Consider the following 72089-nt stretch of genomic DNA (forward strand, 5'->3'; position numbering starts at 1 on the left):
TGCGGGGTAGAGATTTGACCGATTTGAGGTAAGTAACGATTGTAAATCTAGTCCTGAGGGTATGAAACCCCGGATTTTGTATCATTCTACTATTTTTTTATGACGCACATGCTAGGTGACGGGCATGTGGGCGTGCACTGTTGGGGATTTGTGACTTGGTCCACCCCGTAGTAACTGTAAAGTTGCATACTTTGTTGAAACCATTGATACTTATATGTTTTAGAAAGATGTTCTGTAAATTGGGCTGAATGCTATGTTTGGGCCTTGCGTCAATGCTGTTTAGACCCTTAGGGGCTGTTTCTTACCATCCTCTCACTATTTTCGATTCAAAATCTATACTCAGTCATGTTTATATTTGTTTACCGCATAACTCAATTTTATGACTCTATTTTGATGCATATAAATGTTTTGGGCCGAATGCCCTATTTTACTGAAATGCTCGAGGGCCTGATTTGTGAGGATGAGTGTGGATCGGGGCTGCCCGCCTGCAGCATACTTTATAAGTGAGTAGGGCCGAGGGCCTGATTTGTGAGGATGAGTGTGGATCGGGGATGCCCGCCTGCAACATACTTTATTATTATCGCACGTGAGTTGTCCGTGCAGATTATAGCGCTTGGGCTGAAGGAGCCCCTCCGGAGTCTGTACACACCCCAAATGAGCGCAGGTACCTACTGAGTGCGAGTGCCGTGTGCCGAGTGACTGGGAGGCAAGAGTGATTGTGAGGTATTCCCGAGTGGCAAGAGTGATTGTGAGGTATGCCCGAGTGGCACGAGTGACTGTGAGGTTTGCCCCAAGGGTTGTATATGAGTGATGTTTTGCCCGAGGGGCTGTTTATGATTTCATCATTTTTTCTCACCGTTGCATTGAGCCTTCGTTAGAAAAAAAAAACTGTTGGTAAAATATCTTTAAATGATTTTTACTGGAACTGGTTTTAAACAAGATGTTTGATTCAAATCCTAATTTTAAAAGCATGTGGTATTTTACTGAGATTTCCTGATATGAACGTTATATGCTTTATTTCTCGTCACTACTGCTCAGTCTTTATTTATTGTTGTTACTTACTGAGTTGGCGTACTCACGTTACTCCCTGCACCTTGTGTGCAGATTCAGGTATAGCTGGACACGGTAGCGCTTACTGAGTGTTCTGGTTGCAGGTTTTCTTGGAAATAGCAAGGTAGCTATTTGGCGATCGCAGCCCCTGCTCTTCTCCCTCTTATCTTCCTCTAGTTGTATTTAGCTATTTTCCAGGCTGAGTTAGCCTTGATATTGTTAGATAGATTGTAGTATATGCTCATGACTAGTGACACCCCGATATCGGGCTTTTCTTTTCCGCACTTCTGTTTTTCTTTGATTTGAACTCTTTAAATGGAGGTTTTATGTTAAATAACCTTGAAATTATCTTTGAAATGAAAATATCATTTTATTTTGGAAATGAGTTGGCTTGCCTAGTTCCACGATAGGCGCCATCACGACAGAGGTTAGTTTTGGGTCATGACAGAAAGATAATTATTCAAAAGAAGTATATTCGAAAGATATTTATCTTAAAGAATAATATGTGAAGGATTTATATTTGAAGGACTTGACTTGTTGATTGTACTTGTGTTCCTTATTCGCCTGAGTAATAATTATGATGTTCTTATTGCCTTATTGTTATATCACTGGTTGAGTTTGTTGTTATCATTGCTAGTTGTTTTCCAGTACTATTGTATACTGCTATATTATACAAGTTTTTTGACTAGTGAGTATCTTGACTGTACCTCGTCTCTACTCCACTGAGGTTAGTCTTGATACTTACTGGGTACCGACCGTGGTGTACTCATACTACACGTCTGCACATTTTTGTGCAGAGCCAGGTATTGGAGGTATCGGACCTGGACAGAGTTAGAGTGTGATTGCAAGGATTCAAGGTAGAGTTGCTTGGTCGTCGCAGTCCCTTGGAGTCAGTTTATTTCATTGTACTGTTAATTTTTAATCAAACAATATTGAGTATTCGATCATTGAAATCATTTCATGTATTATGTTAGAGTTCGTGACTCAGTACTACTAGTCTTGGGAGGTTGTATAATTATTTCCGTTGTTGGTTTCGTTGAAAAAACAAATTGCTTCGAAATGTAATGGAAATCGGCTTACCTAGTCCTAGAGACTAAGTTCCATCATTACGCTTGTGGTGGGATTTTGGGTCTTGACAAGTTGGTATCAGAGCTCTAGGTTTATAGGTTCTACGAGTCACGAACGAATCTAGTAGAGTCTTGCAGATCGGTACGGAGACGTTTGTACTTATCTTCGAGAGGCTACAGAACTGTTAGGAAATTTCACTTCTTTCATTCCTTATAGTGCGGCATTTATTCAGCTTGAAGCATATATCTTATGTCCTTTTGCATCCACTCGTGTATGAAATTGCGCACTCGGTATCAACTATGCGTCAACGGTTCGTGATACTATAAAAGGGTTATAAGGGATCCAGGGTTTCTCAACCATTATTACAACGTGTCGTCCAGATCGAGGATGCGGAAGTATTGAGAGATCATTCAGTTGTGTACATTGAGGTGCAACTGGTTCTGGCATTTGGTTGATAAGTATGATATTAAGAAGGTTTAATTAATTGCCTAATCATCACAATTGTGATAGGGTCACGAGGTGGATGTAGATCTGAAATAGTTGGTGGTATTAGAGACTATGTAGTTCGTATGGGATTTCTATTTAGCGAAGGGTACATACGCAACCAAGGCACTGGAGGAAGCAAGTTTGCCTGTCATGAGGATGACATGCGCCAAATAAATGGCTTGAGATGTCTTATGATCGGTGTCCTACGAGCGATAAAGGTTAGTATTGTGGATCATCAGAATATGTCATATGGCTCCGCGCCAAATGAGAGAGTCCACTATTAACGATCATATTGCGGGGTCATGTGTTATATGAGATTCGGCCTGAGATGTATTTATGTGGTATTGAAAGGTTCTCCAAAACCTGTATATGATTAAAAGCTGAGATTAGTATGGGATGATGCTGGGACTTGCGGTATCCCCGCGTCGTTAATAATTCTACATTTCAGTATCAACAGGGTCATGAAAATAATTTCAGAATACTCGGGGTATTCCAGTAAGTTCTTTAATGCACCACCAGCACGGGGTTCCTATAATGGTTATTCCAGTTATCCGGCATAGACTCAGTGTGAGCAGCCGAACCCTCATATGGGTTGTTATGAGTGTGGTGACACTAGACACATCATGAGAGATTGACCCAGACTTAGGAGGGGTGAATTTCATCAGAGCACTCCAGCTACAAGCTTTATTCCAGTTAATACTCCACATGCACAGTCAGTTAGAGGTGGAGGACGGGCGGGTAGTGGGCGCCTAAGAGGTGGAGGCACGACCCGTTGTTATATTCGATATGTTTTGGCTGAGGCCGATACACTAGATGGTGTCGTTACAGGTATGATCCCGATTGGTTATAAAAGAATATTTTCTCGTAGTTTGATTCAGATCTGAATATTGAGGTGAGTCCTCCTATTATGCTCTGCTTATGGGTAAGCTTCGAAATTTTGTGACCCACTTATATGTTTATCCCTATTGGGAGATTTGAAGGTGTGAGCCTGTGACTGTCATTTAGTTTTGTACACCATTGAGGGCTAGAAGTCCAAAATTAATTTTTATTATTCATTACATTGGGTTTAATGTGTTTCGGAATAATTGATTCCAATTTTTATGAATTATACGCCCTACCGGTATAAGGGTTCATTATGTGTTGTGAAAACTGTTTATGAAATACATTGAAAAGAAGAAAGAAAGGAAATTGAAATTTCAGTTGGCACAATGTACAAAATACTTGTGATTTGAAGTTGAGGACGAGATCCTCGCATTTTATATATGATGTGAAACATTTAAACCGGGCTACAAGTCGCGGTGGAAGTTATATAAGGATGAGGTCCTTGTGGTGAAATACTTATGAGTTTAAAAAATTTCCCTTTGTGAAATTTAATTGTGCAATAATATTAATAGGGAGTCATGCCTATTAGGCTTATCTGATAATTCTTGTATATTTTCTGTGCATATTCAACCATTTTTTGTGTTGTAAACATTGAGTTTTAACCTATGAGATGAGTGCCCAGGTGGTGTTAAATGTGACTCATTAATTCGAGTAAGTAATCATGAAGTCTTCATGCCTCACATGTTGTTGTCAGTGTTGTGAAAATTCGAAACGAGGTGGTGGTTAATATGAGATTTATTGATGATGCTGGAATTAATTATGAACATCTTTTAAGACTAGAGATGTGGTGATGAGCATACATATGATGTGCTTCATGTCCTAATATCATTATGATAATGCAGTGCTTGTAATGCTGAGATTTGGTGTTATTGATATATACCTTGTGGTATTTTGTTGTGTTGTGGATGTGTTGTTAGGAGTGGTTTTGGTGTTACTCTGGCAGGTGGATAGGCCCAATTACAGGGGGGACTCTGCCGAAATTTCTGAAAAAATTGGGAGTTAGTAAAATTTGGAGGATTGAGATTTGCAAAGGAAGAGATAAATATGTTATGTGTTTGAGGGCGAATGATCCTAAGCGGGGAAGAATGTAGCAACCCAGAAAATTTTTTGAAGTACTTCAACACTATCAAGAAAGTTGATGTGTGCGTAGGCACGAGGTACTATAGCCAGTTGAGACTAATATCGTGTGTCGAAGTGAAAATCAGGTCTTTTGGAAATGATTGGAGAGTTAGGGAATTTGCTTTAAAACTTATAAGAATGGAGAAAAGAAATAATCTCAACTGAGATGGTGTCGTCGGACCCGTGTTAAATTGCGGGAACGTAGAATCACCCACAAGTATGTGTGTAAAAATACACTCAGTAATTTAAAGTCCTCAAAAAGATTCTTGGCACGTTCGAGGACGAACGTATGTTTAAGAGGTGGAGAATGTAACGAGCCAACTTGTTGTTTTAAGAATTAACGCCCTGTTCAACTACTTAAGGTCCCGGGCAACTTCATATTATGTATAATGACCCGTGGATGTGGTCGAGTTTGATTTTCGGAAGATTTAGAATTTAATTGAAAGAGAAATTCTCATTTTAAAGCTTAAATGGAAAGAGTTGACCAAAGAGTTGACTTTTGAGCAAACGACCTCGGAATAGAATTTTGATGATGTCAATAGCTTTGTATGCTGATTTTGGACTTAGGCGCATGTTCGGATTTGGATTTGGAAGTCCGTAGGACAATTCGACGCGTTTTGGCGAAAGTTGGAAAATAGACGATTTTTGAAAAGTTTGAATGAAGGTTGAATTTTTGATAACGAGATCAGAATCCAATTATGGAAATAGGAATAGGTCCGTTATGTCACTTATGACTTGTGTGCAAAATTTGAGGTCAATCGGACTTGATTCGATAGGTTTCGGTATCGAATGTTGAAGTTGGAAATTTCATAATAGACTAAGGTTTCAAGTGAGTTCGCACTAGACCTAACTTTAAATGATCATACATATCTTGATATGAAGATTTATATGGTTTATACCTCTCAAAAGAAAGGTCTATGTGTCTAGTATCCAACTCTTCAAACCGTTCGTCATTCGGACATTCCTACAAGAAGTTATGACCAAATTACCAAAGGCTGGAAAATGCGATTCTGCGACCAATTCTGCGACCGCAAAATCGTTATGCGATCGTAAAACTGCTTTTACGACCGCAAAACTGGTCGCAGAATGGACCAGAATAGCCCAGTTCTGGGCACCGATTTTGCGATCAATTGTGCAGCCTGCATACCCATTCTGCGGTCCATTATGCGACCGCATACCTGCTTTCGGAGGGTTAATTTTTCTATTTTCATAACCCGACCTCATTTTGATAAATAGGCTTTGGGGCTTATTTTGGGGTATTTTTCTGAGGGTTTTAGAGAGAGGTAAGGGCATTTTAGAGAGAGAAGGAGGGAACCTAACATTTTAATCATCCAATCTTTAACAATCAAGGAAGCTAATCTGTCACAACCCCAAATTCCCTCCGTATGATGCCGTGATGGCACCTAGTCTCTAAGACTAGGTAAGCCTATCAATGCGAAATAATAATAAATATCTGAAATAAATTAACTACAATTCAAACAATTTCAACTCTCAAAACTCGGTAGAAATAAGTCACAAGCTTCTAAGAATTTATTCTCCATGTCTCTATACATCAGAGTCTAAAGCAAATAAGGAAGACAACATAGTTAGATAGAAGGGGACTCCGGAGTCTGCGGATGCTGGTAGATATACCTCAAAGTCTCCTCGTACAGCTAGTTTACTGATGCGTGGTTTGATAAGATGTACCTGGATCTGCACAAAAAGATGTGCATAAGCGTAGTATGAGTACACCATAGCGGTACCCAGTAAGTGCCAAGCGTAACTTCGGTAGAGTAGTGACGAGGTCAGATCAGGCCCTACTGGAGAATAAATAATGGAATGGTAAAATGTTTAAATAATATTATAAGAAAAAATGACAATGGAAATGAATCAAGTAGTATGTCACATTTAATTACATCAAATAATGGAAAATAAATACCTCGTGAAAACAAAACAGAATTCTTTTCAACTTGAAGAAAATCGCAACAATAATCAAAGGCAACTGCGGCCATAAATCAATATCAACAAGGGCATTCCCGAGGTACCGCCTCGTAGTCCCAAATCATAAACAAATTCACAATATCTCATTTTCTTATCTCACCGCGGGAGCCTTCACAATTTATTTTAAAGAAAATATTTTTCCTGAAATAGCATCCCGCGTTTTAGCCATCCTTATCACAGTGCATGACTTCTAGTAGTTCCCTTTACTAGCCACGCGTATCAAGCCACCCTTATCTCACCGCATGCGTTTCAATACTCAGACCTTATACCGCCGCATGCGTATCAATATCACAATATATCACAATTTACATCTCAGGTGCTCAAATAATTTAACTTGCCAAAATAATTCAACAACAATATTTTTCCACAATAAAGAGCTCACGGCTCATGTCAAAATAATTCAACAATAATATTTTTTCATAATAAAGAGCTCACTACTCCATCACAATGAATACGAAAATCTTACAAAAATGTTCAGGAGTAAATAATTCAGGAAAAATAATATTTCAAAATCTTTAATACGTTGCTTCAATATCAAATTTTAAAATGTCAAATACTTCATATTAATAATATTTAATTTAAAGAAAATCAACCATCAAATAATGCACAAAATAAAAGAAATTAAGTTTCAACTAACAGGTAAAACAATTAGCAGGAGAAGGTCAAACAAATTTAAAATATAAACATTTAATCAATGATGAAGAATATAAAAAGATAGAATATTTTAATAAATGCGCAACAATGATCTACACAATTTAAAAATATAATCCTTCATATTTAGCCCGTGTACACACTCGTCACCTCGTGCACACGACTCTCAACACATTTCAATAATCACATCAATACCAATCCTAGGGGAAATTTCCCCCACACAAGGTTAGACAAGTCACTTACCTCGACTTGCCCAAATTTAACCAAGTATTATGCTTTTTTCTCGATTTTTCTGACTCTGATCGACTCGTATCTAGTCATAATTAATTCGATACAGTCAACAAAATCTATAGGAATCAATTTCGTAAGAAAATATTACACTTTTCAATAAAATCCGAAATTAGCTCAAAAACTTAGCCGTCGGGCCCATGTCTTGGAATTCGGTAAAACTTACAAAATCCGATAACCCATTCAATTACGAGTCTAACCATACCAGTTTCACTCAAATCGGACTCCGGATCGACACCGAAATCTCAAAAAAAAAATTATGAGATTTCTAAAATTTTCCCAAATTTCTATCTCAAAACACTAATTAAATGGTGAAAACAATGATGTATTCGTGTATATTGACCAAATCCGAGTTAGAATCACTTACCCAAATGTTTTTCCTTGAAAATATATCAAAATCGCCTCTCCTCAAGCTCCAATTCGTCAAAAAGGCAAATGGGACGAAATCCCCTATTTTTATAACTTACAGATTTGTCAGAGACCTCGATTTTGTCAGGGACCTCGATTTTGTCTTGTCAGGGACCTCGATTTGTCAGGGACCTCGATTTTGTCAAGGAGCTCGATTTTGTCAGGGAGCTAGATTTTTTCAGGGACCTCGATTTGTCAGTGACCTCGATTTGTCAGGGACCTCGATTTTGTCAGGGACTTCGATTTGTCAGGGACATCGATTTGTCAGCGACCTCGATTTTGTCAGGGACCTCAATTTTGGCAGGCAACCCGATTTTGGCAGGCAGCCCGATTTTGACAGCATTTCCCGCAAAAAATTGCAGCAACTAAGTCCCACTTTTGATCCGTTAACCATCTGAAACTCACCCGAGGCCCTCGGGACCTCAACCCAATACACCAACAAGTCCTAAAATATCATACGAACTTATTTGAAACCTCAAATCACATCAAACAATGCTAAAATCACAAATCACACATAGATTCAAGCCTAATGAACTTTGAAACTTTCAATTTCTACAAACAACACCGGAACCTATCAAATCAAGTCCGATTGACCTCAAATTTTGTACGCAAGTCATAAATGACATAATGAAGTTATGAAAATTTTCAAAATCGGATTTTGACCCCGATATCAAAAAGTCAACTCCCCGGTCAAACTTCCAAACTTTAAATTCCTATTTTAGTCATTTCAAGCCTAATTTCACTACGGACTTCCAAATAAAATTCTGATCATGCTCCTAAGTCCAAAATCACCATACGGAGCTGTTGGAATCATCAAAATTCTATTCCGGAGTCATTTGTACAAAATTCAACATCCGATCACTATTTGAACATAAACTTTTAATTTTTTATCAAAATTCCATATCTAGGGCTAGGGACCTCGGAATTTGATTTCGGGCATACGCCCAAGTCCCAATTCATGATACGGACCTACCAGAACTGTCAAAACACTGATCCGAGTCCGTTTTCTCAAAATATTGACCAAAGTAAACTCAATTGAGTTTTAACCTCTAATTCACATTTTAATCCATTTTTCACCTGAAAACTTTTCGAAAAATTTTACGGACTGTGCACGCAAGTCGAGGAATGATAAATAGTACTTTTTGAGGTTTAGAACATAAAATTAATTATTAAATTTAAAGATGACATTTTGGGTCATCACATAATCACAAGATATTCATCAAAGAGGTAAGATTCAACCCCTAGTCTTCAATTTCGAGTTTGGGGTAAAAGATTGGTGATTGGGAGTATGATTCTTGGGTGTAAGAGTATTATGTATATATGCTTGTAACAATAAGGTTTGTGGGAAGATTGTTGAGATCAAATAAGTAAAGATTGGGTTGTGGAATGAAGGAAATCTTGTAGAAGAACCTTGTAACCAAATTTGCACACCTAGTGTTTGATAAAATGCTCAAATGAGCTGAAACCATGAAAATCTTCCTAATTATGGTTCACTTTTGTTATGCTTCTAAATAGATTGAAGTTTCTAGAATTTTCGGAACCTCATAGTAATGTAAGGAAGGCTCAAGAAAGATTGGAGCCGTCCGGAGGTCAATTCAAGCAAGAAGGCAATTTTGAATATCTGCCTAACTTCAAAAAGGTAAGTGTCTTGCTTAACCTCGAGTGGGAGAATTTTTCCTTAGGCATTGAGTCTTATGTGCAAATTGTGTAATTAAAAACCATGTACGCGAGATGACGAGTACGTACTTGGTTTATATGTGCGAATTTCATTGATTAAAAATCCTTAGATGTTGGCACTTATTAAATCCTCTATTTGTCATGCCTAGATTCTTGTTTGTTGAAATTATTTTTATATGATGATTTGGTATGATTGCCACCTTGAATTTATGTGAAATATATTTTGTTAAGATTTTGTACACATTATGGTCAAGCCATGGGCTCCTTATTGTGGAAAATGATGTATTGTTGATTTCTGTGGCAAGTTGTGATATGTGAGCACTTGTTGTGCAGTTGTTGAAATCATATCTACTTTGGGACTACGGTATGGTATTCCGGGAGATCCCCCTGCCCTGCACATTTGCTTTGGGACTACGGAACGGTATTTTGGGAGATTCCCCTACACATTTACTTTGGGACTACGGAACGTTATTCCGGGAGATTCTCCTACACATTTACTTTGGGACTACGGAATGGTATTCCGGGAGATTCCCCTGCACATTTACTTTGAGACTACGGAACAGTATTCCGGGAGATTTCCCTGCATATTTACTTTTGGGACTACGAGGCGGTACCTCGGGAGATTCCCCCTGTTTTGCATATTTACTTTTGGGACTACGAGGCGGTACTTCGAGAGTGCCCTTTTGTTGATATTTTCTATAGATGCACTTGCCTTTGGTTATTTTATTTTTCCATAATTTCTAAATTCTTGTGTTTTTCGTGATGTATTATTTGACTTAATATTAAGTGTTTTGTATTTCTTGATGTATTGTGTTGACTTTGACTTTTTCGTACAAGACTTTGCGGATTTGTATTTTTGGGTTGTACGTGTTTTTGATGATTGAGTTATTTTAAATAAAAGAAAATTTTCTAGTATGTTTAATTTAATAAATTCTATATCCAAATCAGTAGTTTAGTTGATGCTTTATTTTAATGGAAATGTCATTTTTCCTCACTCAAACGATTTCTAAAATAAACTTATCTTTTTATTGATTTCTTACTTGATTTAAAGATTTTTAACCTTACTTTATTGAAAATAAATTGATCATGCGAATCTTATATACATTGATATTTTGGTACGTGAGTTGTCCGTGCAGTTATGAAAATAAATGGGCATGAGGTGCCGGAGAAAAATATGATAATTTTATTATTGACACGTGAGTTGTCGGTGTGATGGTGATAGAAATATGGGTACGAGGTGCCGTGAAAAATATGAAGGTGGGCTGAGACCCGTAATTTTTATGATTGTGAAATGAGGTGTCACATGGTGTCTTTTACTTGAAAATATATTTACTGAAAAAATTATATTTGAAAGATAATTATTCAAAAGAAGTATATTCGTAAGATATTTATCTTAAAGAATAATATGTGAAGGATTTATATTTGAAGGACTTGACTTGTTGATTGTACTTGTGTTCCTTATTCGCGTGAGTAATAATTATGATGTTCTTATTGCCTTGTTATTATATCAAAGGTTGAGTTTGTTGTTATCATTGCTAGTTGTTTTCCAGTACTATTGTATATTGCTATATTATACAGGTTATTTGACTAGTGAGTGTCTTGACTGTACCTCGTCTCTACTCCACTGAGGTTAGTCTTGATACTTACTGGGTACCGACCATGGTGTACTCATACTACACGTCTGCACATTTTTGTGCAGAGCCAAGTATTAGAGGTAGCGGACCTGGACAGAGTTAGAGTGTGATCGCAAGAATTCAAGGTAGAGCTGCTTGGTCGTCGCAGTCCCTTGGAGTCATTTCATTTCATTGTACTGTTAATTTTTAATCAAACAGCATTGAGTATTCGATCATTGAGATCATTTCATGTATTATGTTAGAGTTCATGACTCAGTACTACCAGTCTTGGGAGGTTGTATAATTATTTCCGTTGTTGGTTTCATTGAAAAAAAAATGGCTTCGAACTGTAATGGAAATTGGCTTACTTAGAGACTAGGTGCCATCACGACGCTTGTGGTGGGATTTTGGATCGTGACATACATTCTCAAATTAAATTAGTAACAAGATATTATAATATATTTTTGAATTAGTAATAGAAATTTTTAAGAAGTATATCCTAAAAGTAATAGGATTACATGACTAAAGATATTTACATGTTCAATTTTATATGATATTTAGGGTGTTTGGCTAAGCTTATAAGCTGGTCAAACTAGCTTATAAGCACTTTTCGGCTTATCTACGCGTTTGGTAAAGTTAAAAGTGCTTATAAGTCAAGTGCTTATAAGTCAAAAATAAGGCAAAAAACATAAGTTGGTCACCACCAGCTTATGAATTTTTAACTTATAAGCACTTTAAGTTTGACCAAGATTTTTCCTATTTTATCCCTAAAATATTCCTTTTCAAAACAAAACTCTTACATCGATACTCACTGCCTCACGTATTTTTTCAACCTAAACCTCAAGTCTCTTCAAGTCTGCAATTCTCATTGACTATTTGAGGTATGCAAATTCTCTATTCTTTTGCATATTTGTATCTATGTGATTTTGTATTAATCTTTAAACTGTATATAATAAACGAGGACATATCAATTTTTGGTGTATTGGTTTGAAAGTGTTGTGGTGACGAAGACAATATTTCTTTTCAAATATATTATCCTATTTAGGTTTATTTTTTTACTGAGAAACTTTTATCAATTTATTAATTATTATAACTTATGATTATATGCTTATCATAAAATAAATTATATTTATCATAAAAATTATCTTATTTAATTACAGTTGTATTTAAAATAAAATGATAAATAGAATATTTTGTATTTGAATCGATCTAGAATCTAAAATTTTAAAGAAATTACGCCCTAGTAAGTGTAAACGGTTTTAAGGTTATTCAAGTCATTTTAACAGAAAAAAGAGCTTATCGGTACTTTTTATCAAATACTGTAACAATTTATTATCAATTTCAGCACTTGTATCCAAACACGTAACTACTTATTTATTAAATAAATTTCAGCACTTTAAAATATTTTTTAGCACCTTAAAATGCTTTTTAGCACCTAGTGCTTATCAGCTACTTCAAATCAGCTAATCCAAACGGGCTCATAGATAGATATAGAATAGATAGATATATATAGATATAGATTTTGCATGTTGACTGGCAGAAGGGTAGCTTTGGTATTTAGTATTAATGAAATAAGTATTAATGACAAGAGTGAGTTGCTCTAGTGGTGAGCACCCTCCACTTCCAACCAAGAGGTTTTGAGTTCGAGTCACCCCAGGAGCAAGGTGGGGAGTTCTTGGAGGGAGGGAACCGAGGGTCTATCGGAAACAACCTCTCTACCCCATGGTAGGGGTAAGGTCTGCGTACACATTACCCTCCCCAGACCCCACTAGTAAGATTATACTGGGTTGTTGTTGTTGTTGAAATAAGTACGATGATGTTTTGATGATAATGCCCACGCTGTTTCTATTGGTAGAGATAGCACCTTCAAAACATGTAAATGTAGCAAAGGCACCCTTTCTTAGAAAAAGTGGAGTTGTATTATAAGATTATTATTACGTTAGCCCGTTTCATAAGACAGTATTTATGATTTTTAAATATAAAAATCATAAGTTATAGCTTATAATTGTGCTTCAAGTGCATTAAAATACATCTTTGTATTTCACATTGAAATTTAAATAATTCGACCATATTACTAAAAATCAGTCATGTTTCTTTTCTAGATAAATTATTTTTATACTTGAACAAGGGTCTTTCTCATAATGATAAAGTTCTGGAATTTTTGTGTGCTGATGTACCTGTATCAGTGGGAAGAAACATGTATTCGTTTCATAGCTAAGACACGCACAAACTGATCCATACACTATCATTAGTAAAAATTATTGAACTTCTCACAATCTTATGTTTTATGCGACGAAAGTTTTTACTTGTTACATGGTTGTTTTCCCTGTAACAATTTGTCCATATTTAAAAGAAAGAAGCAAAATAAATCTCTCACTATTCTTTTTAAAATTTTCATTATCCTCAAATATAAAACATGTCATCAATTTGTGCTTGTTGTATTGTTGCTTTCCATTTATCAGTTTGTCCATTTGTTTACCTGAAAAACGGATAGAGTTGAATTTGTACGTAGTTCTAAGGATATGTGATATAGCTTAATACAAATCGTAATGATAGATAGAAATATCCAATATGGATTGCAAAGAATGCAAAATAAGCAAGGTTGGAAAAAGATGATTTTTAGGACTAAGCAAGATAAATCAATTTAGGAAGCTTAACAGAATCACTCTTGAACATAGGAGAATATGGTGCTTGAATTACAATGTAAACAATAAAAAAGTCCTTTACAGAAATATAGCCATCTTCTTTATAGTGGAGGATCCTACTTTTAGATATAATTAAAAATACATAGTGGGATACCCATGATAATTTAGTTTTTCCATAATTCCTGCCAGGATTCTCTCCTCTAGTGGGTTTGCAACGACTCCTATCTGCGAGCTCGATACTGACTCGAGTTTCTGGTCTTGACTCGAGCTCTCGATCTTGACTCGAGCTCGATTCTGACTCGGATCCCTGTATTGATTCGGGATCAGTATTGGTCGGTCTCTGAATCATAAGCTCGATAACTTTACTTTGCACCACAGTTCGACTTGTATTCGAGCTTGATAATAACATCGAGCTCGACGTTAATCGGTCCTTCGGGCTCGAAGCTTGGTGACCTGACGTCGGAACTCAGCCTGATACTATGAAGACGCTTCTCTAATCCAATGTATTACCATTTAAACCAGTTCGTACGAAGGACTAACCTGTTTTTACCATATACAGATAGTCCCCTCATTTCTCGAGAAGGATGTAGCGAGAAACGATATGATTTCACAATGGCTCGATCAGATATAAGCTGACGTTCACATTGGGCTCGATCATGACTCACGTGATAGCTGTCCCGTCGGTTTAGTTTTTCAAGGTATTTAATGCATGTCAGACGGTGGTCGGCCACCGCTGATATTGAACCGCCATTTCTTCAATCTATAAATAGCCCTTCCTTTCACCATTTATCACTTTTACGTCTTCAATCTTCCAAATTTTCTAAGTTCCTTCTCGTCTCTTCTGAGTTCATTCATAGATCTGTGATTCTTTTTTGCAAAATGCTTCTTAAAAACCACCAAATATTTATCACCTTCTTTAAATCCAAAGATGGTGAAGACATCAAAAACAGTCTCCCAAAAAGTGAAAGCTTCTTCTTCCCAATCCGCCGCCGACAAAACATCGTTGGATCCATGGCCTGAGGAGTGCGTTCCAGCGGCGTGTGTTATTACCTCCGATTTCAAACTCAATAAAGGTTCGCCGGTTCCCGGCCGATGTGAGCCCGTATCGAGATATATTTGTTCGATAACCGGCGGGGTTATATCGAGCAGGTAAAAAAAGATTGTAACTGAGGGAACAAAGAAGTGGTAGTACCGTCTCCCGAAGAGGATATTACTACTCACGTGAAAGGGTTTTTAAGTGTGTACACTTATCCTTTCACGTTAGGTCCCCTAGATCCTGTTATCATAGATTTTGTCGTAAATACCTAATAACCCTAGGCCAGATTCATCCTTCTTTTTGGCGGATCGTTATTTTGATCTGATACTTCGTGAACAAAATCAAGGGGATGCCTTTCACCCTCGATCATCTCATTAGATTATACCGTCATCGCCTTTTTCGATGAGGGTTAATAAAACTTCAACGTTGAGCTACCAAGGCTCTGTTCTCGAGCATAGATGAGGACATGGATCGAGGCTGGATGGGCAGGTTCGTCCGAGTAAGGACTTCGGACCTAATTCCTACTGAAAAGATGCCTTTTTCCGAGGAGTGAAACATGAAGCGTAAGTGTAATTCTGATGTTATCTCCTACAATTTTGCCTTTTCATTTCTTTTCTCACCAATATCCCCCCTTTTGTGATGCAGTGGTTCCTTGGATGCCCGGCGCAGTTCCCGATCTCAAGAACTGGGTACGGGATCTGGCTTCGACCTCCACATACGCCGAACGCTCATGGCGTGACTTGTCAAAGAGCCGATGGGAGACAAGAATCATGGTAAGCCCCTTCCTCATATTTAGAATGAGATGCTTTCTATATACTTTTAATAAATTTTCCCGTATGTAGGTGTGGGCAAAGATGCGGTCTTGAGGCCCTCGTCCGTCGAGGAAGAGGCTTCGGACTCTGTTCCAAAGCTGGTGAAGGAAAATAAGAGGAAAAGGGCCTCCGTCCTCGAAGATCCAAAACCAAAGAAGAGGGCGGCTCGTAAGCCGAAGAAAAATACCATTCCTTTGACTGTAGAATCAGTTCTACACCTAAGGGATGAAGACGAAGAAGATGATGATGATGACGGGTCTGCGCTGGCGGCCCGAATGAAGAAAAGCACCGATGCCTCAAAGGCGGCTGAATCGACGGTGATTCATAAGGCACTGCCTCGAACCGAGGAGATATCGGAGGAAGGTTCAGGCAAAGTCCCCGAGTCATTAGAGATCAAGGATGCTTCCTACCGGAATCAAACTGTGGGTACATCGGAAGGGGCCGGTCCTGAAGGTCTCCGAACTGAGGAGAACGCCCCAAGTGAGTCACCTGGGGCAATAGTAATCGGGGATTCGCCCACTCTTCCTGCCTTTTCCAAAGGGGCTATTCGGTAAGCCCAATCTTTGGGGGCCCTCGATATGAGCCGGTCTCATGAAGGGGAGGACCCTTTCCGTGATCTGTTTACCGGGGTCGAGGACGCTGTTGGCCTTAGTGATGTGCCGGGCCTTCTCTGTGAAGTGCATCTAGCTCTGAATTGGGTAAGTTCTTATCTCTCTTTGTTGATATTATTTTTCATGTTTTTCTATTCTTTCCTAACTTATTTTCTTTCTTCTTTGCAGGCCGTGGTGGTCCATCGAGAAGCATGTTCTCGATCTCGAACTGAGTTGCATCGGTTCGAGACCGATCTTCAACGGGTCACAGAGGAGAGGAACTCCCTCAAACTCCTCTTAGAGAAAAGGGGAGAGGAAATCAAAGACCTCCGAGCTGAGTTGGACAAGGCTCACCAAGATCATATCGATCTGTCTGAGCAGGTAATGATACTTTTAAAAGCCTATGGGCTAGATACCGAAACGATGGCTAATTTTTCGGTCTCACAGCTGCAGCTGAAAATTGAGATGATCGGAAAACTCCGCGAGGAGGTTGATGTGATAAAAGCGGAGTCCTTGAAGTGGAAAGAAGACATGGACCGCTTTGCTATAGAGAAAGAGGCTGCTCGAGCCCAATTGTCATCGACCGAAACCCAGCTTCAAAGTATGAAGAAGAAAAGCTCGGTTCAAGTAAGAAGAATAGAGGAGCTCGAGGTTCGGTTGGCTTCTGAACTTGCTAAGGCTAAATATGATGCCGAAAAGGCAAAGGCCGATGCGGATGCATTCGTGGCCGGTTATCGAGCCGATGCTGAAGCTGCTCAGATACAAGCAAGAGAGGCATCCGAGGTCACCAACACTCGAGCGTATTGGGTTGCTGAGCTTGCTAAGTGCCGATCTCGTAGGGAGACACTTGAGGAGATCCATGCTCGAGGTTTCGACCTCACTAAAGAGATAAAAAGGGCTAAAGAGCTCGAAGCCGATGCTGAAGCCTTGGTTTCGGATGATGACGATAATGATGACGACGATGATGGAAGCAAGAGCAGGTCAGAGAGCAGGGAAGAGCCCGATGGAGAAAAGACCACCCCCGGGGACAACCAAGAAACTTAGTCCCTTAGTTTCTATTTTGGATGTTGCAAACAATCATGTAAATAATCTTGTAAATATATACAAATATCTTTTCTTTTCCCGTCTTGCCTCTGTTTTATTTTTGTCTTGTGAAGATTTCGTTTTATTCATGCCTTATGAATATTTTCATAAAGCTTTAGGCAATTCGATCAAATTCGGACTTTGTAGCCTTTATATCTGAGTGAGCGTCTTCGAACTCGAAGTAATGTAGCCCGTAGGCTTAATGATTGAGTGAGTGATTTATCGAACTCAAGATAAGAGTAGCCCGTAGGCTTAGTGAGTGCCTTGCTCGAACTCGAAGTAACGTATCCCATAGGCTTGATGATTGAGTGAGTGATTTCTCAAACTTAAGATAAGAGTAGCCCATAGGCTTAGTATTCGAGTGAGTGCCTTGCTCGAACTTGAAGTAACGTAGCCCGTAGGCTTAATAGTCGAGTGAGTGATTTCGAACTAGAAATAATATAACTCGTAGGCTTAATGATTTGAGTGAGTGAGTTCTCGAACTCAAGATAGGAGTAGCCTGTAGGCTTAGTAGTTGAGTGAGTGCTTGCTCGAACTCTAAGTAATGTAGCCCGTAGGCATAATAGTCAAGTCAGTGATTTCGAACTTGAAGTAATGTAGCCCGTAGGCTTAATGATTTGAGTGAGTGATTTCTCGAACTCAAGATAAGAGTAGCCCGTAGGCTTAATAGTCGAGTGAGTGATTTCGAACTCGAAGTAATGTAGCCCATATGCTTAATGATTTGAGTGAGTGATTTCTCGAACTCAAGATAGGAGTAGCCTGTAGGCTTAGTATTCGAGTGAGTGCTTGCTCGAACTCGAAGTAATGTAGCCCGTAGGCTTAATAGTCGAGTGAGTGATTTTGAACTCGAAGTAATGTAGCCCGTAGGCTTAATGGTTGAGTCAGTGATTTCTCAAACTCAAGATAAGAGTAGCCCGTAGGCTTAGTATTCGAGTGAGTGCCTTTCTCGAACTCGAAGTAACGTAGCCCGTAGGCTTAATAGTCTAGTAAGTGATTTCGAACTCGAAGTAATGTAGCCCATAGGCTTAATGATTTGAGTGAGTGATTTCTCGAACTCAAGATAGGAGTAGCCTGTAGGCTTAGTAGTCGAGTGAGTGCTTCCTCGAACTCGAAGTATTGTAGCCCGTAGGCTTAATAGTCGAGTGAGTGATTTTGAACTCGAAGTAGGGTAGCCCTAAGGCTTCATAGATTTTCGGTTGGTAGTCCCCGATTTAAGGGGTAGTGGTCGGCCCTTAAGCCTATTTGCATAATAAATCTCGAAATAGAGGAATATTTCTTGGATATAAGATGTGGGTAAAGAAGAAAGTTTTCTTTGTAAGTCATTATACATGTGTTCATGTTTTGTGCCAGGGCTCGGGCCAACTACATAAGCATGGTTCGTTTTGACCATTTGGCTCTTACAATTTTTCCTATTGGAACCCTGTTGTTATGAAGTAACTTTCTTGTATCGAACTTGATATGTTTGAGGGTCCCCCCCCCCCCCCCAGTATTCGAGGTCGATTGTAAAGAGGCCTCAGATACTGTTTAATTGTTCTAAGTTAGCACGATGAATGGTTGCCTCATTAAAAACCTTGCCGAAAAACCCATTTGGGATAAAACCGGTCTAAGGAAAAAAGAGTGCAACGCTTGCTTTCAGACCTAGGGCTTTGTTTTGAATGATCCATCCTTGTTCCTGATCGAACTCCTGCAAGGGTTAGTTTTGAAATACAAACGAACATGGGAGGGTCGTAACTTAGCGGTAGTATCGTTTTAGGTGCGACACATTCCAATTGCTTGATAGTTGTTTACCGTTTATAATGTCGAGCTTGTATGATCCTTTTCCGAGGTTTTTGAGAACCTGATATGCTCCTTCCCAGTTCGGTCCTAGTTTTCCTTCGTTTCGATTTCGGGTACTGAGGGTGACTTTCCTTAGCACTAAGTCCCCGAGTTTAAAATGGCAAAGCTTGGTTCTTCGATTATAGTATCTTTCGATTCGCTGCTTTTGGGAGGCCAATTGGATGAGAGCAGTTTCTCGTTTTTCATCTGATAGTTTGAGGCTAGTGTTCATAGCCTCGTTATTTAACTTTTCTGTTGTATATAGAAACTTGGCACTGGGTCCCCCGACTTCGACTGGAATCAAGGCTTCGGAGCCATATACTAAGGAGAACGGGGTTGCCCCCGTACTAGATTTTGATGTTGTTCGATATGCCCAAAGAACTTCGGGCAGGATTTCTCTCCATTTTCCCTTAGCGTCGTTCAGCCTCTTCTTTAGGTTTTAAATGATAGTTTTGTTCATTGATTCGGCCTGTCCGTTCCCACTGGGGTGATACGGTGTTGATAATATCCTTTTTATTTTGTGGTCTTCGAGGAATTTTGTCACTTTGCTGCCTACAAATTATTTCCCATTGTCACACACTATTTCGGCGGGTATCCCTAATCGACATACGATATGATCCCAGATAAATTCTATGACCTCTTTCTCTCTTACTTTCACGAACGCCTGTGCTTCAACCCATTTAGAGAAATAGCCAGTCATAAATAAAATGAACTTAGCTTTACCTGGGGCCGATAGCAGAGGGCCGACAATATCCATTCTCCATTTCATGAATGGCCATGGGGATAGGACTGAGTGAAGTTTCTCTCCGGCCTGATGGATCATTGGTGTAAAACTTTGACATTTGTCACATTTTCGAACAAACTCCTTTGCATTTTTGTCCATATCGATCTAATAGTACCCTGCCCTGATTGTTTTTTGGACTAATGAATTGGCACCTAAGTGATTTCCACAAGTTCCCTCGTGCACCTCACGTAAGACGTAGTCGGTGTCTCCTGGACCTAAGCATACTGCCAATGGTCCGTCTAATGTCCTTCGGTATAACGTTCCATCTGCAGTTAATGTGAATCAAGCAGCTTTGGTTCGTAGGTCCCTCAAATTTTTAATGTCCGATGGGAGGTTTCTATTATTTAAGTATTCAATATACTTATTCCTCCAATCCCAGTTTAAGCTTGTAGAATTTATCTCGGCATGACCTTTTTCGATTACGGATCTCGAGAGTTGAACGACAGTCCCCGAGCTTATCTCGCCTACCTCGACCGATGATCCCAAATTTGCAAGTGCATCAGCCTCACTGTTTTGTCCTCGTGGAACATGCTGTAAAGTCCATTCATTGAAATGGTGCAAAGTGACTTGTAGTTTGTCCAAATACCTTTGCATTCTATCCTCTCGAACTTCGAAGGTTTTGTTTACTTGATTTACCACCAGCAAAGAGTCACACTTGACTTCAATGACTTCTACTCCCAAGCTTTTAGCTAGCTCGAGACCTGCAATCATGGCCTCATACTCGGCCTCATTATTAGTCAACATAGTAGTTTTGATAGATTGCCTAATAGTGTTACCCGTGGGTGGCTTTAAAATGATGCCTAGCCAGGACCCTTTCACGTTCGAAGCCCCGTCCTTAAAAAGGGTCCATACCCTCGATGACGTACCCGATTTCAATAAGAGTTCTTTTTTAACTTCGGGTACGAGGGTCAGCATGAAATCGGCCACGAAGTCCGCTAAAATTTGAGACTTGATGGTCGTACGGGGTTGATATTCGATGTCGTACCCACTGAGTTCGATGGCCCATTTGGCCAATCGGCCCGATAGTTTGGGCTTATGCAAAATATTACGGAGTGGGTAAGTGGTCAACATGCATATGGGGTGGTATTGAAAGTACGATCTTAACTTTCTAGAGGCGCTTATCAGTGCAAGTGCCAATTTTTCTAAGTGTGGATATCTAGTTTCTGCTTCTCCTAAGGTTCGACTTATATAATAAACGGGAAATTGAGTATCTTGCTCTTCTCGAACTAGGACACCACTTACCGCGATTTCTGATACTGCCAAGTACAAGCAAAGTTTTTCGTCTGTTTTTGGAGTATGAATCAGTGGTGGGCTCGATAGATATCGCTTTAATCCCTCTAATGCATGTTGGCATTCCGGGGTCCAAGCAAAATCGTTCTTCTTTTTTAGTAGAGAGAAAAATTTATGGCTCCGATCTGACGACCTTGAAATGAATCAGCCTAAGGCATCAATCCGCCTCGTTAGCCTCTGCACGACTTTTACACTATCCACGATGGCGATGTCTTCGATGGCCTTGATTTTATCGGGGTTAATATCGATCCCCCGATTTGATACCATGAAGCCGAGGAACTTGCCCGAACCGACCCCGAAAGCACATTTCTCGGGGGTGAGCTTCATGTTGTATTTCCTTAAAATCTCGAATGTTTCCTACAAATGAGTCAAATGGTCCTCTGCGCGCAGGGACTTAACTAGCATGTCATCAATATAAACTTTCATTGATTTACCTATTTGTTCTTCAAACATGTTATTTACTAGGCGTTAGTAAGTAGCTCCTGCATTTTTTAGCCCGAAGGGCATCACATTATAACAATATGTTCCATACTTGGTGACAAATGAAGTCTTTTCCTGGTCTTCCGGGTTCATTTGAATTTGATTATACCCGAAATATGCATCGAGAAAAGTAAGGACCTTGTGGCCGGCCGTGGCATCAATCATGCGATCGATGTTAGGCAGTGGAAAAGAATATTTGGGGCATGCCTTGTTTAAATCCTTATAATCTACACACATTCTAAGTTTGTTCCCTTTTTTAGGGACTACAACTACATTGGCTAGCTATTCGGGATATTTTACCTCCCGAATGGACCTTATTTTGAGAATTTTAGTTACCTCGTCCTTTATGAATGCATGTTTTACCTCGGACTGGGGTCTTCTCTTTTGCTTCACCGATTTGAACTTAGGGTCCAGGCTTAGCCGATGCGTCGTTATATCCGGTGGGATCCCTGTTATATCTAAATGGGACCAATACAAATAGTATATGTTATCGATAAGAAATTGAATAAACCTTTTCCTGAGTTCGGGGGTTAATCTCGTTCCCAAGTATACCTTTCGTTCGGGCAAATGTTCGATTAGTACGACTTGCTCCAATTCTTCAATCGTTGATTGGGTAGCGTCGGAATCATCGGGAACCACGAAGGATCGAGGGATCCTTTGATCATCATCTACCTCAATCTTTTGATTTTCTGGTTGGGTTGAAGCTAACGTCTGTAATTGCTATTTGGCATCTTGTTCCCCTTTTGAGTTCGATCCCTTTGTTGATGAGGGTGAGGGTATCGGAATTGTTTCTTCGATGACAAACATTTCTATCGCAGCCGGTTGTTCTCCGTACACTGTTTTGACTCCCCCCGATGTTGGGAATTTAAGAACTTGGTGTAGGGTCGAAGGTACAACTCTCATGTTGTGGATCCATGGCCTCCCAAAAAGGGTGTTGTACCTCATGTCGCCTTCGATTACCTGGAACCTCGTTTCCTGGATGGTTCCGGCCACGTTTATCAGCAAAATTATCTCGCCTTTGGTGGTTTCACATACCATATTGAATCCGTTTAGAACCAGGGTTGCGGGTACGACCTGGTCCTGTAGACCGAGCTGTTCTACAACCTTCGATCTAATGATGTTGGCCGAGCTACCTGGATCAATTAACACACGCTTAACTTTGGTTTTATTCATAAGTACGGATATTACCAGTGCATCGTTATGAGGTTGTATGACTCCTTCTGCATCATCATCATTGAAGGACAAAGTTCCTATGGGTGCGTAATCCTGAGTTCGAGATCGCTTTTCTCTCATAATCGATGTCTTAGTGCGTTTAAGCACCGGCCCTTGAGGGGTATCGACCCCGCCGATGATCATGTGGATGATGTGTTGTGGTTCTTCTTGTTCGTTTTGCTTGCCGAAATCCCTGTTTTTGAAATGGTTCTTCGCCCTGTCGCTTAAAAATTCTCGAAGGTGCCCTTTATTGAATAACCGGGCTACATCCTCTCTTAGTTGTCTGCAATCTTCCGTTATGTGGCCATGGGTGCCATGATATTCACACATTTGATTGGGATTCCTTTGGGAAGGATCGGTCTGCATGGGTCGAAGCCATTTAGTGTCTTTGATGCGTCCGATAGCCGACACGATGGCGGATGCATCAACGCTGAAGTTATACTTCGATAGCCGAGGTGCTTCCTTAGATCCGGTAGGCCTATCAAACCCACCTCTGTTTATCATCCCCCGAGACACTTGACCTCGATCACTTATTTTGTTGCTTTGTCCGGTGTTACGTATCGATTCATTGATCCTGTGGTTTTCGTTGTACGATCGGTATCGATCCCTGATCGGACCTTATTCTCGATTGATATCCCTTAGAGCAGCGGGTTCAGACCCCAACTGATCATCTTCGACTCTAATTTTTTATTAGTACTGATTGTGTACGTCGGCCCAAGTGATAGCTGGGTACTCAATCAGGTTATGCTTCAACTACCGTGAAGCCGTCGAACTTCGTTCGTTCAAACCTTGAGTGAAAGCCCGAACAACCCAATCGTCTGTGACTGAGGGTAGATCCATTCGTTCCATTTGAAAACGAGACACGAATTCTCTTAGCATCTCGTTATCCCTTTGTCTTACTTTAAACATGTCCGACTTCCTGGTCTCGACTTTTATGACCCCCGACGTGTGCTTTTACGAAGGAATCCGCAAGCATAGCAAAAGAATCGATAGAATTAGGTGGCAAATTATGATACCATATCATTGCTCCCTTTGACAGGGTTTTACCAAATTTTTTCAGTAATACAGATTCGATCTCATCATACTCTAGATCGTTCCCTTTGATGGCACATGTGTATGAGGTGACATGTTCGTTAGGGTCGGTAGTTCCGTTATATTTAGGAATCTCGGGCATGCGGAACTTCTTTGGGATCAATTTAGGAGTCGCGCTTGGGGGGAAGATTTTTGTATGAAGTTTTTGGAATCTAAGCCCTTCAATATTGGTGGTGCCCCCGGGATCTGATCAACCCTAGAGTTGTGTGTTTCCACTTTTTTGTCGTTTGCTTCGATCCTCCTTTCTCCTGATTCTATTCGCTTGGTCAGTTTTTCGAACATCTTAGCAATTTCAGGATTAGTCCCCGACTCCTGCTCATTTGATTTCACTATAGCTGGTTCCGTTGTAGGGGTGATTTCTCTGGGTTGACTGGGCTCCGGTCTACTCGGTATCTGGGTTTGACTCTGCAACTGAGCTATTGCTGCCTGTTGAGCTTGCAACATTTCGAAAATCATACGCAAGCTGACGCCGTTTTCCTCGACGTTATGGATATCTCGAGCTGCAGACCGAGTGCCACCATGAATGCTATTTTCAGGTTTAGAATGTAGGTTCGCCTCAATGGCCACATGCGAATTGATGTCTATCGACACTTTGATTTGAGCTCCAACGGCGTTGACAAGTGGTCTTTCGGTACTGGGTGTCAAGTTGTTGTTCTCATCTTGAAGACCAACTTCGTTGTCGATAGGTAAGGCCATTTGATTGATAGTTGGTCGTTGCTAATCCGAAATCCAAGACAATAAGCGCAAAACGGTGTATTTTTGTAGATTCGTATCAAATAACCACTGTTATCCTTAGCCCCACAGTGGGCGCCAAACTGTTTACCCGAAAAACGGATAGAGTTAAATTTTTACGTAGTTCTAAGGATATGTGATATAGCTTAATACAAATCGTAAGGATAGATAAAAATATCCAATATGGATTGCAAAAAATGCAAAATAAGCAAGGTTGGAAAAAATATGATTTTTAGGACTAAGCAAGATAAATCAATTTAGGAAGCTTAACAGAATCACTCTTGAATATAGGAGAATATGGTGCTTGAATTACAATGTAAGCAAAAAACTATCCTTTACAGAAATGTAGCCATCATCTTTATAGTGGAGGATCCTACTTTTAGATATAATTAAAAATACATAGTGGGAGACCCATGATAATTTAGCTTTTCCAAAATTCCTGTCAGGATTCTCTCCTCTAGTGGGTTTGCAACGGCTCTTGTCTGCGAGCTCGATATTGACTCGAGTTTCTGGTCTTGACTCGAGCTCTCGATCTTGACTCGAGCTCGATTCTGAATCAGATCCCTGTATTGATTCGGGGACAATGTTGGTCGGTTTCTGAATCATAAGCTCGATAACTTTACTTTGCATCATAGTTCGACTTGGATTCGATCTTGATAATAACATCGAGCTCGACGTTGATCGGTCCTTCGGGCTCGAAGCTTGGTGACCTGACTTCGGACCTCAACCTGATATTATAAAGACGCTTCTCTGATCCAATGTATTACCATTTAAACTAGTTCGTACAAAGGACTAACCGGTTTTTACCGTATGCACCATTATTTATCAAGGAATGAGAAGATAGTAATGGTTTTGAAGAAGTCATTTGAAATTAAAATGCCTCAAAGAGAAAAAAGATTTTGAATTGATTTGTAAGAAAATAAATTGGCACAATAATGTATTCTGTATTTATTGGATCGATATAAATATCTGAATAAGTATTTACCTCTAAAGAGAACACTCATTTATGGTTTATGTTGCTTACTAATTACATGTCATTTCTTATCCTAATAAAAGTTAAAAGTCAAAAAAAACTTAATAATTTTGCTAACATTAGTGTAAGAATATCCACGTTATCACATAATACTACCCGCTTCTTTTATGGTTCGTTCTATTCGAATTAAGGGAGTTTTTGACCAATATTGTTCCTTATCTTTGAGGGTAGGTTTATTTTAGTCCCTCAAATATAACCCTGAGCATATTTAGTCCACTAAGTATGCTAAAGTGGAGCACCTTTAGTCTCACTGACATAATATATTCAAAAACTAACGGTGTTACCCAACTCTGATTCACGAAGCAAATCTTCTGCTCTGAAGCAAAATGTTTCCTCTCCTTTTATTGGATAACGCAAATTATCACTTTAATTCCTCATTTTTAGATAATGTCTTCTAAAATTTTAACCTTGAAAATATCCCCTTCTGTGCCAGTTTTCAATGAGAAAATGACACTGTATAGCCGCTGTAAAAATAATAGCTGAAAAAATATATAAAATTTGTATATTTTTTTTTGTATATATACAACAATAGCCCAGTAAAATCCCACTAATGGGGTCTGAGGAGGGTAGTGTGTACGCAGACCTTACCCCTACCCCGAAGGAGTAGAGAGGCTGTTTCCGAAAGACCCTCGGCTCAAAAAATAAAAAGACAAAAGGAGCAAAAAGGGAGACAATATTAGTATCACAACAACAATCATAGGATAAATAGGAACACCATGAAATCCAGAAGAAAGATGCAAAGTAAAGGGAGACAATATTAGCAAATATTAGTATCACCAATATATATATATATACATTTGAAAATTTCGGTTGATTTTTCCAAAAATAAAAGTTAAAATTTAAAAAAAAAAGAGCTGTCAGGATCACTTCTAGGCATATTATTGAAGCAAAAGAATAACGATGTTGTATTATCACTTTTAGGCCGTGCCATAAACTATTTACAAAATGTATGTGTGTGTGTGTATGTGTGTGTGTGTGTCTATATATATATATATATATATATATATATATACAAATTTATATATTTTTTCGACTATTGTTTTTACAGCGGCTATACGGCGTCATTTTCTCATTGAAAACTGGCACAGAAGGGGATATTTTTAAGGTCAAAATTTTAGAAGATATTATTTAAAAATAAGGAATTAAGTGATAATTTGCGTTATCCAATAAAAGGAGAGGAAAAAAGTGAAACGTTTTGATTCAGGGCAGAAGATTTGCTTCATGAATCAGAGTTGGGTAACACCGTTAGTTTTTGAACACATTGTGTGAGTGAGAATAAAAATGCTTCAGTTTAACATACTTAAGGGACTAAATATGTTTAAGGGTATATTTAAGGGACCAAAATAGACCTATCTCAAAGATAAGTGACAATATTGACCAAAAACTCCGGAGTACAATATTACCAAAAAGAAAGGAATGCATGCACATGACAACTTCTATTTTTATCAAAATTAAAGTAGAAATATTTGCTACAATACAAAACTAGAAGTATGACAAAAGTTAACAGATGGCAATAATTCACAAGAAACTACCCCCTTTCCCTTTTCTTTTGTTTTTTGTTTTTTGCACACTTCAGAAGAAACTTCTACCAAACCTGAGAAAATAGTACGAAAATTAAAGAAACTATCTTCCACAGAAATTACAACTAAGCAGAAGCCATCATCATAAGCTATTCTACTTGCAAACCAGAAAAAGTTAGTAGTACTTAATTAATTAGAAAACCAGTGCCATTAGACAAGGATCTAAGCATAATCCTAAAATATTCTTTCACTCAATTGTAAGGGACCCCACTAAAAATGGTGGGTTTGACAAGTAGTTGCAGGTGTGCTAGTCCCTTTTCTCCCATTTTTCTCTTATATTTTCAGTGATTTCTCTCTTTTCAAGTTTCAAAAGCAACCCCTTTTCTCTCTTTATTCAATTATAAACCATATATTATATTATGTTCCTTTTTTGAAGTTTGTATTGATGATTACAACTGTTACCTGCCCAGTTTCTCCAAAGCCCAGTTCTTGTAGTGGTAATTTTATGCCCTTTCTTTGTTATTTTATGAATAAAAATTCAATCTTGATACCTTTAGTTAGTAAAGGTTCATTTAATCATTTTTTATCACTGACTTAGCTCAAGTACTTACTATCTTGATACCCCACAAGTTGAACCTCAACAAGAAATGACCCCCATTTGCAGAAACAGTGTTAGGATTCATTTTATTAGAAGTAATTGTCATTCTTGAACTGTTAGAAGATGACTGTATGGTAGGCACCAATGTCATTTGCCTGTTGTGTTCCAGTTATTGAATGTGTATACTGTTTAGCTTGCGTTCGTTGGGTGTGGAAGAAGTTCCTTTATACCGCTGGCCGTGAGAGTGAAAATTGGGGACTTGCTATTGCTAGTGAGTTTGAGCCAGTGCCACGGTTTTGTCGATATATTATAGCTGTATATGAGGATGATATTAGAAACCCCATATGGACTCCCCCTGGAGGGTATGGTATTGATCCTGATTGGGTTATTGTAAAGAAAAATCATGAAGATACTCAAGGGAGGGTATCTCCTTATTTGATCTATGTTGATCATGAGAATGCCGATATAGTTGTAGCAATTAGGGGTCTTAATTTGGCTAAGGAAAGTGATTTTTTGGTCCTACTTGATGATAAACTCGGGCAAGCTGAATTTGATGGGGGTTATGTTCATAATGGTTTGTTGAAGGCAGCTCAATGGGTTTGGGAAGCAGAATCACAAATTTTAAGGGAATTAGTGGAGAGGTATCCGGATTATATCTTGACATTTGCTGGCCATTCTTTAGGGGCGGGGGTGGTGACACTATTGACAATGTTGGCTGTGAAGAACAGAGAAAAGTTGGGGTTCTTAGAGAGAAAAAGGATCAGATGCTTTGCAATTGCTCCTGCAAGGTGTGTCTCGCTGAATTTGGCTGTGAGATATGCGGATATCATAAATTCTATTGTGCTTCAGGTAAGCATGTGTAGGTCCTCTTTGTTGTCTGATACACTTAGTTGCTTCAGATTTACTAGTATTATTAGACTTATCTGACCGAAAAGGTGAACCAGATATGTGAGTTCGATGATGTTTTTCTTTTTCTGATATTAGACCTTGTAATCCTTCTACTAAAGAACATACGATAAGGGGCGGTTTATTTTCTTCTTTTAGATTTTATCCTTGAAGTGCAATGTTAATAGGACTGAGCTTATTGCATGTTGTAAATGTAATTATTAGTTAGTTTACCGTCACCATAAACTATATCTCTTCAAACATATGCCACGTAAGAAGCATTTGAATGGTGATTATCTTTTGATAAGTTTCGTGTCATAGTTGTGGGATGAAGTAACTCTCATATTTTTGAGCAACACGAGTTGCTTCCCCGCAATTAGTGAAGCAAATGTTAGTTTGAAGGAAATGAACTGTCATTTGGAAGCAAAATCTACTGGATTGTAGGTAGAGCTACAAATACACAAAACATATGAAGGAGGTAGACATTTTGTTCTTGGGAATCGGTTTCTGCGAAGGTAGGTCTGATTCAGAATTTAGGAAGGATACTTTTGTTGATCATCAACAAGGTCTTATATCTGATGTATATTTCTTGTCTTGTTGGATAATCTATTTCCAAAGTCATACCTGTTCGCCTAGAATTTATCATCACATTTTTTGACACACCTTTTCCATGACCAACCAGGACGATTTCTTACCTCGGACTACTGTAGCATTGGAACATGCTTTCAAGTCACTTTTCTGGTAAAAGATTGCAGGTCTTCTCTCGTTTCAGTATGACTTTTGATGTATATATCGTATGTGATCAAATATGCATGAATCAAGATAAAACAGTCTTTGAGTAATTAATAGCTTACGCCAAGTGATAGTTTTGATAATAATGCAACTGTGTCCATTTGCTCGTGTCTATTTGGAATCATATATTCAATTTAATTTCGATGTGATAAAATCCACACCGCAAAACCCCATGATCAAGTCAATAGTGACCCTTTTCCTATTTGCTCCCTTGGTAGCTCGAATCCCCAACTTCTTGGTTGGAGGTGGAAGGTCCTTTGTCCTAGCACTTTGTGATCATAAAATGGAGAAAATCTAAAATTCGAAGGCAAAATCTTTTAGTGTGGTAGAATCAATGACAGTCCTAGACAAAATCTTTTCCTTCTGACTGCAAAATAGGAGTTTCTTGCCAATTTGAAGATTGCCACTTATACATTCGGACGTTTCCTAGTAACCTTATCAAATAAACTTCCTTCAATAAGAAGCCAAAAGTTTCTTATTAACATCCGATAGGAGGCTTGATGAATCGAGTTATTATCACTGTTTATTTTCAGTTTTTTGATACATAAAAATTTGGTTCAACACTGTATCAGGTTATATATTTATGATACCAAGAGACTAGTGTGACAATGCCATAGGCTGACGAGCAGTGTTTTTCTTTATAGTTTCCCGTGCTTGATGTGCATAATGTGCCTGAAGGATACATTCACCCTGGAGGAGAAAATGCTAAAAGATCCAAGACGCCTTTATGCTCCTGGTCGTCTTTATCACATTATTGTCAGGAAGCCCTTCAGGTATATGAAATTCCATTTACACAGATTTGTGAAGTAAAATGTAAAACTTTTGCAGGATTTGACGCGCTCTCTTTTTTACTAGTATACATTAGAAATTTAGAATTATTATCATGTAAGGACTTAGCTTGGCAACAGTATTTTATACTTGGTGGAGCCAAGTTGAAGAGCAATAAGTAGGATCCCATTGAGGGAGATGTTCTTCTCTCTGAAAAAGAAAAATTCTTTGTTTCAATCACTTGGATACATTTTGTTTCTCAAAAGCAGCTGTTTTAATAGCTAAGCCTTAATCACAACTAGCTTCCTGTAATATGCTAAGAAAAGAGAAAGATATCTTATTAACGTACTCCCTTTTTACCATTTCGAAGCAATGATATATTTAGGATGTCACTGATGCAATAGCTTTTTCTTGTCTGCTTTTTGCCTCTGCTGCAGCTTTGCTAATATTAGACCCATTGTGAGGACTGCTATACCTGTTGATGGACGGTTTGAGCACATAGTTCTCTCTTGCAACATGACATCTGATCATGCCATTATTCGGATATTGACAGAATCACAAAGAACAATTGATGTAAGTTTTATGCAGCTCCGGTCTTGAGCATCAGATATAATTTCCTTTTCTGTCAGCCATATCCGCTGACATTTCTTAAGAACTTCAATTTGATTGAGAAGCTAAACCTAGCTTTATCTTCTTTTTCTTTCTCTCTCTTCTTTTTCCTTCTTTCATTGAGGAGGGTCAAGGAAGATGAGGAGAAAAAGGAAGAGGCAATTCGAGACACTTTTAAGTTACAGAAGAAATGTTAGGCATCCTTGGACATTCCTGAGAGTTTATTTCCGCCTTTGGTAGCCCTTGTTTTTTCAGTTAGGAAAATATCTCAGATCTCAAACTGTAGCACCTTATCCCCCGCCCGAATAAAAGAAATCTCAAGGTCTAGCAATTACAACTTAATTGTTTGACCTTAACTATGGTTTAGAAGATGAGCAACCTAACTGGCAAAGAAGAGCTCATCAATCGTGCCTACAGTAGTCATTCTGGGGTATTTAATAATGTTTGTTGAACATGTATGTTCTATACCTACTGGTAATGGAAAGCAATATCGTCTTGGTGAGCTGACCTTGAAGCCGGCATGTTTTACTATGCCACCTTGTGTGCACCTCGAATGATCGATCGGGAAATTATTTGTTAGTCACAAGCAAAAATGCAGGATAAACCTCCTACTAAGGTTGAAACAAATGGACGCACACTGAGTGTTGTTGGTGGCATCAAAACCTGATTTCTCCAGGTTATACCTCGACGTCTCAGCATATGTGACATCCTTTGAGGCCAATATTCATTGAGATATAAAATTGAAGTGCCCACTTTTTTGTTAAAACAAGCGACAGACCAATCAGTAGCATTTGTAAGTTGATATCATAGCTATGACATGATTGGACACCTTATTGGGCATAGCTTAATGCATTCGGGCTGAAGTACGGAATGTCATATGAAATCAACAAAGTTTTTTCTTGCTGTTAATGTTAAAATGCTTTAAGATTTTATAGGATTAGATTTGAATTGCTAGAGGACCTTGTTAGAACAAACACATGGGAAAAATAAGTTTTCAGAGAGTTGATCCTCGCACATTTTGTTTTTTTCCCTTTTAGAAGTCATGGTTGGGATTGATGCATAGTAGGTATCGTTGTGGAAGTGTTGTTAAATGCGTAATATATTTAATGTATAAATGCAGTTTTATGAGCACTAATGGAGGAGCCCCTTTCTATAGCATCCAGAAAATAAATTTTTGTCCTGCCTGATGTTTTTAATTGTGAGAGCATTTGTGGAAATGATACTAAGAGCTAACATTCATATCGTTATTCATGAAATTATTCCATTTTCTCTATACACAGTCGATGTTGGAGAGGCATCAAATTGCAGAATCTATGAATTTCCCTGTGCAGCAGAGAATGGAGCGACAGGCATCTCTCGCTAAGGAACACATGGAGGAACACAAGGCTGCATTGCAGAGGGCAGTTGCACTGGATGTTCCCCAAGCATATTCTCCTTCTGCATACGGAACTTTCCGTGACATAGAGGAAGGGCAGGATTTTGAAAAACCAGGGGAGTCATCTCTCACAATTTCCAAAAAGAGGAGAGAAAGCTGGGATGATTTAGCAGGGCGTCTTTTTTTACACAGATGAGTCCAGACGAAATGGGTCATGAAGTCTTTAATTGGTCAATGTCATATTCATTTTTTCTTTTCATAGGGTCCCTTAGGATACATTTGATGCCTTGTATAGGTTAGTAGGATGGCGTTTGGTAGAGAACAGGCACAAGTTTTTGTTAGTTCACTAGTTGGAATCATGAATGATAGCACGTCCGGACCACATCAGTTATTATCTCCAAGGGACAAAATTTTGTGTGCCCAAATATCAGTACATAGATATTTAAAAGAATCAAAGTTCAGGTTTCATTTACATACTATATTGGGACATGGCTAATATTTAGACTATATTCGCCAATTCACATCGGAAGTAATAGCAGACCTACCAGTTTAACAAAAGAGCAGGTGGCTAATATATATAGACCATATCACCTTAAAAGATATACTAGACCTATCAGGTTAACATACAATAATGATTAGGAGATGCTGGCCACTATTTAGGCATGCAAAATTTGACGAGAAAATGGTATTAGTACATCTTTTCCAGTTCCAGATTGTTGAGCTGAATATATGCTTAAAATACTTGTAGAATTACAGAATTCCTACACCATTCAAGCTGATTATATAATCATTATGAAAGGTGCATCACTGTTTCAAGATCCAGTTTCCTCTGCTAATAATCCATTCTTTGAGCACCTTGAAAACTAGTTTTGTTTTCTACAACTGAAATTGTTTAATATAATATGACAACATGAATCACACATCTTAGGTCAAGTTACGGTATGTGATCATCTTCAACATGAATATACATCTTACGTCAAATTGCAGGGATACACAGATAGCACTGCAGCTTCATATTTCCTATGGAAGTGTATTCTTACATTCTACTACAGAAATATAATCCCAGAGAGGGGGTTTGCTCACAAGCTGAAGACTGCCTGCTCTCCTGAACTATGCTTAAATTATACTGAAAAATATATATAATCCTGCTTTCCCCAAGGAAGAGGGAACTTATGCACATAGTGAAGATTGCCTGCTCTCCCGAACTACGATTGGAACTCAAGGACTGCTTCTCCTGCAAAACAGACAGGAGGAACCAATGACAATGTCACCATAATACTGCCTATGAGATGATCTTGGGGATGATAGGTCAATAAATAGCTGGCAGAACAACCACCATCATTAAGGAAGAGGGAAGTCAGGGAACTTATGCACATAGTGAAGATTGCCTGCTCTCCCGAACTACGGTTGACTCAAGGACTGCTTCTCCTGCAAAACAGACCGGAGGAACCAATCACAAAGTCACCATAATACTGCCTATGAGATGATCTTGGGGATGATAGGTCAATAAATAGCTGGCAGAACAACCACCATCATTACAACAACAATAACAACAACAACAACCCAGTAAAATCCCACAAGTGGGGTATGGGGAAGGTAGAGTGTACGCAGACCTTACCCCTACCCCAAGGGGGTAGAGAGGCTGTTTCCGATAGACCCTCGGCTCAAGGAGACGAAAAAGGAGACAAAAAAGACAATATATTAGTACCATCAACAGAAACCATAGAAATAATAACAGCATCACAAGTACCAGAAAATAGATGAAAAACAGTAACAATAACACGTAAGTATGGCTTGGTACTATGAAAAGTGAAAGAATAGTGTGGACACAACAATAATCACTAGCAGTCTAAGACACAACCTTATCAGACTAGTCTCTCAACCGGTACCAAGTAGAAAAGAGCTCCACTACCTCCTAACCTACAACCCTAATGCTCGACCTTCACACCTTCCTATCAAGGGGCATGTCCTCGGAAATCTGAAGCTTCGCCATGTCCTGCCTGATCACCTCCCTTAACACTTCTTGGGCCGTCCTCTACCTCTTCTCGTACTCGTCAAAGCCAACCGCTCACATCTCCTTAATGGGGCACTCGAACTTCTCCTTCGCACGTGCCCGAACCATCTGAGCCTTGCTTCCCGCATCTTGTCATCCATCGGAGCCACGCCCACCTCTCCCGAATATCTTCATTCCTAATCTTATCCATCCTAGTGTGCCCGCACATCCACCTCAACATCCTCATTTCTACTAAACAACCACCATCATTAAGGAATAAAATATTTGCACCGAGATAAATAACATGCTTTATAATCTATTTGTTCACTGGAAGAACCATAGACGATAAAGGCAAGGAGCTGATTTATTGATATGATGTCCATTAGCCATGATTTCAACTAGCATCTCCCCGTGGTTAACTGGTTATCAATTATCGTCTTCCAAGACGATATTTCCTCCTCTACTAGTTGCTTTTTCTTTTTCCTCAGCTCGATTTGTTATTCTGTTTCGAAGCAAACTCAGGGTGGCGCTGTGAGATCAAACTCTTCTGTGGCTGAAGGGGTGACTAGTCTCTATCTCGTCCTTGGAGATTGGAGTTAATCAAGTTTATGGTGAGCTAGAGCCACAACACGAGAGATGTAACTAATATTCAAATCTTAGACAATATCACTGATCCTAAGCTAGCGTTTGGCCATAGATTCCCAAATTTATTCTGAAAAATCTGATTTGGGTGAAGTTTGGTTTGAAGATGAAAATGTGTTTGAACATCAGTTTTCAAAACATATTTCCCAAATTTATTTTGGAAAAACATGAAACATGACTTATACCCACAAGTTCTAAAAACTATCACAAATACCCAACAATACCATTATCAATAACATTCATTATATTATCACAAACCATAGTCCTGAACATAAATAAATTTGATACAAAATTATCATTTTTATAATGAACTACATGATACACTATCAGGTGACCGAGAAGACGAAGCAACATTGTTACAAAATAATAAATGGTAAGCTCTTTTATAAAATACAAAAGTTTGGGGCAATTTTTAAAAAATGTAATAGTGATATTTTAGCCCAAAACCAGCTATTGAGCTGGTTTTGGGATTTGGAATTTTGCCAAAATGTAGGCAAAATCTATGGCCAAACATGTGTTTGCCAAATAAAACCCAAATTTATTTTGGCAAAATCTATGGCCAAACGGGTCCTAAGTCTATAATTCAATTCGAAATCTAAGTTTCGTAGACTTGTTTTGAACCCTCAAGTCTTGACCCAACTAGTTCTACCCAAATAAATCACAAACTAGTCAACCACAAAATTACCAAATATGAAGACACGAAATTGACACAAGAGTAGAAGACTTCCAATCCTTTACCATGCATGCGCTTAACAAATCGTTCAAATTCCATGAAGTTCTGTCCGTCAATGAGAAGGGGACCGAGCCTAAGGTAGGTAAAAGCAAAAATATGCTTCCCATCCGGATCATTCAAGAGCTTAGCTTTTTCCAATAAACAATTATAGCCACCTCTATCATGACACAGGAGTGCATTCTCACTGCAAACTGGTAGAGAAACATCCCAAGCCGCATTCAGCACCTGCAATGAGATGTTCGAAGGCAAAGTGAGTTAATCTGCAGTTAACATAATGGTCAACAGATTTGCAAGTATAGCAAAGCAAACTGTCTTTTTAGTAGACATTTATCTTTCAGCAGAGATGAAACTCAAGCTATAGTGCTCGAAGCTTACTTGCCAGGCTAATCCTTCAGGATCACCTAAAGCCTCAGAGAAATCCACTGCCTGCTCTAACATGCTCATTTCAGCACACTTGAAGTTCAGTGCAGCTCCATGCTTCTTCAGCATTGCCGCAATTGCAACATAACCATCTCGATTGCTTGGGTTATAAAACCCAGCTGTTAATTCGGCAGCATGGCTAGATGTCTTATACCACCAATGAATTCCTGATAGCTGTTCAGATTTAAAATATGGTAGAAATTGGATCAACTATACCTAATATAAAAGAAGTCTCTTCTCTTCTAGCGAACTTCAACTAAACGACAAAGCAAGCATAAAAAACTTTCTATTTCAAGTGCATGAATTTCATCAAAGGATGTATGCGAGAAAAACCTGAATGATTATCATTCACAAGCTTTTGAAAATTAACAAAAGAAGATTTGTGAGTACTGGCAGGCGAAACAGTATTGGAAAGTTAGCCAAAGCACTTTTTTTTGATAACAGAGTTAGCCAAAGCACTTCCGGCAGAAAGAAAAAAAAAAGCATCCTTACAACATCTAATATTATTGCATTTGGATTAGAAAACAGTCCGAATTGAGAAGAATTTTATAAAAAAAAAAAACAATTTTCTGAGTTTTTGGAATTGAATTTGAGAAAATTAGTTTTGTTTTTATTTTTGGAGAATTGATGTTGGCTGGTCATCTGCAAAAATACCATTAAAGCTCTAAACTACTTTCTTAGGAGAACAATATTCTGAGTGTTTGGATTGAATTTGAGCAATTTGGTTTTGTTTTTTAATTGTGGCGAATAAGTGTTGGGCTTGTCATCTGGGAAAACAGCAATAAAGCTATAAACTAGTTCTGAGGCTTTCATAACTGACTAATGCTATTTTATGCAGAAAATATTTTGTTTTCTGCTTTTGGCTTTGGAGACCAAAGTGCAGAACTAGACTGGTTTTGCAACCAACATTTGCTCCTAAAATATTTCGGTCAGTGGAAAACCTTGAAATCATTAATGGTTTCTGGACCAGCAATTAATTAATCAACAATGCCTCAATTCTGAACTAGCTGGGTCAACTATATAAATTTTCTACATCCATCAATCTGATCATAGGCATAATCTTCAAAGCGTAAAGCCGTGAACTTTATACTACGAAGTCCAGGAGGTAGAATTGAGTCCTAGAATTCTTTAATCGCTTAAAACTTACAAGTAAATATTCATATTATCATTTTAAGGATAAACTTTATGCACAACCTATCTTACTCGGCTAGATGAATAATGCAAGTTAGTTTGCAATGGCTTGGTGGGTTGCCACCTCTGAGTCATTTGTAACTGCCAAATTGATTTCCACAAGTAAAGGCTACCAAGGTTGGGCAAGAGGACAGATGGAGAGAATAAATAAGGTGACAGCAATGTGAACATGACAAGAACAGAAGGCTGGTTACTCCTTTCCAATTTTCAAGTAAAAGTAACAGCCCATTGCCTGTTAAGTGCCTTTCATAGTACATTGTAAAGTTGAGACTTGACAGCTGGCTCTTCTACTATAATTTTGGTTGAAATTGTCCTTGATTCAAGCTTCTTGAGAATTGTTTAAGAAAAGAACTTTTAGTTACTGAGAGAACATCAATGCATACTAAACAGTACTCTCTAATGTGCATAAGGACAATGACAGAAAAGCTTGAAACATGTCATGCACCGTCCCTGTTTATTTAGATTATAGTAAGGAGGATTTTTCTGGATAAAGAAAATAATTAGTAAAAAGGTATAGAAAATTAAAGGAAATTACTTATCAACAGAAGAAAAAGCAAAACTATCATACTCCATTATTTATTAGTATTGTTAATATTATTGTCATTGTTTTTTGTGTTGAGAAGAATATAGCAACTGATAATGTATCATATATTAAATTCTGTCCCTAAAGATGACTAACCTTTGCGGCAATGCATGTTCCATCAAAAGCTAACTTGGCCAAAGAAAGCACCCGATCTGCATGGTCAACCAGAACTTGAGAGTACCAGTTGAGGAAAAACCTACCATAATATCCATCATAATCACCCCCGTCACAAAAGAATCCAGTCTCTTGTGGTTGTGAATTGTAGGAACCAGCATTATCGGGTCCTCGTGCCCAGAATGAGTGTCCTCTTGCTTCAGCCGCCTTGCGCAGGCCTTTCAGCAAATACTGGTCGTAACACTATGGGAGACAAGAAAGTCATATTGATGCTATAAAGGGTCACAAGCATGTGATTGAAATACACATTTGGCTCTAATTTTTGACAGAGATCCTAACAACTAGGGCAATCACTTAGGAGGAGAATAAGTGCTACAACATCTAAGCAAAGAGAGGTAGACAAACCTTTTCCTTTTGAGAAATGTATATTTTTAGCCGCTCCAAAACATAATAGCCGACAAAATGTCTATTTTTTGTATGCTAGCGGATGCAATTAGATTCGGCCGACCTACCAATTTTGTATTTTGCCCTTTCTTTTTCAAGTCTGATTTCATGCAGGAATATGGTGATGCATAAACAGATACAGATTTGACAACCAAATCCTTTTGCATGGCATTCATCCAAATCTAAGTTACTGCCCTCAACTTAAAAGAGAAAAAGGAAAAAAATTACCTGGAATTCACCAACTCCAGGATACCTCCAGCCATGCTTTACAGGATTAGAGGGATATCTTAGTTCCCCACATGGGCCTAGTCCTACTTCAACCATGGAAATAATACCATCCTCAAAGAACTCATCAAATTCAACTCGAAAGCTTCTCATATAATCAAAGTAGACCTGCATTGGTCAAAAAGACAAACATCTGGGTAGGATATAGTTTTTGACAAAGGTAGTCTCACAAAGAAGAAAATTGGAGTTCTATGAATTTTAAAACCTCTTAAAAGCAAATTTAATATGCAAGTATAGCATGACACAAATCTTCTCAAAAGAAAATATGCACATTTCAATTGCTGTGTTTTTCATTTTTCTGCAGTAATCCCTTGACAATTCAGTAACAGTAACTCCTAATCAATTATTGTCGTTAAGCATAAAATATACTGAAAACAATAAAGAATCTCCAGAACTTAGGAGTTAAAATGGCAAAAACACCTTGTGCCAGCACTGAACCCATGTTCGATTTCCTGTTCATTACAATCACTAATTTTTTTTTGATAATGATAAAAGAATCATTACAATCTAATTATAATGAACATTTCAATATGCACATTTCAATTGCTGTGTTTTTCATTTTTCTGCAGTAATCCCTTGACAATTCAGTAACAGTAACTCCTAATCAATTATTGTCGTTAAGCATAAAATATACTGAAAACAATAAAGAATCTCCAGAACTTAGGAGTTAAAATGGCAAAAACACCTTGTGCCAGCACTGAACCCATGTTCGATTTCCTGTTCATTACAATCACTAATTTTTTTTTGATAATGATAAAAGAATCATTACAATCTAATTATACACTCTACATCGTCTTTTTGCTAGATAGATAAAATTGCCATTACTTATCACAAAAAAAACAATTAAAAAATACATATTGCGCCAGCATTAGTGGTCAGTAAAGCTTTCAACATGAAAAAGATTTCCATTACTCGGATATATTATCTTTTCTGGCACATTTGACCGCCCACAAAATTGGAGGTTTTTGTGGTCAGTAGAGGCTGTTCTTCAGCCCCATCCTCAATCCAAAAAGAATAAAGAAAGAGAAATGTTCTCTTAGCCTCAAAATAACTAGAAGACATTCATTCACTACACAAATATTCTTCTCATTATCCTTAGAACAACTAGGACATAATCCTAAGAGTGCATTCTGACCGAGGTCACATAACATACCTCTACAGCAGTGCGCCCTTTCAAAACCCGCTCTTTATCAATTCCCCACGACAGACATTCAGGGTTTCGCCGTCCTGCTCTGTCTGTAAAATATATATCAGGATTGCTTCGACCGATTTCAGATACCCAGTGAGGCAGTGGAATACAAACATCATCACCAATGTTACCTCCACATTCATGGAAGGACATCACAACCTGTTTTCAGATAAAACCTCAATAATTTGCAGTCCAAAATGATGCAATAACTATGGTGACAATCACAAGTCCCGAAAGATCACTTCCTTTTAAAAATTCTAATGTTCAGATAGAAATAAATTGAAGTCCTTATACATTTGATGGTAAAAGGATCATCCTTTCCCCATTATTACACTCATTCACATAAACCAATAATGGGATAAAGTGGAAGAACAAGGAAGTCACAACAAAGCGCATGTGAATCTCACCTTTATTTTGAGTTTATGCTCCCTCACAACTTGAAACAGCCTTTTATATCCATTCCAGTTATAATCCTGTGGAGCATTTGCCTCTACTATGCCCCACCAGCAGTCCACCATCACACCATCAACATTTGTTGACTTTAAAACTCTCAGTTGCTTCACTAGACCATCCGCATCAACAAGCTCAGACTTCATATTAATCACTCCTAACTGCCAATATAACATGGAAACGAGTATCAGGTTAACCACATATGACTTGAGGAAAGCTGTAAAACAATAACTTCTCCTCTTCTAAAGGTTTAATAAGAACGCAAGTAGAATGAAGACACAAGTTACACATGTCAAAGGATCAAGTTGCTAGAGAAACAGAGATGAGATACAAGAGGCCCCCTGAACAGTAATTGACAGAATAAGGAAGAATTAACAAGGTTCAAGTTCAGAAACCTCACAGGTAGCATAACATAAACAGGAATGTAGGGTGTCCCAGCAAAATCACGCTCCTGTAACTTTGTGTGTATGTCAATAACCTAATAAAATATTTCAGAAACATCAACATTAGCAGAATGCTCTTATAGGCCCGTTGAAACAGCAAAACTAAAGTTCCAAAAGTATTCAAACAACAATTTCAATTTCACACATATGATACCCCATATCCACCACCCATACGGGATTGCCAAGGTAATTTTTTATTGTTTTGGTACTTCAAGAGATTTCTACAAAATGAATTGGCAAAGCGAAAATGTATTCCTAAATAATTTACAAGTTTTACAATACGTTAAGCTACCCATTTCACCTGCTTGTCAATTGAATCCCCAGACCCCACAAGAAATGGGTCATTTTGTGTGTCTTGTCCATCTGCAACCATGGCTGAAGTTTGCGATCGGGCAGTGGAGGATGAATCATAAGGGGAAGAAGTAGGTATAAACACACTTTTCATTTGACAGGCACTGTGATTGGCTGTGTTCTGAAACCCAGAAGGCGTGCCTTTCAACGAAGCAGGTGGAGTATGTTGTGTTGGTATATGTGAAGATGATGAAGTCACCATTGTGGTGGGTGTCCCACCAGTAGCTCCAGTGACCTGTAGATGTTGAAAAAACAACACCATATTGAGTTTTCTTGGGATCTACTAGAAACAAAATAATATTGATGCATATGCCCCGTTGACAAATTTCCTCCGTAACGCTAAATTTTTCATCTTGCCTAACTTAAACACATTGAGACTATCTGTGAACTTTGTTATATTGGAAAAAGATAAGAAATACTTTGCTTAGAATGGAGGAGGAGAGTTACCTGTGAATGTGATTTTGAGGGAAAGGTGGTTCCATCTGGAAGGACAACCCAGCCTGCTTCCCTTGCCAAAGCAGCAATAACATCATTGATATCAGCCCTAACTCTAAGGTTATAGTTCCCGTGCCTTCGGAGACCAGCCAAGATCTTAGCAGTAATAGCTCTACGTTGTCGCTCCCTAAGCTTTGTTCTTTCCTTCTCTTCTAATGGCCTACATCTACGAGATCCCCCACAAGGGGTTGGCGGCTCCTGATATTGCTGATGGTGTTGAAACATATTACTGCTGCTAGATCCATGTGCCCCATCGAAACCTGCCATTGCAGGCATGGTGCCATTCTTATCTTCATCATCCTCATCCTCATCCTCATCATCTTCTTCTTTCACATCCATCTCTTCGTCATCTTCATTTGTAACATATCTCTGCATCTCTGATGCCATTTTCCAGCTTTTCTTTTTCCACTTCGTTTGCTTGAGCTTTATTACATTTCAAACTTCACATGCAGATGACATTCTACTAGCCCAGCGTCATGCTTCAGCATAATAATTTGACTAAAGTATTTCAGAAGACATTTTTTTGTATGATTACAGAGGCTTGGCTCTTTAGCTCCCTTGTTTAGCAAAAAATTTCAAAGTCAAAATATCAATATGATTAGACCACAAAAAGCATTTCAAAGGAAAGACATGCAGAACGGAGCCACTACTTCAGGTATTCCATTTGGACAAATAACTATAGAAATTCTAAACACATAAATCCAACTTACAACAAATAGGAATCTCATGCTTCCAAAATGCAAGTCAATATTCATGCAGGTTTAAATTTTATAAACTACTCCTAACAAATAATAAGAAATTCTACACTATTAGATTACTTAAAAAACAATTATAGATAGTCTACAATATGCATGTTTGATAACAGTAAGTAACCTGCTACAACTCAGTTAAAATTATAGATCATGTAAAAATACACTATTGGGTACGTATAACTTAAATCCCACGCACAGAAAGAAAGAACATCCCACGCAATCTTCCCAAAACCATCTAGAAGATACCAAATATCCATCTACTTAAACCACCCGAGCTAACAAATAAAGCATGATTTTGGCAGCGTCTTAATAAAAACTCATTTTTTGCTTATACTACCACCTTTTTAGTTTTTATAATCAGCTACACGTCAATCCCAAATAACTTGAGCTCGGCTACAAGACTCCCTTTTCCATTCAGCTCTATTCAGGCCCATTAATATGACCATTGACCACTCTTAAGTTTGTTTACTTTACTTTTTTTTTCTATTCCTTTTTGCAATGGTGTTCTAAAAAGATGATAAATTTATCCCAAAAATTCATCCTTTAGATCGTTTTCAGCAATTTTTCTCATAAGAAAAAAGAGATAGATGACTTACAATGTGTCATTTCACATCTAATTGCTCTGGGACATGAACAGAAGCCGACGAGCATCACTTGTAGAAATCAGATCCATATAAATACAATAATAAATATTCCGGCGAATTGGCCGGAGCAGAGTGACGGAAGGAAAATTGATATTCTCTACAGAAAGAACCTGAGATAGGAGAGGAGATTTTAGGATTCGCGGGAAGGTTTCCCGGCAAAGATCCGGCGGAACACGGCGAGCATGCGAAGGCTAGGGTTTCTCACGCGTGTGAAGGAAGCCGAGCGTGTCTAAGCATATGCGTGACACGGATGAAGTGCTTTGTGTGACCTTATCTTTGGAGCGTGCGATTCACACGTGGTACACGTGCCAAACAAATAGAGCAAGTATTGAAGTTATGGCTATGGAATGAATGGGCAGCAAGAACAAGAATGGGTGGAATTAGGAAAGAAGAACAAAACTTTTGTGATCCCAGCTTTTAGGATGCACATGAAATGTGATCCTCCTTCTTAACATATTTATTTATAAGTTTAAGATGTAAAAATAATTATACTATCAAATCACTTATATAAGATAATTATAAACAAATTTTTGTAATAAACATTAGTTGGTATCCTAGTAAAATAAACTAGGTTGCTATCAGACGATAAATTGTACCATAATATAAAAAATTATAATATCAATGTCTATAATTAAATTCTTTATTTTAATACAATTTAAGATTGTTTGCATTGTTTGTTAAAAGAATTTGCCTAGTTGTAAAATCTGAGTACTCCATTGAAAACAACCAACTTCCATAATTTGCAGGTGCTAACCGTTTGGCCGACACAACGCGTGATTACAGTTCCGCGCACACAGAGCCATCATTTGTAGACCCTTTATTTATCAGCTTACAGTTTCAAATTCTCTTTATTTGCTGACTTCGACAAACAATTGCAAGAGAATCTTTCAGGAGGGCTAAGGACCAACTGTTAAACAAGATTAACCTGTTCTCTCTGTTCATCAAGAATATACAAGCCATTTTCATTAGATATATTTGTCCAAGTTCAAAAGATTATAGTACAAACAAGGGAGGGGTTCCAAAATACATGATATCGGAAAATTAGGCTACTATTTTAACCATCACCTACTCAGTGCAATAGATTCTGGCTTCCTAGCAATCAATTTTCCCCATAATTCTTTTTCCTCGCATCTTCTCCTATCTAGATAGTTGTACACCTATAAAGACGAATGCGTTCATTCAATATCATAGATAACAAACAACTCCCAATATCAATGAATCCTCAACAATTCTTCTTGCTATGCATCTTTTGCACAAATTGTTCAAACTCCATGAGATTGTGTTTCTCCAATAGAGCTGGGCTCAGCCTGACGTAAGGTAAAAGCAGATAAGTGTCTACCAACTGGATCACTCAAACGCTTGCCATTTTTCAAGATCTTGTTATAGCCTTCTCTATGGTAACACCAAAGTACATTCTTACACGCAACTGGTATATTGACATCCCATGCATCATTTAGCACCTGCGATTTTATGAAATCCTTTAAAAAAAATAGAGTATATCTAGTGATGTAGATACACACATGGAAATTACACTGCATGATCAATTATCTCTTTGATGTAGATGTACAGTCAAGTTTCTGAGCTATTTATGATTTGTACAACAAAAAGAGAAAAAAGAAACAGATAAACCCTCGCTTCATGAAATATAGAAACAATTACGAGAAAACTGCATATACATATGCAAGGAAGATTAAAATGTGATATAAGAACATTTGAATCTTTGAAATGTTTATATGTCTCAGAGCCTAGTTGTTACCGGCTGCTACCAATTTTTCCATAGCTCTTTATTGACTCTGAAGATCAACAAGACATGTCTACTCTAGGTCAGCTTCTAAAATAAGACATAGATGGTGATAATACAGCTTTGACTGACTTGCCTACCATTAAGGAAATAAGATATGCTGTTTTTGCCATGAATCTAAAGAGCTCAGCTGCACCAAATGTGATGAAATGAAAAGTATTCTCAGTTCTGCTGGTAAATTTTTAAAAATGACACCCTGAAGACAGTCATGGATCAGATTGAAAAACATATGGAAAATTTCTTTTGGCGCTCTACTGAAGGATGGGATAATTATCACTGGGCATCCTCCATCTCGAAAAAAATTGTGTTACCCACGCACTAAAAGAGGGATTGGGTTCAGAAGAATAGGGGAAATCAGCAATGCAACGATAATGCTGCAATGGTGGATATCCTTAGAACAAAAAAAACATCGTAAGGCGATTTTATGAAAGCTAAATATTGTCAGGGATCACATTCAGTTCCAAGGTAATTGGAAGGAGGCCACTCGCAGATGTGGAACAAACTGGTTGAAAACAAGAATGAGGCTGAGGAACACTTACTATGGAGAATAAACAAGGAGAAGTATCCTTTTGGTGGGACAATTGGACAGGCGGTGGAGCACTTGCAAATATGATACCTGATGATATCGGGCCAAACAAAGCAACAGCATCATAATTCATTAAAGAGCAAAGCTGGGATCAGGAGATGCTGCAAGCCTGCAACAGACTCTATCAACTAATTTTCTGTTAAAGGTACTTGAAGTACTGATCCGTGATATTAATGCCCCTGATAACCACTACTCAGGGAGGTAAGTTTACCTGCTCTTCTGCTTGGACAATGACCAGACAATTTGATGCCCTTCTTTTACAAACAAGATGATATGGCACAGAAGAATCCCTTCAGACGCTCATTTCTGTTTCGGAGATCTATGAGAAAGAATCTACCTACTGATGATAAGCTAACAAATAAGGAATACAATGTTTCTCCAAAATGCTGCTGTTATAATTCTGTAGGTGAGGAATCATTAGAATATATTTTTCTGAATGGAGAAATGGCAAGTGTGATCATACTTTGATTATGCCTTGGGAGTACAGGGTACTGCACTTACCTTCAAATATCAAGTCACTATTTGGTGGCTAAAGGAGCACACGAATGAGACACAGGGTGAGTTTCCGATGTCTACCTAGTTCTTGTGTGCTGGGAATTATGGGTACACACATGTTCTAACAAGTAAGGGAGTACTATGGTGCGGATTGTGCCAGAAACAAAGTCCAGGTCGTTGGTACTATGGTGTGCTTCATACAGCTACAGTTTCCAGAGATTGAGTAGCAACAGAATTGGACTCATATTCGTAGCATGACTCACATGATTCAGCTAAGGAAACAGGTCAACAAAGTTCTATGGGAGAGAGCTAAATACTGTCTTTGAACTGAATTCTGATGATAGTAGCCTCGGGAATCCGGGAAGTAGTGGTGCTGGAGATAATTTGATAAACTCTAGAGGTCAGATAATAATAGCTTTACTCTTATCCATTGGGACAAGGAAGTAACAATGCAGCTGAAAGAAAAGCCATTCTTATTGGGAGACTGTGGTGTCTGGCCAATTCAATTAGTAAAGCTTGAATCAGATTCACAACAGCCGATTTTATACATCAAGGTGGAATGCACTATGGAAAATTCAAACAGTGTTGACAAAGATCAAGGAGTTTGAGCAGTAATTTTGAGAATATAACTTTCAACCACTGTCAGGGTTGTTAGCTGCCTAGCAGAAGGAATCGCTCACTTGCCACCCATCATTTATCTAAATGAAGCTTATTTATCTAAGGAAGCTAGAGGCCATTTGGGAATGGACAGGTGAGGAGGTTTTCCTTCATTCAGGATGAAACAAAGAACGAGTTAGAATTCAGAATACTTGAAAACCTTCTTCTGTTTCTTATTTTAGTATAATATGTAAAGGAGTCCTTCCAAGTTTTAATTTTTGTGCACTTCCACGTAAAAAGTAGTCCTCCTACTCAGATTAACTTGTTCACCGTACAAGCACATAGTTATTAACACTTCTTGCAAAATGTGAAGGGTTGAGAATGTTTAACCATTCCAGAGTAGTAGGACCGAGAGGCCCCTTACATTCCCGTATATGTGAAATTGTGGATGCTGGCGATCTGTTAAACCAACTAAAGATATTGAAGTCAGTTAATGTAGTTGGTGTCATGGTAGATTGTTGGTGAGATATAGTGGAAGGGCATGCTCCGAAAAGTACAATATGAGTGGGTACAAGAGACTTTTTCAAAATTATTCGAGATCATAATATGAAACAGAAGGTATTAATTTCATTCCACGAATGTGAAGTTAACGTTAGCGATAACTTCATATTCTCATTCCACAATGGGTTGAAAAAATCGGCTGCGAAAATCCTAACATATTTTAACCTGATAGAGATGAGAGAAGAAAACATAAATGTCTCAACTCGGGAATTGACAAAGAGATTGACTTAAGAGGATGAACTATACTTGAGGTTTACCTTGATTGTATTATAAGCTTCAGTCTGGAGTTTGATGAGATGCTTGAGAGCAGAGGCGGACCCATGTGTATGGGTGAGGGGTCACCGGACCCCGTAAACTTCGGCCGAAATCCTGTATATATATATACGTATATACCTTGAAAATGGTTAATTTAAATCAGTTGGCACCCTGAACACTAAAAGTATTTAGGGGGCACTGGTTGAGCAGAATAATGTGCCCCTGTCCCATAAAAATTCTGGGTCCGCCTCTGCTTGAGAGAGGAGTTATCTCAGAGATTGAGATAGGACTTAATCCTTGGGAAGAACTGCGATATCCATCATATCCTACACAATTCGGGCTGAAGTACGCCGGAATTGGTGGATTTCAGTGTTATGACAAATACTTGCTTTAAGAGTTTATAAAAGGCATCACATACATATATATGCTCAATCTGGGGTAAAGGACCTGGGTATGTAGGCTCTTACAATTCAAAACCACAAGAAACTATATTTTTTCGTCATGGTGGAAAGTACGGACGAATTTTATCGCATATTCTTCTTGAGCTAGTATTAATTGATTATGGCGATCGAGTACTTGGCATGACAGATTTTGCATTTTAAAGGCACTCCTATATCAACAAAGGTAATCAAGTCTGCTAGGACAAGTACTCGATCGCCATGATCAATTAAATCTAAGAGTACTAGTTCAAGAAAAATCTGGCATAAAAGTTATCGCACTCACCACCATCACGAGAAAAACTCAATTTCTTGTGGTTTTAAATCGTAAGAACCTACATTCTGAGGTATTGTATCCAAGATTTAGCGTCATCATGCTTGTGATGCTTTTTGCAAACTCTTAAGCAAATACTTGTCGCAACACTAAAATTCACCAATTTCGGAATATTTTCATCCGAATTTTGCAGTATATGATGGATATCGTGGTTCTCCATAAGGATCAAGTCTTATCTCGATCTCAGAGATAATTTCACTCTCAAATAACTCATCAAACTCCAGATGAAAGTTTCTCATACAGTAAAGGTAAACCTCAAGAGCAATTCGTCTTCTTAAAGACAATCTCTTTATCAATTCTCGAGTTGAGGCATTCATGGTTTCTTCTCCCTTCTCTATCAGTAAGAAATATGTCACGATTTCCACAACCAATTTCTTCAATCCATCGTGAAATGAAAATATAAACATTGTCGCTGATGTTGTCTCTACATCCGTAGGATGATATTACCACATCTAGTTCCAAATTAAGATCTTGAACAATTTTGAAAAGTCTCTTGTAAGCACTCCAGTTGTACCTTTTCAGAGTATGCCATTTTTTTGTACCCCACCAACAATCTACCACGACCCATCAACATTACTTGATATCAACATCTTTAGTTAGTTTCACAATTTTACCCTCCATGTTGATGATACCCAACTGTCATATCAAAGTGTAAGATAAACTTAGATGACACTACTAATGAAGAAGATAAATAAATAGTTCAATGATAATAAACATTCAGACAGTTAACAATATAGTTGTTTCGTCCACAACAAAGAGAACTACCACACAAAATTGACAAATAACTGATTTTTGAACCAAATGACCTCTAATTCCTTTTGTTCCTTCAAATTTACCCTTATCACTCCAATAAGTAGAGTGTTACTTAAGTAAGACGTGTAAGATATATAGAGGGTAATATAGACAAATGCTATAAATATAAATATTTTTATAATGGCCGTTTTGAGAAGAGGGGTTGCCCTAGTGGTGAGCACCCTCCACTTCCAACCAAGAGGTTGTGAGTTCGAATCACCCCAAGAGCAAGGTGGAGAGTTCTTGGAGGGAGGGAGTCGAGGGTCTATCGGAAACAGCCTCTCTACCCCAGGGTAGGGGTAAGGTCTGCGTACACACTACACTCCCCAGACCCCACTAGTGGGATTATACTGGGTTGTTGTTGTTGTTGTTTGTTGTTTATAATGGCCGTGAAAACAAATACTAACAAACAGATAATGTTGATCGAATATGGTATGTCATAGAGTTCACACCCCGTATATAAAAAGTTTAAGCAAAAAAAACATTTTATAACAAGAATCTTGTAAATCTTTAAAATTGATGTAAGCGCTAGACTTAAACTAGATAACTTGAATAATTAGTTGAAAAACAGACATCTTTCGCACCCTATCCTACATTCAAAATGCTTTCTATTCAAATATTATTGCTGTCTAGAACAAAATAGGATCCAAGTCACAAAATACACTATAGGCATTTGCATAGATACCCAGAAGTCTCGGAAATAAAGCAAAGCTATTTTCTCTGGCACGTATGACTTTCTTATAAAAATTTAAAAGTTAAAGAGTTCTCTAGATTGTCTTAAACACAATACAAACTCGGAAAATTTGTTAATACCAATTAGCAAAAGAGTTAACCTTTAAATATTGATCTATATCCAAAGCTCCCAAGGACCAAATTAAGCTTTACTAGTTGAAAGACAAAACTTTACAGTTTGGTTAAGAGACAGGGCTTTTATTTATGGGATTTCAAATGTTTGGAGTGTCCTTTTTTGTGTTTTGTTCCAAAGTCAGCAAAAGAAAACTAAATAGACAGACCAACAGAGATAAGACCTGAGACCAGAGACATTTAGAATCTGTATTAAGGAATAGTACTTTTCACAATACAAAAGATTACTGTTACAAAAGAATACTGCTCACAAAAAGGAGAAGAGGAAAATATTCTTACTTGGTACTGAACTTCCATGGAAATGGAGCTTGGTGTTTGGAGCGTTTACAGAGAGAGAGAGAGAGAGAGAGAGAGAGAGAGAGAGGAAGAAATATAGATGCAGACTGCTGCTCTGTTAGTGTCAGTAGAGTTCTTTCTATTTGCACCCCTAAAGTATACATCATTTTCCGATTTGCACTTTATTTTTTATTTTCTTGCAATTTGACCCCTAATCTTTTCATTTCATTACAAAATAATTAAAATACCTCTTTATTTATTCTCATATGAAGGAGAAAATTGGAATACTAAAATTATGTAGTTTAGAATCCTAATGTCTGGGGAAAAAAGTGAGATTTGAGAGGAAATATTGCCTTCTATTTTCAAAATCTCTTTGTACGACAAAAACAGTTTGAGAAGATTGTGAAATATAAGTATGTCGATGGTTCGGTTCGGTCGGTTATTTTATAAAATTTATATCATACCAATTTTTCTGTTATTCTATTATGTATAACCAAAATTAGACTTTTCGAAACTGTCAATCATGTCGATTTCTCTTCGGTATCGGTACGGTTCGGTTAATTTTCGGTAATTATTTTTGAAATGTCATGTAAAAGTCACTAGTAGAATGCAATTACATACGTACTTTTATAGAACTTAGCAAAACTGTCTCGACATTTTTACAGTTTAAAAGGTGATGAATTAAGAAAACATGAAAGATGGATTGAGTATAGATCCATCAACTATTCTACAACAACGTAAAAGAAATTAAACAAATACAATGAAAATATAAATCACGCGAGTGTAAAGATATTAACCAAGTTGGGACTCAAGAATAAAGTCTATAGAAGATTAAATATTCAAAAAGATAAATCTAAATCATACGAAATGAAACATATTCAATACATTATAATTTGTTACTCATAATCGCTACAATACCTTGTGTCTTGCTAGTGAACACGTTGAAAATAATTTAGTTTCAATAGGAGTAACATAATAGGTTTGGGAATTAAGATTTTGAGTTTAATTACTTGTTGACTTGTAATTGTTTAATAATTCCAAGGCCCAGGAAAAAATTTAATGCTTTATTGTTTTAAACTTAATATATAAATATATTTTTCACATTGTAAATTTATTCGGTACGGTTCGATATTTTTTAGGTTTATTTTCATAAAATAAAAAACCTACCCTAATTATCGTTACAATTATAGATTTATATAAAAACCTACGATTTTATTAAAAGAAACCTAAAAATCGATTCGGTACGGTATGATCGGTTTAATCGATTTTTAAATATCCATTGACACCCCTAATGAAATATAAGAAAATTAATGTGAAGATGCACATTAATAATTTAATAGGATTAAACCAGCAAGATTCTGTGGAGGAAATTGGCCTTCATGGCCATTTACAATATTAAAATTAAAAACAATATCATTTTAGATTACTTATGTGTAAAAAGTAAATCTTCCATGTGTAAAAAAAGAGAATCATAAAATTAAAAATACGTTTGTAAAGATTGATTTCACTTCTTAAATGAAAATTCTCATGGCCTGTACCGATACCGAAAATTACAATACGTATGTCATGACAATCAATCTTTATTAATTTGCCCTACTTTATTACAATACCGAAGTATAAATGACAATATATGAAAATTCTCATAGCCTCTTAACTTTGCCCTACTTTTTATTAGTTTTGTTCTAATTTTGTCATATGTCCTTTTCTTAAAGCGCCACTTGATTTAACTATTTTTTCTTTGTTAAAAATAAGAACTTGTTATTTAAAATTTGATTCATTTTTTTATTGGGTGTGTTAAATGAGTATTCTTATAAGTTGAGTGACCATCCAAAAAATTACCTCCAAAATTCGTCAAGAAAATATAATAACTTTGTTGCAATTATAAAGCCACCTCTCCAATCATACAATTGGAAAGTCCAAAACTTCCCAGAAAATTGGAATTTTCACTGGCGAGTGTGTTCCGGTTTTTTCTAGCTATCCTTTTTCCTTTTAAAGGAAATCAAGAAGCATAGAAAAGATGGTTAATCACAGGATTCAAATTGGTGGAATTACTTTGGTTATGCAAAGGTTCCAAATACTGTCAGTAACATTATTTATTACTCCGTTGAATTTATTATCTCAAGAACTCTTTAACTCTTTACTCTGTTGAATTTATTATCTCCTATATGTTTGGTTTCAATCAATTTCATGAAAGTCCTTCTTTTGTCGTTCAATACACTATATCAACACATACAGCTCTTGGCACTTTCGCGATAACTCTTTCAAGGAGGTCAGATCTTCATTTTTTTGCATCGATATCTTATTTTACCATTTTGGTTCAAATATCTCTGCGCCCACTTTTGCTTTTCTCAGTCCATCTCTGCCCCGAAGACTTCTATGTTCATATTTCTACCTTTTCTTCCTCTCTTCTTTATTTTAGCTAGCATTTGGATATATATTTAATTGAAATTTAGAAAAAAAAATAATTAAATTCCTGTTAAAAAATATTTTTTGAAATTTAAAATTGTATTTGAACATACATTTTACTTGAAAAAGGTTAAAAGTTTTATGAGTGGAAGAAACAAAAATCACCCAAAAACTAAACCAAATAAATTTTTGAAACTTGAAAATTTTTCTTCCAAGTTTTTTCAAAAACTGATCATGTTTCGCGAACAAACAATATTTTCATTTTTTTTGAAAAAGTAGCCAAAATCTATGTTCTAACGGGAACTTAATATAATTCTTATTTGATCACCTAACTAACGTTTGGACATAGATTTGATTAAAACTTGAATAAAAGAGTTATTGAAATTGTATCGAAGAATAGTTTTTGGAAGTTGTTGTGTTTCAACATGCATTTTATTTGAAAAACAAGTTGAAATTTTGTAAGTAGATGAAACTTTTTTACCCAAACTTGGCCCAAAACAGTTTTGAAACTTGAAAATTTTTCTTCATTTTTTTTTTTCAAAAACTAAACAAATTCCATGAACAAACAACATTTTTAAATTTTTTTTTTCTTTTTAAAAAAAAGTAAAAAAAATCAATGTCTAAACGGGAGCTTAGAATTCACGTTCAGTTAATAAATAATCTCTTGTTTTATCACTTATTAGAATTTTCTAATAATTAACTATTATTTGATGGTCAGTTAGGATTCACGTCTAGTTAAAAAATTAATCTTATGTGATCACTTAGGATTTGCGTCTAATTAATAGCTAGAATGTTATTGGACCGCTGAGATAATTGCAATTAGTTAAGGAGTAATTGATATCTATTTGAAAATTTTAAGATTTTGTGGCATCTAGTTAAAGGCAAAGACTAGGATTTTAAAATCACAATCTGCGTTTAATGTACATCAATTAAGAATTCGAGTCTAAGAAATTGGGTTTACCATTTGAGACATAATTCATTCCTTTATATTATAATTTTTTAAAAAAATAGAATTTACCATTTGAGACATTTCATTCAGCAATAGTCATACGATGAAGTGCATAGTCTATTATAGTGATAACAATTTTAAGACAACTACTCATATCTTATGAATAAACGACAACATTATTCAAGACAAAAGTTTCTAAAATCTATATTTTGCCAATGTGTATTAGATAGCGATGACTTCTATTCTATTAGTAGTTAAATATTTTAATACTTTTTCACTCTCCAATTAAAATAAAATCAAATGGTGCAAGCAGAGTAAGTGAATTAACCCAACAAATAATATCAGTATCAAATATCAATGAATTTCTCCTCATGTTGTAGCCATGAAGAGCTAAGATAGAGCCTAAGAGAGAGGGGATGTAATGGGTTTAGAGTCTTCGCCAATAGTTGGAGAGCTACACATAAGAAGAAACTCGTGGATTTCAATATAATAACCATAAAATATTTAGATGATTAGGTGGTGTAAAGTGAAATTTCAGATAAGACATGAGTCATCTAACAACTTGTTTGGATGGTTGTTAAGCATTGTATTTGTATTGTTATCCTAAAACAATATTTGTTTTGATTGTTCATTTAAAATTGATTGTATCGTATTGTTAAATCCATTGTTCGGGAACAACCAGAAGCCCCATTTTATGAAACAACCAATTTGGTGTGGTGGATCATTTTCTATTTTCTTTTCTGTCACACCTCCTTTTTCCCGAACGGGGATAGGGGAGTTTTTCCAATTTAAGTGACATTGTTCGAAATGGGATTATTTATTCATTCAGAGTTGCCACTTGGAATAATTTATGGTGTCCCAAGTCACCGGTTTATTTTAAATCCCAAATCGAGGAAATTTGACTCTATTTATAGTCCGCGAACACAGAAAAATCGGGTAAGGAATTCTGTTAACCCAGGAGAAGGTGTGAGGAATTCTCGAGTTCCGTAGTTTTAGCACGGTCGCTCAACTATTAATAATTGGCCTAATTATCTGATTTATTACATATTTAAAATCTATTGCGCTTTTTAGCTTTCTGACCGCTTTTAATATTTATGAAATTTATTTGAAACAAGTCACGATATCGTACACTTGTCGTTTTGACACACGTTGCAAACCGCGCCACATGAAATGCACCCGCGATTTACGACATGCTTGATTTTTATTATTATTTGAAGTTATGGTCGAGTCATGTAAAACACACACTCGAATGAGAATTTACGCATCATGACCATGCCACGGGAACCGTACCCATAATCACGATGATTTATTAATCGCGCCTAAAGCAAGCTACGAATATTTATAAGTTATTCTTTCTAAGTTTGAGATTATTGTGAGGCATGCTTTATAGAAGTTGAAATTGTGGGAGCAAAGGAATTTATCTTCTACGGATACATTTAATGCAAGATTGTTCATTTGGCTCATCACATTCTTTCAACTGACCCATCGATACAATTTGACAAAACCAAACTTCGCTTTCCCAAATAACCTAACTACTCAAAACTATTAATTTAAAGTAAAAGAAAACTAAAATCATATTAAAATTCCATTTTATACTACTCAGAGGACGTTTGATCAGGCTAAATTATTCAGGCATTTAAGAAATAAATTGAGTATTCAAATTTCTAACAAAAACTCCAAAACTTGATAGGAAAAGATAGCCGTACTTAAATTGGAATTCAGTTACACTTACCAAGATAAACATATTCATATTAAGAGCAAAATCAATCTGACAAACTAGGTCCAAATCCCATTATCAAATCATTACCACAGATCAAAGAATGAAACAATTAATATCAATATATATATATATATATATATATATATATATATATATATATATATATATATATATATTAATAAACTAATCAAGTCAACAAAATAAATGCATACTATCAAAAAAAAACAAAAAAAAACCAAAGCATTCACCAAGCTGATATAACGAGATGAGATAAAATGAATAAAGGGTGGACCTTAAATAGCTGCAAACTTTCTTCAATATTCGAATCAATACAAAGCCTCCAACAAGATTGTATAGTAACAGCTAAATAGAACAACCCACCAAAGAGAAAAAATCACAAGGACCTTCGACCAGATCTCTAACGAAATCCACTCGCCGGACGACGGAAAACTCAAACCCACCTCGTACTCGACTGACGGACAAACCTCATCCCTCACGGACCTCGTACCTCAACCAGGTCTTGACAGTGATTTTTTTTGGGAGGTGTTTCTGTTGATTTTCAGTGGTTAAGGTGGGGGTTTGAGCTCCTTTTTTTGGGGTGGTTTAGCTGGTTTATGGGTGCTGTTAATTCTATTTTTATTTTTTTTTGCAGCAGCTTTAGGTTGCGTTTTTGGCAGGAAGATGAGGAGTGAGCTGGGGGGTTTTCTCTGTTCTTCCCTTTTTTTTCGTTTTTCTTTTTGTGTCTCTTGGGTGGTGTTGAAGTGTTGGGATTAATTGGCAGCCAAACAAATGAGTGTGTGTGTATTTATCTTTTGGTAGATTAATTGGCAGCCAAGCAAATGAGTATGTGTATTTATCTTTAGGTAGGGAGAAGGGGCTTAGGGTTAAGGGATTGGGCTTGGATTTAGGAAATTGGGTTGGGTCCATGTCTTGTTGGGTTTTAATTTTGAGCTAAGAAGACTAAAATAATATAACGTATTTATATAAATCACTCTTAATAAACTACTAAAGTAAAATTAAATATTAAAAGTAAAACTATATTTTTGTATTTTTAAATGTTATAATAAAGTAAAAATAGAAAAAATAGGCTAAAGTCATGGTAAAATTAAAATAGTATAAACATAAATATACTAACTGACCTTAAACTAAAAATAAAAATATTTTTGAGCTTTTAAATTGTAATTTGAAGTAAAAATTGATTGAAACTCTATAAAAATTAAAGTTAAGTTAAATAAATATTTTAAACACTAAAATAGCTCAAAAACGTGCCGGATCAAAAATTACATGCTTACAGCTGCCCCTCTTTGCTTGGAAACACGAAGAGTTTTCGGGGCAAAGAAACAAGTAAGCAACGTAATTGATTTCTGACCCGACACTTATTCAAAAGAAAAGAGAGATGGATAGAAGATTGTGACCGAACCCTGGTATCTGAGCTGCCTACATATCATTGGCTTTAAAGGAATCAGGTCACGTGTAGTTCAGAGGTGAATGAAGTAATGGAGTGTGTGGAGAGGATGACAGAGTCGAGTGAGATACCGTTCCGTCGAGGTTCCGGTCCGCGGTCCTGTTATTACATCAAAAATCAAAAAATGAAAAAGACTAACTAAGCATGTCAGCTATGAGTTACAAGATTCCTATCTATAAGTCTTCTGAAGCTTGATCTTGAGACTTGAATGGTTCTTCATACAGACTTTTGATTTGAACCTTGCTGCTTGCTAACTGCAGGTGCTGATTCATTCTTCTACAGCTTCTTCGGATCAAGACCGGACATGCAGTGCTCGTGTATTCAGCCATGTCTTGAGCAGTTCATATCTTTCATCGGCTTATGCATTTTGGATTCACTTCTCTTTTTTCTTTTTCTTTTTTTCTTCTTTTATTCTGGATTGAGACTTCTTCATTTGGTCATCTCGGACTGTCAGCTCGCATTCTTGAGGTGAGCTTCTGCTACTTCTAACTTGAATTGAATTCTTAAATGACTTCCCTCGTTCTCCAGGTGGGCGCCTGATGACTTAAAACTCGAAATAAATTCCCTCATTCTCCAGGTGGACGCCTGCTGACTTAAAAACTTGAAATAAATTCCCTCGTTCTCCAGGTGGGCGCCTGATGTTGACTTAAAACTTGAAATGAATTCCCTCGTTCTCCAGGTGGACGCCTGATGTTGACTTAAAACAGGAAATGAATTCCCTCGTTTTCCAGGTGGGCGCCTGATGACTTAAAACTTGAAATAAATTCCCTCGTTTTCCAGGTGGGTGCCTGATGACTTAAAACTTGAAATAAATTCCCTCGTTCTCCAGGTGGGCGCCTGATGACTTAAAACTTGAATGAATTCCCTCTTTTTCCAGGTGGGCGCCTGATGAATTAAAACTTGAAATTAATTCCCTCGTTCTCCAGGTGGGCGCCTGTGTTAACTTAAAACTGAAATGAATTCCCTCGTTCTCCAGGTGGGCGCCTGATGTTGACTTAAAACTTGAAATAAATTCCCTTATTTTCTAGGTAGGTGCCTCATGACTTAAAACTTGAAATAAATTCCCTCGTTCTCCAGGTGGGCGTCTGATGACTTAAAACTTGAATGAATTCCCTCGTTTTTCAGGTGAGCGCCTGATGACTTAAAACTTGAAATTAATTCCCTCGTTCTCCAGGTGGGCGCCTGTGTTGACTTAAAACTGAAATGAATTTCCTCGTTCTCCAGGTGGGCGCCTGATACTACAACAAAACGGAAACAACAAAAGAAACTTTTTCTGCCCCAGTTTACACTAGGAAGATTTGTGAGTTATTAGCAGAACTATAAATTACCTATGCTATTGATGAAAGATGCAATGATGAGAGTAAAATTAAAGACTCGACTAGGATGTGCGTCTCCTAAAGAAATAAAAATCTGAAAAACTCAAACTAGGAAGTGCGTCTCCTAAATTTGAGATTGAGCTTGCGAAAAACTATAAACTAAGCTTGACTAAACTAAAAACTGACCCTATTTTCCAGGCGGGACTCCTGATTTCAAGAAAACTAAAGATTGATAACTTAAGAAAACTAAAAATTGACCTTTGTTTTTTTTTTTTCAGACTTCCCCTTTTTTTAAAAAACTTATTATCCTAGGAGAAAATTCATCAGACTAGGTCTTTTTTTTGTTTTTGGTATCTTAGGAGAAAAATTCATCAGACTAAGATTTCTATCCTAGGAGAAAGTTCATCAGACTAGGTTTTCTATCTTAGGAGAAAGATTCATCAGACTAAGACGTTAATCCTAGGAGAAAATTCATCAGACTAGGTCTTTTATCTTAGGAGAATGATTCATCAGACTAAGACTTCGATCCTAGGAGAAAGTTCATCAGACTAGGTCTTTTTGTTATCTTAGGAGAAAGATTCATCAGACTAAGATTTCGATCCTAGGAGAAAGTTCATCAGACTAGGTCCTTTTTTTGTTATCTTAGGAGAAGGATTCATCAGACTAAGATATTTTTATCTTAGGAGAAAGTTCATCAGACTAAGATATTTTTATCCTAGGAGAAAGTTCATCAGACTAGGTTTTCTTATTGTTATCTTAGGAGAAAGATTCATCAGACTAAGATATTTTTATCTTAGGAGAAAATTCATCAGACTAGGTTTTCTATCTTAGGAGAAAGATTCATCAGACTAAGATTTTGATCCTAGGAGAAAGTTCATCAGACTAGGTCCTTTTTTTGTTATCTTAGGAGAAAGATTCATCAGACTAAGACGTTTATCCTAGGAGAAAATTCATCAGACTAGGTTTTCTATCTTAGGAGAATGATTCATCAGACTAAGATTTCGATCCTAGGAGAAAGTTCATCAGACTAGGCCTTCTATCTTAGGAGAATGATTCATCAGACTAAGACTTCGATCCTAGGAGAAAGTTCATCAGACTAGGTCCTTTTTTTGTTATCTTAGGAGGAAGATTCATCAGACTAAGACGTTTATCCTAGGAGAAAATTCATCAGACTAGGTTTTCTATCTTAGGAGAAAAATTCATCAGACTAAGATTTTTATTAGGAGAAAATCCATCAGACTAGGACTTTTTATCCTAGGAGGAAAAATGTGAAGAGCAATGGCAATATCCTATGCACACTAGCAAGACAAATAAAGGCAAAGATTTGAGAAACTTCCCTTTGTCGGCTCTTCTCTTCTCTTTTTTTTCTTTTGAACCACTTTCCTTGCACTGATTTGTTCCTATTTCAAACAAAAAATTTTTTGTCAGTTTTAAAAGTGGTGGTCGGTTTGTGGCCTTGAGTCTTGGGCAATTTGGCTTTTGCTCAATCAGCTTGAGTCAGTTTCAAGAGACTTTTTGCTCTGCATCAATCTTGATCGTTTCACACCCAGTACCATTTGTATTTGTGGCTCAATCAGCCTTATCCCAACTGAAGATCTTTGCTTAGGTGACATTTTCTATGTCTTGAATGTCTTTCTGCTTTTTGAGCAATTTGTCTGTCAGAGAGAATCACAACTGGTAAGTGTCTTTTGCACAATGTGCCACTTCATAGTCCTTATTCGGTACTACAGAGAATCTCTGATTAACCTTGAGGTTATCTTTGCTTGCTTTACCCGAATAGGTTGACAAAAGTCTTTTGGGGGGGGAAGCCTTTGCATGAATCCTCAATGCATGTTGACTGTAAAACTTGAGTGTGCTGGCCAAATTTACTTTGTACAACTGAAAAGCTGGTAGCAGATTTTAAAATCTTTTCTTGCTTGTTTTGACAAGGACTGACTCAGAGCGAATGACACAATGATGCGAAGAAACAATATTAACAAGAAATACCCTTGTCGGGAAGGAAAGGAGGAAGTTTTTTTTTTTTGGGGGCAGCTAGCCCTTATGATCATGACATGCATTTTGGACTTAGCGGCCTGATCTTTCAAACTGTTCAAATCTTTCCCTTTACCATTCCTATGACATTTGAAGTCGGGCTTGTTTGTGTCAATTCTTTGCATCAGCTTCATGACTCACTTTCGACTAGTGGTGCCCCGAGGGGTTTTCACCAACAAGTCTCTCTCATTTATTCATCTCTGTCTACCGTCGTCTTACAGTGCCCGTGAGGGTTTTCACTAGTAAGACTCTCTCATTTTTTCTTCTTTATTTTTCTTTCTTTTTCTTTGTGTGAGCAACTCGACAGTGTTCTATGTCATGTGACAACTGCTGCTCTTTGCATGCGTTTCTTGGCATTCTTGAAGGCATATCGGGAGGTCTTTATTTGGAAGGTTTTTGGATAGGGTTGGAAAGATGGGTCGACATGGAGGCTCTAAGTAGACTCAATACGTTGTATACTTTACAACTCTTGGAATCGACTCTTTCAAAAGTGAAATAAAAGTTTTGCCCCGGTTTCCGATATTGGGGATTTTTGTATTTTTTTTTCTTTCTTTTTTTTTTTGAATTCTTATTTGGTTGGACCGAACCGTGTAAGGCTGCCTACGTATCCCCTTTTTAAAGGAATCAGGTCTAACGTAGTTCAAACATCTAACCTAACATCTTCTTCTTCTTTTTTATCTCTATCTTTTTTTCCATTTCTCTTTTTTTTTCTCTTTTCTTTTTTTTTTTTCAAAACAAGCTGCCCCAACTTTTATTTTCTGGGGGCATGAGCTTTTTTACTGTTCTTTTCTTCTTCTATTTTTTTTGTTTTTGCTTGTACTTTCTAAGAGTTGCCCCAATAGTTTGTATTCTTTGGGCATGGACTTTTTTTCATTTTTTATTTTTTGGACTTTTAACTCTAAACTTGATTCCAAAAGAGGGTGGTCGAAGAAATTAACACAGGCTCAAAAGGGGTAACAAAGGGTATAAAGTATTTAGGTAGCACAAAAGGGCCTCCCAGCCTCAAGAACGCCAAACATATTATCTTTTGCGGTCACAACATTGATGACCATGTTTGTCTTATTGGTTTGTCGTGGTCGAAAGACACTTTCCATCCCTTAATGTCAAACTTTCCAACAAACTTCAATTGATTCTTTCTCAAACCCGATCTTTACAATGATTTGAAGGTAAAACTTACTCGAGCTTAATTCCAAAGTGTTTCGACTCTTTGTTCATCCTAAAAAATATCTTCTTCTTTTTTTCGGTTATCCGATTCAAGATTAAATTAATTTTCTAAGATCTGGCCAAAAGTTCCGCATGCATGTCATTTTACTAGAACTAGCGACGAAAGAACTAAGCATAGAATGAAACAAAGACAAACTGTATTTCATTGAATAACGGATAGAAGAATTTGACAATAAGACAAACAAACTGAAATCCGAGTTACGACCCTAAAATAACCTGGCTAATAAAAATAGCAACAAAACGAACAGACAAGACTCACACAAACAAAATAAAGGGATAGAAGGGTTTGACTCAATAAAACAAATAAAATCTGGATCACACCCTGGAATAACCCAGATAATAGAAAAAACATCAAAACAAGCTACCAAGATTCCTTCCTAGTGAGGAGGGAATGACTTTTCAATTGCTAAGCTTGACATTTAGCCACAAATTTACTCATCAGAATCACCATGGCCTTCTCCAATTTCAGTCGGCAAGTTCTCGAGAGGATTCTCATACTCCATGTCACTACACATCATCCCCACAAAGTGTGCATCATCATGTGCATGTAAAGGATTCTGTGTGATATTCTGGGTGTCATTATCTTGGATCACAATCAGTTTTTCCTGGATCATCCTTTCTATTTCTCTTTTCAAATCCCGACAACTTTCAACATTGTGCCTCTGGGCATTGGAATGGTATTCACACCTTTTAGAAGGGTCAAAATTTCTTGCACGTGGGTCCACATGATTTGGAGGAATAGGTGCAATCATGTCATAATGCTTTAATTTCTCAAACACACTTGCGTAGGACTCTCATATTGGTGTAAAATTATCTTTCAACCTTTGTTCCCCTCTATACCCCTGGCTTGGTTGTGGGTTATAGGGCACTTGAAAATTTTGTGGAGGCTGGTGGAGATTTTGCGGGGCTGGTGCTCGCCTTCTGGGGTGTCTTGGTGGCTGGACAACATACTGAAATGGAGCAATAGAGTATTGTGGGTTCTGAGGTGGATAGTAGTGCTCAGTGGAATCATCGGAAACCTGATGAGGCTGCTCATACCTTCGAGATGTTCTCCTAGGACTTCTTCTCGACCTTATTGTCATCATGGTTTCTTCATCCTTCTCATTCATGTCACTAAAATTATCAGATTCAATCTTTACAGCCTGAGTTGCATCTTTGAGAACTGCTTGACTTATAATTTTGCCTGTCTTAAGGCCATTCTCAACCATTTCCCCAATTTTGATTGCTTCCGAGAAGGATTTGCCCACTGCAAACATCATGTTTTGAAAATAATCTGGCTCTTGAGCCTGAAGGAAGACAGTGATTAGCTCGTGGTCATCCATGGGTGGCTTAACTCTAGCCGCTTGCTCCCTCCATTTAATGGCATATTCCCTAAAACTTTCAGTTGGTTTCTTCTTCAGGTTTGAAAGGGAATTGCGGTCTGGGGCGATATCGATGTTATATTGGAACTGTTTGACAAAGGCCTGGGCCATGTCATCTCAGACATGCCAGTGAGAGGTTTCTTGATCCATAAACCATTCAGAGGCTACCCCTGTCAGGCTTTCCCCGAAATAAGCCATTACTAGTTCTTCTTTTCCCTCCACACCTCTTAGTTGATTGCAATACCTTTTCATGTGGGCTATGGGGTCTCCGTGTCCATCATACTTTTCGAATTTGGGAGTCTTGAAACCAAGTGGCAAATGAACACCGGGGAACATACATAAATCCTTGAAGGCAACACTCTTCTTACCTGCCAACCCTTGCATATTTTTCAACTTTTGTTCTAAGTTTTTCACTCTTTGGGTCATTTCTTCTTGTGCCATCTTTCGGGTAGGCTTCTCAATCTTTGAAGGAAGATCAAATCGGTACGAGTGATACTCAGGAGAATGGTATTGTTCTTGATGGGTAGCAAATTGTGACTCATGACTTTTCTTTTGTACCACTGTTGGTTGTGGGATAGTGAAAATGGGCATAACAGCAGTGATTGTCTGATTGGTTGTCCATGGCACACTTTGGGAGCGCGCAACAGAAGTTCTAGTTGTAGTCGTGCAGTTGGGATAAAGACTGAACCCAAATGGATAGGATCGATCAGACAATGAGACATGAGCGGTAGTAGTCGAGATGAGTGTGAATTTTGGGAAAACATAAGAAAGGGGTGGTCCTTGACCATTGGCCGATGCTTGGCACAGTTCAGTCATATGTTGTTTCAGTATTCTATTTTCTTCAACCATAGTAGACTCTTGTTGAACCCTCTGACCCTGAGTCTCTTGACCACTCGTAAAAGCTTCAATGTCAATTGTCAATGACATTTTGCTTTGGATCTTGTGTTGATAGCTTGCCACAAACCGACCACCTCAAACTTTCTTCTAAGATTCAAAATAAAATACACGTTAGAATGGACTCAGTCGGTCCTTATTATCATCATCATTTTTTATTTTTTTATTATTATTTTTTTCATTTTCATTTTCATTTCATTTTTCATTTTTTTTTGGTCGATCGAACCTGATGTGGGTTGCCTACGTATCATGTGGGAACATGAATCAGATCGTGCGTAGTTCGGGAATATCAAGAATAAAGAAAATAAACTAACTATTTTTTTTCTAATTTCCGAAAGAAAGACTTATAAAGAAGAAAGAAAATATTTTTGGATTTCGATTTGTTTTTGTTTTTTAAATTTTTGAAAAGAAAGACTTCTAAAGAAGAAAGAATTTTTTTTTTTGAATTTTGATTTTTTTCGGAATTTCGAAAGAAAAACTTCTAAAAAAAAAAGAAAGAAAATATTTTTGGATTTATGGACTTTTATTTTGAATTTATGAAAGAAATACTTCTAAAGAAAAAAAAAAGAAAATATTTTTGAATCTTGAATTTTCTTTTCAATTTTCGAAAGAAGAATGAAAATATTTTTGGATTTTGAGAAGGAATTAAAAAGAAGATTTTTTTTATTTTTTTTTAAAAAAATTGGGGTCTAAAAGAATGACTTTCTAAAGAAGGAAGTAAAGGAAAATATTTTTCGATTTTTTTTGAGAATTGTGGGCCGGAACCGATAAGGTTTGCCTACGTATCTTACTTCCGATGAGAATCAGACCCGTGTAGTTTTGCCAGTTTTGACGGAACAGGGGAAACAATGACTTTTGAAAGTATTGGCTTATTTTCTCTCTTTTGTTTTTCAAAATTTCCGCAGAGTTTCGAAATGTTTCAAATACCTACCTCACTCTTGTTTTTTCTTGATTTTCTTTCCCTATTCTAGAAGCCGGTCAACATACAAGCCGAAGCAAATGAAAATACAAGTAGCACGTAAAATGTATCAGGATGGTCTTTTAATTTTTTGGGTACACCTGTCCTAGACGGACCCAACCCCTGTGTTGAGTCCCCTAAGTCAAATACACGTGATGCAAGCAAACGTACCTAATAGGGATCCGGCATGAGGCTGTGTTATTCTAAGTTTAAATCCTGGGTGTATTGTTCTAGACCTGGCTTACCCGAGCGGACAACTCGAGCCGAGGGGGACAGCGTACCGGGAATACAGAAGCTTCACTGGCTTACAGAAGCTTCACCGGCTTTGCAACTTGTCCGAACCTCATTCTAAAATTAGGATATGACACTAACAGAAAAGAAGCCGCGCGAAGCGCACGCTTCCCAGAAAATTTAGAAGACTCAGAGAGAATAGAGGTTTTCGTAACAGTTTATATACAGCTCACAACAATATCAAAGCGGTAAAGAGAGGCAATTAGCACATTAGGCTCAAACAAGTAATATCAGACAATCATGAAAGCCAAGCATAACAGTTATTCTAAGCTCGAATTCTGAACCCTGAACCAGAGATTCTGGGTTCGGTCCCCAGCAGAGTCGCCAGAGCTGTCACACCTCCTTTTTTCCGAACGGGGATAGGGGAAGTTTTTTCAATTTAAGTGACATTTTTCGAAATGGGATTATTTATTCATTCAGAGTCGCCACTTGGAATAATTTATGGTGTCCCAAGTCACAGGTTTATTTTAAATCCCAAATCGAGGAAATTTGACTCTATTTATGGTCCGCGAACATAGAAAAACCGGGTAAGGAATTCTGTTAACCCGGGAGAAGGTGTGAGGCATTCCCGAGTTCCGTGGTTTTAGCACGGTCGCTCAACTATTAATAATTGGCCTAATTATCTGATTTATTACATATTTAAAATCTATTGCGCTTTTTAGCTTTCTGACCGCTTTTAATATTTATGAAATTTATTTGAAACAAGTCACGATGTCGTACACTTGTCGTTTTGACACACGTCGCAAACCGCGCCACATGAAATGCACCCGCGATTTACGACATGCTTGATTTTTATTATTATTTGAAGTTATGGTCGAGTCATGTAAAACACACACTCGAATGAGAATTTACGCATCATGACCATGCCACGGGAACCGTACCCATAATCACGATGATTTATTAATCGCGCCTAAAGCAAGCTACGAATATTTATAAGTTATTCTTTCTAAGTTTGAGATTATTGTAAGGCATGCTTTATAGAAGTTGAAATTGTGGGAGCAAAGGAATTTATCTTCTACGGATACATTTGTAATGCAAGATTGTTCATTTGGCTCATCACATTCTTTCAACTGACCCATCGATATAATTTGACAAAACCAAACTTCGCTTTCCCAAATAACCTAACTACTGAAACTATTAATTTAAAGTAAAAGAAAACTAAAATCATATTAAAATTCCATTTTATACTACTCAGAGGATGTTTGATCAGGCTAAATTATTCAGGCATTTAAGAAATAAATTGAGTATTCAAATTTCTAACAAAAACTCCAAAACTTGATAGGAAAAGATAGCCGTACTTAAATTGGAATTTAGTTACACTTACCAAGATAAACATATTCACATTAAGAGCAAAATCAATCTGACAAACTAGGTCCAAATCCCATTATCAAATCATTACCACAGATCAAAGAATGAAATAATTAATATATATATATATATATATATATATATATATATATATATATATATATATATTAATAAACTAATCAAGTCAACAAAATAAATGCATACTATCACAAAAAAAAAACCAAAGCATTCACCAAGCTGATATAACGAGATGAGATAAAATGAATAAAGGGTGGACCTTAAATAGCTGCAAACTTTCTTCAATATTCGAATCAATGCAAAGTCTCCAACAAGATCGTATAGTAACAGCTAAATAGAATAACCCACCAAAGAGAAAAATCACAAGGACCTTCGACCAGATCTCTAACGAAATCCACTCGCCGGACGCCGGAAAACTCAAACCCACCTCGTACTCGACTGACGGACAAACCTCATCCCTCACGGACCTCACGGACCTCGTACCTCAACCGGATCTTGACAGTGATTTTTTTTTGGGAGGTGTTTCTGCTGATTTTCAGTGGTTAAGGTGGGGGTTTGAGCTCCTTTTTTTTTTGGGTGGTTTAGCTGGGTTTATGGGTACTATTAATTCTATTTTTTTTTATTTTATTTTTTTTGCAGTAGCTTTAGGCTGCGTTTTTGGCAGGAAGATGAGGAGTGAGCTGGGGTTTTTTCTCTATTCTTCCCTTTTTCTCATTTTTCTTTTTGTGTCTCGCTTGGGTGGTGTTGAAGTGTTGGGATTAATTGGCAGCCAAACAAATGAGTGTGTGTGTATTTATCTTTTGGTAGATTAATTGGCAGCCAAGCAAATGAGTGTGTGTATTTATCTTTAGGTAGGGAGAAGGGGCTTAGGGTTAAGGGATTGGGCTTGGATTTAGGAAATTGGGTTGGGTCCATGTCTTGTTGGGTTTTAATTTTGGGCTAAGAAGACTAAAATAATATAATGTATTTATATAAATCACTCTTAATAAACTACTAAAGAAAAATTAAATATTAAAAGTAAAACTATATTTTTGTATTTTTAAATGTTATAATAAAGTAAAAATAGAGAAAATAGGCTAAAGTCATGGTAAAATTAAAATACTATAAACATAAATATACTAACTGACCTTAAACTAAAAATAAAAATATTTTTGAGTTTTTAAATTGTAATTTGAAGTAAAAATTGATTGAAACTCTATAAAAATTAAAGTTAAGTTAAATAAATATTTTAAACACTAAAATAGCTCAAAAACGTGCCGGATCAAAAATTACGTGCTTACAGTTTTCAGTACACATATGAGCAATTAAGAGTTAAGCACGTAGAGGTTTGTCATAATAGCCTTCGTTTGACTTTGACTTGAAGTCGAAACATTTTTAATGCACAACCATCTTTTTCAGAGTTGTTTGCCGTTCTTTTCATCCAAATCTCCGTTCGTTTCTTTGTTTCTTTTCATCATTTTAGATTTTTATTTTGTTGTTAAAGATAGTTAACCTTTTTTCTTCAGGTTTTTACTCTTGTTTTCAAGTTACATAATTGGTGATAAATTAGTAGAAAAAGATTTTCTTAAATATTTTTTAAGTTTAAATATTGATAAATTTTATATAAAATAATTGAGGTTATTTTAGTAAATTTATCAGTTACAGTACAATACGATACAATCAAATCAAATAATAAAATATTATTTAACAACAGCAAACGATACAATCTATCCAAACATTGTATCCATAAAATAATACAATTGTCACGCCCCAAAATCGAGGAGCGCGACCGGCGCTCAACCGAGTGAACTCGGCCGAGCAAGCCTGTTAAATTACCTTCTACCCAAACTCATTCATGACTGGAGATAAATACATATTTTCATTAATAAAATAATAAGGTGATCATGTCTACAATATAAATTCATTACCGATGGTTTCATCATTTTAAAGTCTCAAATGGAACAAGTAATACAATCACAACATAATATTTTTTGACCTTCCCAACACCAATATATAACCCCCACTATGTCTACAGAGCCTCTATAGATAAAGAAGAGTATTATGATAATGTCGGAAACAAGGCTCCGGCTATACCTCAAACACAATACACAAGGAACAAAAGATACATGACCCCGTAATGAAGTGGGGCTCACCAAGTCAGCTGGAAAGAGGGTGTACCGCTTTTACTGATCAATGTCTCATGTTGTGGAACCACCTGCATCCATTAAAGATGCAGCGCCCCCGGCAAAAGGGACGTTAGTACCGTCGAATAGTACTAGTATGTATAACTAAATACCCTCTCAATATAATGAATAATATTACAAGGAGGAACAACCATAAAAAAATAATGGAAGCCTCAAACAATACAAAAACATTAAGTTAAGAACCACATAAGCTTTCAAGTAAATTTTCATATTTTCAGGTTGGAGATTCTTAGTACTGATATACCATCGTTCACAATACCATTATTCACAATAACAATACCATCGTACTCTTATCACGGAGTCCGATCATGACCCGATCGGCTAGGCTATCTCATTAGAGGCATCAATCACAATCACTCTCAATATCAATATCATCGTACCTTTAACACGGAGTCCGATCACGACCCGATCGACTAGGCTATCTCATTAGAGACATCGACCACATTTACAATTTCAATTATAATTTTCAGCACAATCACCACAATGTGTGCGACATGGTGTCCGATCACGATCTGATCGACTAGGATGTCTTATTCGAGACATCAACCTTTTTATATCAGTCATCGCATTTCATACTTCGTTCACATCTTTTCATTTTATTGGCACTAGTGGCCACAATTATAAAATCATTATTGGCACGTTGGCCGTATTTAGTATTTCGTGCTCACCTCTTCACTTTCAAACATCAACATCACCATCACCAATAACAACAACTCAAATCAAGGTGTGTAGTACACATGTGAGCAATTTAGAGTCTAAGGCACATAGAGATATTTTACAAAAATTGGCATAATAACCTTCGTTTGAACTTGACTTGAAGTAGAAATATTATTAATGCGCATCCCATACTTGAACCCATTCTCAAATGATAGCATGACATGATAATAGCATTTGGTATACATATTGAACATATAGCTTTCAACACAAACTTATTCGGAATAGCCAATTTTATAATAAACCACTCGGGACTTATATAAATTACATGAATATCGTGGAATTCAATTATAAGAGAAGAGTTTAGCCAACATACCTCAATTGAGCTTCTTTAAACTCTAAAATGTTCCGAAATTCGTAGCAACTTCAATCTATTTTAGAAATATAACAAGTTGAATCAAAATTAGGAAGATGATCATGGTTCTAGCTCATTTGAGCATTTTATCAAACACTAAGTGTGCATTAAGGTTTCAAGGTCCTTTTATGGAAGATTCCATCATCCCAAAACTCATTCTTTACCATTCTTAGCTCAACACTCTTCTTACTCCATTTGATAACACATGCATGCAAGATGAACAACTTCCATACCCAAGAATTATTTTACTAATTAATTATCCATTTCTAGTTAACTTTTGAAATTGAGGGTTAGGGTGTAGAATCTTACCTTTAGGATGAAATCCTTGTGGGTTTTCCTTGTTAATCTTTCAAGATTTGAGCAAAGATTGATGAAAATTTAGCCTAGGATTTCCTCTCTCTCTAAATTACTCTCCCTTCTCTCTAAACCACCAGATTTTAGCTCAGATGTGCATTTAACGAAGTAGGGTCGGGTTATAAAAACCCAAAAATGAAGCTCCGAAACAGGGTCTGGGGTCGCATATGCGATCGTATAATGCTTATGCGGTCCGCACAATGGACAGTGAAATGGCCCTCTGAAACTGGGTTGGTCTGCCTCACTTTGCAGCCGTTATGCGGTCCGCGGACTAGTTATGCGGTCGCATAATACGCCGCAGACCTGTTCTGTGGTCGCATAATGCGCCGCTGAATCTCCCTCCGCAAAATCCCAAGGCTGATTATGCGATCAAAGTGCGGCCCGCGAAATGGTTAAGCGCGGTCGCATAATTGGCCGCGAAATTGACATCAAAATTGGTCTAAATAGTTGGCTCACACTGTGGCCATTATGTGGTCCGCAAAATAATTTTGCGGCCATTATGCGATTCGCAGAGTGATTCTGCGGCCGAATAGTGGGTCGTAAAAGTACATTTCTTCTGCCCAAATTTTTCCTTGGGACGCCGACTGCTGCTCTGTTAGTGTCAATGGAGTTCTTTTTTATTTGCACCCCTAAAGTATACTTCATTTTTCGATTTGCACTTTATTTTTTATTTTCTTGCAATTTGACCCCTACTCTTTTCATTTCTTTACAAAATAATTAAAATACCTCTTTATTTATTCTCATATGAGGGAGAAAATTGGAATACTAAAATTATGTAGTTTAGAATCCTAATGTCTGCGGCAAAAAGTGAGAATTGAGAGGAAATATTGCCTCCTATATTCAAAATCTCTTTGTACAACAACAACAATTTGAGAAGATTGTGAAATGTAAGAAAATTAATGTGAAGATGCAAAGGTTCCAAATACTGTCAGTAACATTATTTATTACTCCGTTGAATTTATTATCTCAAGAACTCTTTAACTCTTTACTTCGTTGAATTTATTATCTCCCATATGTTTGGTTGTAATCAATTTCATGAAAGTCCTTTTTTTGTCGTTCAGTACATTATAATCAATATCAACACATACAGCTCTTCAATGTTTTGCATCGATATCTTATTTTACCATTTTGGTTCAAATATCTCTGCGCCCACTTTTGCTTTTCTCAGTCCTTCTCTGCCCAAAGACTTCTATGTTCATATTTCTATCTTTTATTCCTTTTTCTTTATTTTAGCCGTGCATTTGGAGCAAAAACCCTTGAATCTTAGCTAGCATTTGAATATATATTTTATTAAAATTTAGAAAAGAAATAATTGAATTCCTGTTGAAATATAATTTTTGAAAGTTGAAGTTGTGTTTGAATATGCATTTTACTTGAAAAAAATTGAAATTTTGTGAGTGGAAGAAAAACATTAACCCCAAAACTAAACCAAATCAATTTTTGAAACTTGAAAATTTTTCTTCCATAATTTTTCAAAAATTGATCAAGTTTCACGAACAAACAATATTTTCAGAAGTAGCCAAAATATATGTCCCAACTAGAGCTTAATATAATTCTTATTTGATCACTTAGGTAGCTTTTAGACATAGATTTGGTTAAAACTTGAATAAAAGAGTTATTGAACTTGTATTGGAAAATAATTTTTGGAAGTTGTTGAGTTTAAACATGCATTTTATTTGAAAAAAAGTTAAAATTTTGCTAGTAGAAGAAAAGATTTTACCCATAATTTGGCCCAAACCAGTTTTGAAACTTGAAAATTCTTCTTTAATAATTGTTCAAAAACTAATCAAATTCTATGCACAAACAATATTTTCAAATTTCTTTTTTTGTTTGAAAAAAAGTAAAAAAAATTCTATGTCCAAACGGGAGCTAAGAATTCACGCCCAATTAATAAATAATCTCTTGTTTTATCACTTATTAGAATTTGCTAATAATTACGTAACTGTTATTTGATGACCAATTAGGATTCACGTCTAGTTAAAAAAATAATCTTATGTGATCGCTTAGGATTTGCATCTAATTAATAGCTAGAATGTTATTGGACCGCTTAGATAATTGCAATTAGTTAAGGAGTAATTGATATCTATTTGAACATTTTAAGATTTTGTGGCATCTAGTTAAAGGCAAAGACAAAGATTTTAAAATCACAATCTGTGTCTAATGTACATCAATTAAGAATTCGAGTCTAAAAAATGGGATTTACAATTTGAGACATAATTCATTTCTTTATATTATAAATTTTTAAAAAATTAGAATTTACTAATATTAGACATTTCATTCAGCAATAGTCATACGATGAAGTGCATAGTATATTATAGTGATAATAATTTTAAGACAACTACTCATATCTTATGAATAAACGACAACATTATTCAAGACAAAAGTTTCTAAAATTTATGTTTTGCCAATGCGTATTAGATAGCGATGACTTCTATTCTATTA

At 37.0% G+C, this 72089-nt stretch overlaps 2 protein-coding genes and 1 long non-coding RNA gene across 6 annotated transcripts; 1 reads left to right on the forward strand and 2 right to left on the reverse strand.

Annotated features, from left to right (window-relative positions):
- Positions 1-27398: 27398 nt before the first annotated feature.
- Positions 27399-32798, forward strand: LOC107804742 (uncharacterized). The gene is made up of 5 exons (XM_016628668.2): positions 27399-28793; positions 29512-29570; positions 30266-30394; positions 30827-30962; positions 32279-32798. Exons 1-5 carry the CDS (start codon positions 28089-28091, stop codon positions 32567-32569), a joined length of 1320 nt encoding a protein of 439 aa, XP_016484154.1. The 5' UTR covers positions 27399-28088; the 3' UTR covers positions 32570-32798.
- A 421-nt stretch (positions 32799-33219) lies between these two features.
- LOC107804741 (beta-amylase 7) lies at positions 33220-43732 on the reverse strand. Of its 4 annotated transcripts, XM_075238325.1 has the most exons (13): positions 43055-43732; positions 41659-42263; positions 41162-41446; positions 40818-40895; positions 40375-40578; positions 40099-40126; positions 39932-40014; positions 38722-38886; positions 38032-38292; positions 36117-36335; positions 35747-35966; positions 33710-33801; positions 33220-33607 (listed from the first exon to the last, which is right to left on the reverse strand). In XM_075238325.1, the coding sequence occupies exons 2-12, from the start codon at positions 42091-42093 to the stop codon at positions 33740-33742; spliced, it is 2040 nt and encodes a 679-aa protein (XP_075094426.1). In that variant the 5' UTR covers positions 42094-42263; positions 43055-43732; the 3' UTR covers positions 33220-33607; positions 33710-33739. The 4 variants fall into 4 exon arrangements, 3 of the variants coding, with proteins under 3 accessions (XP_075094426.1, XP_016484151.1, XP_016484152.1); XR_012702885.1 differs by having other exon boundaries at positions 36117-36328; positions 39932-40126; positions 43055-43731; XM_016628665.2 differs by having other exon boundaries at positions 39932-40126; positions 43055-43731.
- A 280-nt stretch (positions 43733-44012) lies between these two features.
- On the reverse strand, positions 44013-50347 carry LOC107804740 (uncharacterized). The gene is made up of 2 exons (XR_012702884.1): positions 50104-50347; positions 44013-44562 (listed from the first exon to the last, which is right to left on the reverse strand). It is a non-coding gene; the product is annotated as an uncharacterized LOC107804740 (long non-coding RNA).
- Positions 50348-72089: the final 21742 nt, after the last annotated feature.

This window comes from Nicotiana tabacum, chromosome 19 (assembly GCF_000715075.1).
Source record: "Nicotiana tabacum cultivar K326 chromosome 19, ASM71507v2, whole genome shotgun sequence".
NCBI lineage: Eukaryota > Viridiplantae > Streptophyta > Magnoliopsida > Solanales > Solanaceae > Nicotiana > Nicotiana tabacum.

What these genes read in the sequence shown, in the direction of transcription:
- LOC107804741 (XM_016628665.2), bottom strand. Translation starts at nt 42,093, where the DNA reads ATGGCATCAGAGATGCAGAGATATGTTACAAATGAAGATGACGAAGAG. An exon ending in CCTCAAAATCACATTCACAG is followed by an intron (nt 41,447 to 41,658) that starts GTAACTCTCCTC and finishes CAACATCTACAG; the next exon opens with GTCACTGGAGCTACTGGTGG. An exon ending in ATTTGTTAAGCGCATGCATG is followed by an intron (nt 33,802 to 35,746) that starts GTAAAGGATTGG and finishes TCTGTTTTGCAG; the next exon opens with GAGAAGCAGTCCTTGAGTCA.
- LOC107804742 (XM_016628668.2), top strand. Translation starts at nt 28,089, where the DNA reads ATGTCATTTGCCTGTTGTGTTCCAGTTATTGAATGTGTATACTGTTTA. An exon ending in TAAATTCTATTGTGCTTCAG is followed by an intron (nt 28,794 to 29,511) that starts GTAAGCATGTGT and finishes ATGACCAACCAG; the next exon opens with GACGATTTCTTACCTCGGAC. An exon ending in ATTGTCAGGAAGCCCTTCAG is followed by an intron (nt 30,395 to 30,826) that starts GTATATGAAATT and finishes CCTCTGCTGCAG; the next exon opens with CTTTGCTAATATTAGACCCA.